This window comes from Pelobates fuscus, chromosome 11 (assembly GCF_036172605.1).
Source record: "Pelobates fuscus isolate aPelFus1 chromosome 11, aPelFus1.pri, whole genome shotgun sequence".
In the NCBI taxonomy this organism is placed as follows: Eukaryota; Metazoa; Chordata; class Amphibia; order Anura; family Pelobatidae; genus Pelobates; species Pelobates fuscus.
In genome coordinates, this window is record NC_086327.1 from 120,601,012 (window position 1) to 120,673,100 (window position 72,089).

Here is a 72,089-nt window from a genome sequence, read left to right on the forward strand (position 1 = left end):
TCAGTCTTCACAGCAGTATCAGTTTGCATACATGTATAACGTGGGATCATTAACAAGCTTAGTGGAAATGGCTGACTTTAACTGATGATTTTCTGTCATGAGGTGTAGCCTGCCTGTGGGGTGCGAGTATAATGCAAGAGATTAATGTAGTATATAGCTAGCTGAGACCCATAGGTCTGCGTGCAAGATAAAGTAGGAGATTTACTAACAGTATATGATGTACCCTCTCTAGGTGCAAGTGTTTATGGCTAAGTACAGGTAAGGATGCAGTAAAGAGAGGGAGTGGTTAATCCACTGAGGCTAACTAAACAGTGTGGCTTCAGCATCCGCATGCTATAAGCTCCATCTGGGAACACGGTCAGGCATATGTCAAATAGGCAAAATACTATACGGTTGCATAAAGTAAAATAAGTAGACAACAGGCCTAACTAAAACATAATGGTAATAATAATGAGAAACATCTCAGATGATGACTAGATATTACTCAAGTTCAGTTGCTCAGCTCAGCTTCCAACAGGAGAGGCCTGGCTGTCAGCCGATCCCAGTGTGTGGCAAACCCCTCTGGCTTTGTGGTAGTCCACGCCACATTTGGTAGGGCGCTCTTGTGTTCCCCACACCCGTCTGCATACCGGGTCCGTGGGGGTCTTGTGCTATCTCCCGTCGGCCGGATAAGGGTGTGCGAGGTCTCCGTCTTCCATGTCTTCGGCCCAAGGCCTGTGTGGGAGCCCGTGCCTGGTGTCCATTGATCCCTTCATCAGGATCGTGGGCCCATGGGTTCTCCGGGTTTTGGATGAACTCCTGGGTATATGGACGGCAGTGGAGGGAGGATACCTCCATGTGAGCCCCAGGCTCGGAAGAAGAACAGGCGTGGAGGGCCTCAGCTTCCCTCAACCGCACCACAGGAGGTGTAGGCACATGTGAGCTGTGTCCCATCATGTTCTCCAGCTTGGGTGAGGGGTATGCTTTTACGGTGTTGTTGTGGGACCGTTGGTCTGCATGTGTAAGTTGCCTCCGTGCTCGGTCGTGGATCCGGCTCCAGAATTTCTGGCAGATGTCGTCAAATCTCTTATTGAATGCGGTGAGCCAGTCCTGTGTCGTCAGGCCTGGTGATGGTTGCTGAGACACTGGGATGGCGGTCATATTGAGTGCGCCGCGTGGGTCCCGGTTTGGACCCTGTCGTGATGCTGAATAGCGAGAGTCCTTCAGTGGGGACCGGGATATCCGGGGAGAGTGGTAGACCGCATTTGTTGCAGCTTCGTGTGGGGGCAGGTGATCGGCCGTTTCACCTGTCCGGCAGCGGTGGTAGGCCGCAGAGTGGTCTCCGTGGGGGAGTCGAGCAGGTAAGTCCGCTAGGTCGCAGGGACTTCCCCTGTGGTCACATATAGCTGTATGTAGCTTTGTAGGGCGTCGGCAACTGGCTGGGTGTCCGATATCAGGCAGATTGTGTGATTCAAATCAGGAGCTCAGACGATGTGCAGCCAGCCGCCATGATGCCCAGGCCCCGCCCCCCTAAAACTATTTTTTAAACTTTTGTTTTGCTTATTCATTTTTTTAAAGTTTCCTAAACTTTCGTAAAACTTTTTTTTACAGATTTAACATTTTTCTAAGCTTTTTCTTTTACCGTTAACCCCTAACTAGCAGTAAGCAGCACTAACAGTAAATTCCCCATTTTCCCATAACTCCCACCCCAGCTAGCAAAATATTTAATTATACAATATTTAAATTAGTTAATTAAATTAATTTAACCCCTGAGGGTTAAAAAATAAATAAAAGTTAATCGTCAGGGGTTAAAAAAAAAATTAGATCACAGTATAATACTGTGATCTGTATTTTGATCACTGTAGGCAGTGATAGACTGGCAGGGAAGGGGTTAATTTTTATTTGGACTGGGTAAAGGGTTTATTTTTTTTTAATTTTTTACTTAAACGTTATTAAAACTTTTTTTTAACTTAATTTTTTAACTTTTTAAAGCTTATTTTAAAACTTTTTTTAACGTTAACCCCTAGTTAGCCTAACACTAAATCCCCCAATTCCCCACTAACTTCCACCCTCCCCAGCTAGCTAAATTTATAATTTTAAAATATTTAAATTAATTAATAAAATAAATTTAACCCCTGAGGGTTAAAAAAAAAAGAATTAACCCTCAGGGGTTAAAAAAAAAATCAGATCATATTAAAATGTAATCCCTGCCAATTGATCACTGTAGTCAGTGATCAATTGGCAGGGAAGGGGTTAATTTTTTATTAAAATGGTAAAGGGGGGGTAAAGGGGGGTGGGATTTTAAATAAACTTTATTTTTTTTTCCACCAGGGGGCAGGATCAGCACTGATCCGTCTCCCTGCACTTCACACTGAACCCGGAAGTGCAGGGAGGCGGAAGGTAAGTATACAGAGCACATGTGCCCGCTCTGGCATGCTGTCAGAGCGGGCACATGTACTTGGACAGCCCGATCCGGTGCTCCCGGTCTGCCTCTAATACAGAGGCAGACCGGAGCACCATTAACCCCACGATCGCCGCGATTGCGGCGATCTGGGGTTAATTTTACCGCGTGACGGACGAGGTCCGTCATCCGTCGTTAAGGGTATCCCCTGGATGACGGACCTCGTCCGTCACCCGTCGTGAAGGGGTTAACAAACTATTTTTTAAGTGTTGTGCAAACTGCTTATTAAAAGTCAGTGGTCTAGCGAGCTATCGATTATTTATTTATTTATTTATTCTTTTAAGCTCTGAATGGTGTCCATTGCAATGTGCTGTCTTTACTTGTTAGATAAATAAAAGTTCTGCTGCTCCCAAAGATTTCTTGGGCAATAATCAATGCAAAAAAAAAACCCAGCTTTGCCTTTATACTAAACCTGCCTGTTGTAAACGGATTCTATATAGTTCTTGTCATAAGTACCTGTACTTGAATCTGTTTAACAAAGCCAGGGGCATACCAAGCGGTCTGCGAAACCGGGCCCCACCAAGGGCGCAGGCCGGGTGGGGTGGGGGGGACGCAAAAATCGGAAGAGCCACTTATCCACATCACTGTGTGAAAAGTTATATAGCGCGCACATTCCAGGTAAGTGCAACTTACTTAGGTTTGCTGGCTGGCTGTCTGGCTGTGGTGTGGGGCGGCAGCCTTGAGGAGACTGTAATTATCTGCAAGTCTTAACCCCTTAAGGACCGGCCTGTTTTTGCGATGTTTGTACGTTAAGGACCAGAGCAGTTTTAACACTTTTGTGGTGTTTGTGTTTAGCTGAAATTTTCCGCTCTCTCATTTACGGTTCCCATACAAGTTATATATTGTTTTTTTTCAAGACAACAAGGGCTTTCTTTACATACCATTATTTGTATTATGTCATATATTGTATTTAAAAAAAATAATAAAATATGGTGAAAAATTAAAAAAAATACATGTTTTTGGACTTTTACTTGAAAAATCTTTTACTTATCTACAAAAGCTAATGAAAAAAACTGCTAAATAGATTCTAAATTTTGTCCTGAGTTTAAAAACACCCAGTGTTTACATGCTTTATTGCTTTTTTTTGCAAGTTATAGGCCTATAAATACAAGTAGGAAATTGCTGTTTCAATATATATATATTTTAAATGTATCAATAGTGACATTGTAACACAGTTATCTGTCATAAATCCACGAAACACACCTAACATGTACAGATTTTTTTAAAGTAGACAACCGAGGGTATTCAACATTGGGTATGTCCAGTTTTTTTTAGTAGCCACCTAGTCACAAACACTGGCCAAAGTTAGCATTTATATTTGTTTGTGTGTTAAAAATTCAAAAAACGCTAACTTTGGCCGGTGTTTGTGACTAAGTGGCTACTAAAAAAGTATGAACATACCCCATTTGCAATACCTTGGGTTGTCTTCTTTTGCAATGGTATGCAATCATGGGGCTAATTCTCATTCCTTGGCTACCATACGCTCTCAAAGGCAACCTAACCAATCCGACAAATTTCAATAAAAAAAAAAAAGTAAAATAGAGCCTTATATTTGACCCTGTAACTTTCACAAACACTATAAAACCTCTACATGTGGGGTACTGTTATACTCAGGAGACCTCGCTGAACACAAATATTAGTGTATCAGAACAGTAAAATGGATCACAGCAATAATATCCTCAGTGAAAGGGCTGTTTGGGTGTGAAAAATTCAAAAAACTTCACTTTCACTGACAATATCATCGCTGTGATATGTTTTAGTGTTTTGAAACACTAATATTTGTGTTCAGCGAAGTCTCCCGAGTAAAACGGTACCCCCATGTACAGGTTTTAGGGTGTAATAGAAAGTTACAGGGTTAAACACAGTGCTAGCAAATTAAATTATCTGGACTTTCGGCCTGGGTTGGCAGGCAGGTCTCTCAAATTTCAATCATTAAAATTACTTAATTAGGTAAAAATATTACATAAATACGCACGTAGAATTTTAATATATATACATATTTATATATTTGACGTCTACGTGTATATTTATGAAATTATTTATGTAATTTATGTATATGGACATATGTATATTTCGTATTATTTTTATTTATTTATTTATACATAGATATATATCATTACTTTCTAAGTGTATTTTGATATAAATATATATATATATATATATCAATATCAAAATACTGTTAGAATAAAATTGCATATATATATATAATTTTTTTTTAATTATTACAAATTCTTTTTATTTTTTGTTATTTATTTTTATTAACATATTATTTGTATTTTACAATAATATATATATACCATATATATAGTAATTATATATATTGTATATATATGTGTGTAATTTAAATATAAGTGTATTTTTATATTAATATACGTATAAATAAATATAAAAATACACTTAGTATGACATTATATATATGATACATATACATATATTATATATAGATATAATACATGTATATATCAAATATATATATATATATATATACATATTATTATTTTTTTACACCGATTGCTTTATTTTTTTAACTTTATTTTTTTATTTTCCACTTGCAGGGAGACTGCCTGTCAGCACAGACAGTCCCCCTGCAGGCAGACACATGGACACCTATTGCGGTCATGTGACCGAGTGATCACATGGCCGCAGGGTCCTGATCTGCCGAGGGGAGACTGCCCGGGCAGACAGGCAGTCCCCCTGGACCGGGAGGAGCGCTGATCGCCGCTGGGGTGTCAGGATCGGGACAGGGATCCAACACGCAGAGTACAAAGAGTGGAAAGGTACGTATACCGGGCCTTAGAATGGCCGGACTAACGTACCGAGAGTAAAGAATAGTCAGAGGCAAGCCGAGGTCGAGGGAACGAGAAGACAGATAAGCGAGAGACAAGCCGGGTCAAGGGATAACAGAGAAACAGGGTAGTACAACGAGCCGAGTCAAAACCAAAAGAGCAAACTAGAATACCAGAGCACTGAGTGACTAGACAAGCTAGAACCACGACAGGGCAATGAGCTGAAGTAAGGAGTAAGCTTAAATACCCTGGCTCTGGATGGAAATCACGCCTCTGACAAGTACCGATTGGATATCGGACACTTGAGTGACAGATTGCTCGTGCTAGCGTCATGACGTCACGTATTGAGCGTCCTGTTAGAAAAGGACGTGGATTCCTCGCGGCCGGTGTTTAAGTGACTGGATGAACCGCGAGGAACGGAGGAAACAGCTCGCCTGGACGGATACACCACCAAGTCTCTACCTCCCTTAGAGGTAGAGGCCTCAGGTACCCTGACAGTACCCCCCCTCTCAGATACGCCCACCGGGCGGAATGAACCGGGGCGAGATGGGAAGCGAAGGTGAAATGCTCTGCGAAGGCGAGAAGCATGGACGTCCTCCTGAGGTACCCAACTCCTCTCCTCAGGACCATATCCCTTCCAGTTGACCAGATATTGCAATTTTCCCCTTGAAATTCTGGAGTCAATGATGGAGTTGACCTCGTACTCCTCCCGACCCTCCACCTGAACAGGACGAGGCGAGGAGACCTTAGAGGAGAATTTGTTGCAAATGAGGGGTTTCAACAAGGAGACATGAAAAGAGTTAGGAATGCGTAAGGCAGGTGGCAGAGCAAGGCGATACGCAACCGGATTGATACGAGTGAGAACCCTGTAAGGGCCTATGTAACGAGGAGCAAATTTCATGGACGGAACTTTTAGGCGAATATTCTTAGTACTCAACCATACCCTATCCCCAGGAACAAAAACAGGAGCCGCTCTTCTATGTTTGTCAGCGTGTTTCTTGAACAGCGAGGAACTATGTAATAGAATTTGTCGAGTCTGGTCCCATAATTTCTTCAGGTTGGCGACATGATCATCAACCGACGGTATCCCCTGAGAAGAGGAAACCGAAGGAAAAATCGAAGGATGAAAGCCATAGTTCATGAAGAAAGGGCTAGAGCGAGTTGAATCGCAAACAAGGTTATTGTGTGCGAACTCCGCCCAAGGAATCAGACCGACCCAATCGTCCTGGTGTTCGGAAACAAAGCAACGCAGATACTGTTCGATCTTTTGATTAGTACGTTCAGCAGCTCCGTTAGACTGAGGGTGATAGGCAGAGGAAAAGTTCAATTTGATGCCCATTTGAGAACAAAAGGATCTCCAGAAACGTGAGACAAATTGAGAACCTCTATCAGAAACAATCTCTGAAGGAATCCCATGTAGACGAAAAACTTCTCTCGCAAAAATCTCCGCCAATTCAGGAGAAGTCGGAAGTTTAGGTAGTGGCACGAAATGGGCCATCTTGGTAAATCTATCCACTACCGTGAGGATAACAGTCTGTCTTTTGGAAGCAGGCAAATCAACGATAAAGTCAATGGACAAACAGGACCAAGGTTTCTCAGGAATGTCCAAGGGGTGTAACAGGCCACATGGGGATGCATGAGATAGTTTAGTCTTGGCACAAGTCTCACAAGCTGCAACGAACTCCTCAATATCCTTACGAAGTGAAGGCCACCAGAAATCCTTGGATATCAGAGAGTACGTCTTGCGAATACCAGGATGACCAGCTATTTTACTTTCATGAAAACATTGTAAGAGCTCCAGTTGAAGTTCAGGGGGAACAAAGTTTCTTCCCTCAGGAGTGTTTCCGGGAGCTAGATGTTGTGACTTCAAGATCTGGTCAAGTAGCGGGGAATGAATTTTGAGACTGGTATTAGCAATAATATTGCATTTGGGTACAATGGAAGACAAAAGTGGTTCAACTGAAGCAGAGGGTTCATATTGGCGAGATAGCGCATCGGCTTTAGAATTCTTTGACCCAGGTCTGTAAGTCAAAACGTAATTGAAATGGGTAAGAAACAACGACCAACGAGCCTGCCTGGAGGACAGACGCTTGGCCTCTCCGATATAGGACAAGTTTTTGTGGTCTGTCAGGATGGTAACAGGATGTAATGTACCTTCCAATAAATGTCTCCATTCTTTCAAAGCCTTGATAACCGCTAGTAATTCTCTGTCACCAATGTCATACCTGCTTTCAGTACCGGTCAATTTTTTAGAGAAAAATCCACATGGATGTAATGGTTTATCAACACCCAACCTTTGAGATAGAACAGCACCTAAACCAGTCTCTGATGCGTCTACCTCGAGCAAAAATGGCAGAGAAGTGTCAGGGTGAACTAAAATTGGAGCGGAAGCGAAAAGCTCCTTGAGAGTCTTGAACGCAAGGAGAGCTTCAGTAGTCCAATTCTTAGTGTCAGCCCCCTGTTTAGTCATGTTAGTGATGGGTGCAATAATGGAAGAATAGCCCTTAATAAAGCGCCTATAATAATTGGAAAAACCAATAAATCTCTGTATGGCTTTAAGACCTGTGGGTAAAGGCCACTCTAGAATGGATTGGAGCTTATCCGGATCCATCTTAAATCCCTCCCCAGAGATCACATAGCCGAGAAAGGTTACCTGGGTTTGATCAAAGCTACATTTCTCCAACTTGCAGTACAAGCCATGCTGGAGAAGCTTGTGCAAAACCCTCCTGACTTGTTTGTGATGAATCTCAATGTCACTAGAATGAATGAGTATATCATCTAGGTATACAATGACGCACTCTTGCTGAAATTCCCTAAGAACCTCATTAATCAGATCTTGGAATACTGCTGGCGCATTGCATAACCCAAAAGGCATGACAGTATATTCATAGTGGCCATATCGAGTATTGAATGCCGTCATCCACTCATGTCCCTGCTGGATTCTCACCAAGTTATATGCCCCTCTGAGGTCTAACTTGGTGAAAATTGTAGAGCCCTTCAAACGATCGAAGAGTTCGGTGATCAAGGGAATCGGGTAGGCATTTTTAATGGTTATCTTATTCAAGCCTCGATAATCAATACAAGGTCTCAAAGAACCATCTTTCTTTTTAACAAAAAAAAATCCAGCCCCGGCAGGGGAGGAGGACCTCCTGATGAATCCCTTGTCTAAATTTTCGTGAATATATTCCTCTAGGACTGAGTTCTCCTTTATAGATAATGGGTATACATGACCTCTGGGAGGCATGGTACCAGGGAGTAGGTTAATTTTGCAATCAAAGGACCTGTGTGGGGGTAAGGTATCGGCTTTCTTTTTGTCAAATACTGCCTTTAAATCTAGATACTGAGACGGAATTTGTGTCTCTGTAGGATTGTCAGAGGTATTCGATGTATTAGTTAACCCAAGAGGTAAGACCTTCCGCAAGCATTTTTCTTGACAATTCTCTCCCCACGAAACTATCTCCCCTGATTCCCAATTAATAATAGGGTTGTGTCTCCTCAGCCAGGAGTACCCCAGAACTATGGGAATAGACGGAGAAGAAATGAGCATCAAGGATATATCCTCTTTATGCAGGATGCCAACAGTCAAGTTAATCGGTATGGTCTCATGAAAAATAACAGGCTCAAGTAACGGTCTACCATCGATGGCCTCAACAGCCAGAGGTGTCTCTTTTAACTGGGATGGAATAGCATGCTTGGCAGCAAAACCCTGATCTATAAAGCTCTCAGCAGCTCCAGAATCGATTAGTGCCATAGTCTTAACTACTCCCTTCTCCCACTTTAAAGAAACGGGTAACACAAGCCTGAGCTCCTTGTAGTTGTGAATAGAGGACAAAGTAGAAACACCCAAGGCCTGTCCTCTAGAGGAACTTAGGTGCGAGCGTTTCCCGAACGATTGGGACAATTTAGGCGTAAATGACCCCTGACTCCACAATACATACATAAACCCTCCCTTCTCCTGTACTGTCTCTCCCTTTCAGTGAGATGAGTACTGCCTATCTGCATAGGTTCAGGAATACGTAAGTCCTCGAACTCAGAGATTTGAAAGGTAGGCGCTAGTTTAAAGGAGGGTCTACGGGTCCTATCTCGAGTGTTCTGCCTCTCTCTTAAGCGTTCATCAATACGAGATATAAAAGAAATTAAATCCTCCAAATTTTCAGGGAGTTCTCTAGTAGCGACCTCGTCAAGAATTACATCTGATAACCCATTCAGAAACACATCTATATAAGCCTGTTCGTTCCACTTAACTTCTGCCGCCAAGGATCTGAACTCTAGTGCATAATCCACAAGTGTTCGATTGTCCTGTTTAAGGCGCAACATTAATCTAGCTGCATTGACCTTTCTGCCAGGAGGGTCAAAAGTTCTTCTAAACGCAGCTACAAAGGCATTATAATTATAGACGAGTGGATTATCATTCTCCCATAAAGGATTGGCCCATCTCAAAGCTTTTTCAATGAGCAGAGTAATAATAAATCCAACCTTTGCTCTATCTGTAGGATAAGAGCGGGGTTGTAGTTCGAAATGGATGCTAATCTGGTTTAGAAAGCCACGACACTTCTCCGGTGACCCGCCATAACGTACTGGTGGGGTAATACGGGAAGAAGCACCTACAGTGGCTACCTCTAGACCTGAGACTGCAGGAGAGATAGAAGGAGTACGTGTCTCCTCAGGTGGATTACTAGCACGAGACAAAAGTGCCTGTAGTGCCAAAGCCATCTGATCCATCCTATGTTCCATGGCGTCAAACCTGGGATCCGAAGAACCAAGCTGACTGTTTGTACCTGCAGGATCCATTGGCCCTGTCGTAATGTCAGGATCGGGACAGGGATCCAACACGCAGAGTACAAAGAGTGGAAAGGTACGTATACCGGGCCTTAGAATGGCCGGACTAACGTACCGAGAGTAAAGAATAGTCAGAGGCAAGCCGAGGTCGAGGGAACGAGAAGACAGATAAGCGAGAGACAAGCCGGGTCAAGGGATAACAGAGAAACAGGGTAGTACAACGAGCCGAGTCAAAACCAAAAGAGCAAACTAGAATACCAGAGCACTGAGTGACTAGACAAGCTAGAACCACGACAGGGCAATGAGCTGAAGTAAGGAGTAAGCTTAAATACCCTGGCTCTGGATGGAAATCACGCCTCTGACAAGTACCGATTGGATATCGGACACTTGAGTGACAGATTGCTCGTGCTAGCGTCATGACGTCACGTATTGAGCGTCCTGTTAGAAAAGGACGTGGATTCCTCGCGGCCGGTGTTTAAGTGACTGGATGAACCGCGAGGAACGGAGGAAACAGCTCGCCTGGACGGATACACCACCAAGTCTCTACCTCCCTTAGAGGTAGAGGCCTCAGGTACCCTGACATGGGGGACCGACGGCGATCGGGTAAGTAGCCCCAGACCGTTATGACGGTTCAGGACTGTCAGCGGTCCAAACGCACGTTTTACTGCTGACGGTCCTGAACCGTCAGCGGTCCTGAAGGGGTTAAAAAAAACTATTAAGGGCTGAAACTTAAAATGTCAACATTGTCTTGTGAAAGATTCATCCTGCAGTTCTGTGCCTCTAATTCTTGTGCATAAATAAGAAAAGATTTTCCTTTCTCCAAGTTGCAAGTATGTTTTTATACTGGGGCTGCCATTCGCTGTTTTAAAAGAATTGCAGCAGGATCCAGTCAGGAAAAATACCAATTTCAAAAGGCACAGACGCCAGTGTAGCTGAAAGGCTTTTTCTTCCTTAGCTCCAGGCTTACCCAAACAGGGAGAGAGCTAAGCTATTGCTTCAGGTATTCTGCAGAAGGTTTTAAAATACCAATGCTCTCCGGTTCAGGTTGTTCAGTGGTTAATCATTGAAATCTGTTTTGAAGGATGCTGCATCTCTCAGCAATAAATTGCCAAAGTAGTTAAAATTAGGGAGTCTAGCGGGTCATTTTAACCACCATCCTTATGCCAAGTTTCACCTTTCTCCTTTAGGTTTAATAAAAAAAAAAGCTAATTCGCAATTTATCTTACCATTCTAGTGCGTCATTAAATGACGAATTTGACAAGGATACTTGTTCTGTGTCCTATGCATATTTGATAATGCACGGCGACCGGGTAAGTAAAAAACGCCCTGCGGCGTTTAGAGCCGCTTAGAATAGGGCGTAATAGTACGCCCTCCGGTTTTAAGGGGTTAAAACCAGTGCATCTGGAGGGTTCAATTAGTTGTTTTTGTTTGTGTTTTCATTCCTGGGCAAGTTTTATGTTGATAAATGCATACCAATGGGTTGCTCCATCTCCTGTTTTTATTTTGAAGCTTTACTTCATTCTTGGAATGGGTTGTTAATATTGAGTCCAGTTTATAGTCTATTGTATATTATCTGTATGATTTTGTTCATTGGTCCTAGGTCAGGTTAGAATGTGCTATGTTGATAGAGTTTTTCTGTAGTTAGACGAATGGTTTGATATTCCGTTATCAGTTGTGAAGACAGTGGGGCCAGTGACCTGTAAACATTTCTTAAGGATAAAAATTGTCTCTGTTGCCCTTGAATGTAAGCGGTCAGCAAAAAAGATTTGTAAGCTGAAAAAATAAATAAATAAAAATTGGATTCTTTTAGCAAGCAAAAGTAACAGTAAAGCAGTTTAAAGCATTATTGGGACTATTAGCATTGGCAGGTGTATCATGCCTGTAGGAGGAATTTTGGAGGAGAATGTCTTTGACTGGTGTAAAAAGAAATAAATTCACTGTTTCATAAGGATTTCTGCAGAAATTAGAATGACTTAAAAGTTTGGAATCAATTGGTATAAGAATATAATGGCTGTTTATTATTGCAAACGGAATTTCAGGATAATGAAGCTTTAGAATTATTTGTGGAGGCCGCAGGGTCAGTTGGTTGGTAGATTGTACCATTGCATCAGCAATTTTAGTATGGGTCAAGGAACTGCAGAATAAACGGATTATGTTCCACTGTGACAATAAATCAGTGGTACATGCTAGTAATCTGTAGCCGTTTTATCTCCAAACATGTTTTCCAAAGAGATACCAAAATCAGCAATTGTATCTTCATCATTACCAAGCAGGGCTAGCTTTCTGACAATCTTTACTGCCACCCTCTGATTGGTCATGTTATCAGACGCTAGCATCACCTGTAGAAGACACACAGATATGGTGGAAGATTACTATTAGAAAAATAAAATTTCTATAAGAAAAGTAGAGGAATGTTTTGTTTTGTTTACTGAGAGGTTAATATTTATTTTACATATAATAAATGATACCAAATAAACATAACTTGGAGACTGACTCTAAGAGGTGCCATCCTCACTAATTCAATCAAGCATTCGGAATGGACCTACCGTAAGTATTTTGAAATCTATAGATCTCTAACAATGTTTGGAGAGAAGGCTGCTGTTGCCCTTGTTAGGGCAATGTTTATGTGTGGGTTAACATTTACTGGAATACTAAGAAAGGTTATTTTAAAATTGGAATAAATAAATATGAGTTCCAGTCTAAACATTACATACTTTGCCAAAACTGCCTCTTCCGAGGAGTCGGTGAAACTTAAGCCTGTTGAAAAAGGCATCGCCAGCCGAAGGCTCATGAGTTCTTCTTGTTGAAAAGAAAAAATGTAAAAGTACATAAAATGATTTGCCAAATCTCAATCAAATTGGCCACGCTTAGTATTCATGATCATTTTCCATCTAGTATTTACTTGATATCACCACATTTATCCAGTCAAAATAAAAGCTGTGGCCTGTACATTGTCTTAGGTGACAGTTTGGGGACGTTGTGGAGTGAGCACTTTGAAATGAAACTATGAGTAGAGTGCATAGAACATGGCAGCATGTATTTTAACCTAGATCTGCTAGAATGGAGCATTTTATACCACGGTATCTAGATAACTGATAGCGTCAGTGGGTAATACTATCATTTATTACATAATTATATATCATATAATCCCTAACATTGTAAAATGTGCAGATATAATATACAAGAAAGTAGTGACATTACATTCTTATAGTCATTGGATCTGCAGAACACTAAGGTCCTTGTTATAAGAGCTTATAGTCTGCTGGAATGTGGAACTTTAGGAAATGTTAATTTTATCCAACTCTGTTTACCTACAGCCTATAGAATTGTATAACATGATATTATTATAATATGATATAATTATATAGTGACCAATGGAATGTACAATGACTTTGTTGAATTGTTATATATGACAGTATGGACTATTTGTCTCTATAATTAGATTAATTGTCTTTCGTTAAATGAAATGTCATGTTTTCCTTTCTTTTTCTTACTATACATGGACTAATCTGAGACTCCCACTTCCCCCCTTCCTATTACAATTTCTCACCTTCGACTTTTGAAGCCTATGGAGCAACGCAGGGGGGGAGTGGGCCTTGACAGGGCCAGAGAGTGGGCAGGTGAAGTTAAGGTCAAGGGGTGTGGAAAAATTAATATTGGGTTTTTGGTGAAGTGGCCAAATTAAATAACGGCTATTTTGGTGAAGTGGCCATTTTTATCAAAATCTCACTTACTTGCTACTTGTCCCTCCCACGCCTTTTTGGTTTGAGGCAGTTTCCCGTTTGGTCACAGCGGCGGGAATAGGGCGTGGGTTAAAGAGGATTTAGGATGAATAGGAAGTGGGCAGGCGAAGGTCTAGGCTGGAGTATGCCGGAGTGGAAAATGGTTGGTAGGTTCAAGCTCGTTGGTGGCTACGAACCTGGGGGCGTAGGGGTGTCTGGGTACACCCCTACAGTTAAACATATGGTTATGGGGCCTCTTTGGTAGGCCATGTGTTAAACGTTATGCATTATTGGAATGTTAATTTTTGGTATTTGGTAGGGTCATTGTCAGGGGTATTGGGCAAGAAGGTCGGACGTAATTAATACTTGTGACAGTGACCCTAAATTGTTAAATTGTTGAATTATATAATTTAATAAAGCTGTGGACTTTATACTCCAACAGAAATTGGTGTCCAGGTGTCATTTAGTTATGGGTTTAGCACATGCCGAATAACGACTGTGCACATGTCACTTATTTTCCACGCTGTCCTGTTTAATGATTCCTTTCTCTTTCTTTTCCTATTCTTGCTTGTCATTGTTGATTGTGGAATGATATAGTAAATACAACAAGACAAATAGGCAAAATCGCTCAGGAATACAATCGCACTGTTCACTGCTTAAGGTAGTCAAGAGATGTGACAAATCACTGCAGCTCCTGCAGCCCCATGTAGCAAAACGCAGCTTAGCGGAAAAGGGCCTTGACAGGGGTTAGGAGGTGGCATAGGAGGAAGGAAGCAGGGATGGGAGTTATGGGTAAGTGGGCTGGCTATTTAAATAGGCAGCCATTTTAGAGCGATCACTTTTAATTCCTACCTGGCTGAGTTTGTCCCGCCCACCCTCCCTGGGGTTTGTTTGTCTAGGTGTTATCCCGTTTTGTCACAGCGGCGGGATGGGGAGCTGAAGGATAAGAAATAGGCTCCCCATGAGGAACCTGATGGAAATAGAAAATCGTGGTAATTGGTGGTTGGTAGGTTTCGAGTCCTGTCGGTGGCTCAGAACCTGGTGGGGTAGGGGTATCCGGGTATACCCCTGCCGTGGTTAATTTATGTTTGGGCACTATAAGTTGGTTCATGTTGGAATAATGTTGGTATATGTTATGTATATGTATATATGTGTTATTTATATTGGGGTCATTGCCTTTTATATTAACAGTAGGATACGGGTGCAAGGGCAGAGTATGGGGGGCAATGACCCATGTTTACATGTTAAGTTATTATGGTTATATTATATTATTATAATTATTCTAATTGTTATTTTTTGAGATTGTTTAACCCCTTAACCCCTTAAGGACCAAACTTCTGGAATAAAAGGGAATCATAACATGTCACACATGTCATGTGTCCTTAAGGGGTTAAGGACTGGACTGTTTTTGCGATGTTGTACATTTGCGACCAGGCCTCTTTTTACACTTTTGTGGTGTTTGTGTTTAGCTGTAATTTTCCGCTCTCTCATTTACTGTTCCTATACAAATTATATGTTGTTTTTTTCAGGACAAAAAAGGCTTTCTTTACATACCATTATTTATATAATCTCATGTAATTTAATTTAAAAAAAAATAAAAAAATATGATGAAAAAATGAAAAAAATACATGTTTTTTGACTTTTACTTGAAAAATCTTTTACTCATCTACAAAAGTGAATAAAAAAAAACTGCTAAATAGATTTGAAATTTTGTCCTGAGTTTTAAAATATCCAGTGTTTACATGCCTTTTTGCTTTTTTTTGCAAGTTATAGGGCTATAGGTACAAGTAGGATATTGTGGTTTCAAAACATACATTTTTTCAACACTATTATCTGTCAAAATTCTCTGAATAACAACCCACATGTACATATTTTTTTTTAAAGTAGACAACCCAGGGTATTCAATATGGGGTATGTCCAGTCTTTTCTAGTAGCCACCTAGTCGCAAACACTGGCCAAAGTTACCGTTCATATTTGTTTGTGTGTGAAAAAGTAAAAAACTAAATTGAACGCTAATTTTGGCCAGTGTTTGTGACTAAGTGGCTACTAAAAACGACTGGACATACCCCATTTGCAATACCTTGGGTTGTCTTCTTTTGCAAATGGTATGCCATCATGGGGGTAATTCTCATTCCTGGGCTACCATACGCTCTCAAAGGCAACGTAACCAACCTGGCCATTTTCAATGTAAAAATATTTGACCCTGTAACTTTCAAAAACGCTATAAAATCTGTATATGGGGGTACTGTTAAACTCGGGAGACTTTGCTGAACACAAATATTAGTGTTTCAAAACAGGAAAACGTATCACAACAATTATATCATCAGTAAAAGTTCTGTTTGTGTGTGAAAAGTTTGAAAAAAGTCACTTTCACTGACAATATCATCGCTGTGATAGGTTTACTGTTTGGAATCACTAATATTTGTGTTCAGCAAAGTCTCCCGAGTAAAACGGTACCCCCCATGTACAGGTTTTAGGGTGTCATAGAAAGTTACAGGGTAAAATACAGTGCTAGCAAATTTAATTCTCTGCAATTTTGGCCTGGGTTGGCAGGCAGGTCCCTCAAATTGCAATTAATAAAATTATTTAATTATGTAAAAATATTACATAAATACGCACGTAGAATTTAAATATATATGCACATTTATATATTTGAAGTCTACGTGTATATTTATATAATTATTTATGTAATTTTGTATATAAACAAATGTATATTTCGTATTATTTTTATTTATATATACATAGATATATATACAATTTCATTCTAAGTGTATTTTGATATAAATGTATATATTTTAATATCAAAATACAGTTAGAATAAAATTTCATATAGATATATAATTTTTTTTTATTTTTTATTATTATTTTTAAAAAACATATTTAATTTAATTTACTTATTATTTGTATTTTATAATAATATATATATACAATATATATAGTTATTATATATATTATATATATGTGTGTGTAATTTAATTATAAGTGTATTTATATGTACATATTAATATAAAAATACACATAGTATGATATTATATATATGATATATTTAGACAAAGATTATATAGATATAATATATGTCTATATATCATATATACACACATATATATAATTTTTTTTATTATTAACATTAACTTTATTTTTTCTTTGATTTTACACTAGCAGGGAGACTGCCTGTCAGCACAGACAGTCCCCCTGCAGGCAGACACATGGACACCTATTGTGACCATGTGATCGCTCTGTTGAGCGATCACATGGCCCCAGGGGTCCTAATTCGCCATGGGGAGACTGTCTGGGCTGCAGGCAGTCTCCCCACAACAGGAGCACCGCCGATCGCCGCCGGGGGAACGACGGCGATCGGGTAAGTACATCTTAAAGTTAGGACGGTTCAGGACCGTCATCGGTCGGCAACGCAAAAATGTCGATGACGGTCCTGAACCGTCCTCAGTCCTTAAAGGGTTAATAAAGCTGTGGACAATTTTTCCCATATACCCTAGTGTCAGTGCATTATTGAGATAGGGATGTGGGGTGGTTGTCCTGGATTCTGACTGCCCATGTGGCGACTATACACCGGTCATGCAGCTGTATCTAAGTCATATGAATTGTTCTCTTTATGTCACCGTGTGATGTCATCGTAAAGTTGCAGAGAGACATGGCTTACAAGCAGTTTATCATGCCTGCTAACTTATGTGATGTCACAATGAAAGAGTTATACTGCAGCTAGACTTGAATAGCATGACCCCACAAAAAGAATAAAGTATAGATACATTCAAAATACACTATATAAATATCACACAAAGTATATTATCTCAGTAACTAATTTGTCAGTAAATAGTGAAAATGGCCCTTTATTAGGGCCAATACAATATGTGCCTCTTTTAATAACTAACATTTTAAAATTGTGTTTGTTTTATATATATATTTATTCTTTTTTTTTTCTAAATACAAACACTTTATACAGAAAAGATAAGTAAAATTCACTTATTCAGTTGAATGAGGTCTGTAATTAACCATGAGTAAGTGTCTGAGCAAGAGAGACCAGATTGGGACATGGGGCAGTTGGGCAAATGGCACCAGGGACTCCCTGGATGCCCCCCGTTAATGGTACAATAAAAACACCTTGTGTGTGCGATTTGGTTGTGGCGGTATTAGGGTATGGGAGGGAAGAGGAGGATAGCCATCGGGTTGCTAAATGCAAGGGCAATGTGATGAGGGGCCCTTTAAAAATGCGCCCCTCATTACAGTCCATGGAGGAAGTGAGCTCCGATCAATTCCTCCCAGCCTGCAGAAAGCCATGTGGGGAGGAATGTCACACATACAAAGGAGAAGAAGGGAGGAGCAGATGTGCTGCAGACTCCCATCTGCCTTGGTCAGCCAGCTCCCGCTGGACCCCGTGGGAGCAACCATCCTGTATCCAAATGTTAAGGAAACAGGAGGGTGGTTAAACTATGTCAATACTACATAGAATGTGATGGCAGATAAGAACCATGCGGCCCATCTAGTCTGCCCAGTTTTCTAAATACTTTCATTAGTCCCTGGTCTTATCTTATAGTTAGGATAGCCTTATGCCTATCCCACGCATGCTTAAACTCCTTTACTGTGTTAACCTCTACCACTTCAGCTGGAAGGCTATTCCATGCATCCACTACCCTCTCAGTAAAGTAATACTTCCTGATATTATTTTTAAACCTTTGTCCCTCTAATTTAAGACTATGTCCTCTTGTTGTGGTAGTTTTTCTTCTTTTAACTATAGTCTCCTCCTTTACTGTGTTGATTCCCTTTATGTATTTAAATGTTTCTATCATATCCCCCCTTCTCGTCTTTCCTCCAAGCTATACATGTTAAGATCCTTTAACCTTTCCTGGTAAGTTTTATCCTGCAATCCATGAACCAGTTTAGTAGCCGTTCTTTGAACTCTCTCTAAGGTATCAATATCCTTCTGAAAATAGGGTCTCCAGTACTGTGTACAGTACTCCAATTGAGGTCTCACCAGTGTTCTGTACAATGGCATGAGCACTTCCCTCTTTCTACTGCTAATACCTCTCCCTATACAACCAAGCATTCTGCTAGCATTTCCTGCTGCTCTATTACATTGTCTGCCTACCTTTAAGTCATCAGAAATAATCACCCCTAAATCCCTTTCCTCAGATGTTAAGGTTAGGACTCTATCAAATATTCTGTACTCTGCCCTTGGGTTTTTACGTCCAAGATGCATTATCTTGCACTTATCCACATTAAATGTCAGTTGCCACAACTCTGACCATTTTTCTAGTTTACCTAAATCATTTTCCATTTGGCTTATCCCTCCTGGAACATCAACCCTGTTACATATCTTAGTATCATCCGCAAAAAGACACACCTTACAATCAAGACATTCTGCAATATCACTAATAAAAATATTAAAGAGAATGGGTCCAAGTACAGATCCCTGAGGTACCCCACTGGTGACAAGCCCAAGCTTCGAATATACTCCATTGACTACAACCCTCTCTTGCCTGTCACTCAGCCACTGCCTTACCCATTCAACAATATTGGAATCCAAACTCAAAGATTGTAGTTTATTGATAAGCCTTCTATGTGCAACAGTGTCAAAAGCCTTACTGAAATCTAGGTAAGCAATGTCTACTGCACCACCCTGATCTATAATTTTAGTTACCCAATCAAAAAAATCAATAAGATTAGTTTGGCATGATCTCCCTGAAGTAAACCCATGTTGTCTATGATCTTGAAATCCAGATGAAATTTAGATGTTCAACAATCCTATCCTTTAACATGGTTTCCATCACATTCCCCACTACTGAAGTAAGGCTTACTGACCTATAGTTGCCCGACTCCTCCCTATTACCTTTCTTGTGAATGGGCACAACATTCGCTAACTTCCATTCAAACACACCCCTGTATTCAAACACCATTACTACACACCCCTGCATTCAAACGTCATTATTACGCACACCCCTGCATTCAAACGCCATTACTACACACACACCCCTGCATTCAAACACCATTACTACACACACACCCCTGCATTCAAACACCATTACTACACACACACACCCCTGCATACAAACGGCATTACTACACACACACCCCTGCATTCAAACACCATTACTACACAAACACCCATGCATACAAACGCCATTACTACACACAACCCTCTGCATTCAAACGCTATTACTACACACACCCCTGCATTCAAACTCCATTACTACACACACAACCCTGCATTCAAACACCATTACTAAAAACACACCTCTGCATTCAAACACCATTACTACAAACACATTGATGTGTTCTAATGCATTGAAATGCATAGACTACACAAACACACAATTGCATTCAAACGCTAATACTACATACGAATACACCACTGCATTCAAATGGAAGCAGTACATACTAACATACCCCTGCTTTCACACATACGTACTCCATACAATAACATACATACATTCAAACACACAGACACTGCTCACAAATACAACCTTGCTAGAATGGGTAATCGGTAGAGGTCCAGCTAGATAAGCAATGTAGAAGTTGTCTGACAGTCGATGATCTACCTAAAAAGACGGGTGAATTTAATTGTAGAAATGATCAAACCCCCTTCGGCTTTCTGGGCATGTCACTAGAGAAGTAGTCAGGCAGTCAGAGAGGGAACTCTTATGTGATTTATTCATTTCCTACTCATGTTTAAGTGGGGGGCTAGTTGCTGCACTATAGTCCTCTGGATTGCCAATCAGCCACTGCCCGTAAAGAAGGCCAAGGGAGAACGGAAGAAAAAAAATAAACATAATGAACACAAAAATACCACCACCACTGTTGATGTTTTACAATTTATAACTATCTATATAATGGCTAATACTGAGATAAACATAAGAAAAGGAAATAAAATCCAAGAGGTGATGAAAACCATAAATGAGTAAAGTTAGTACCCAGGACCTCTCAGTATGTCACCAGCTCCTCCATGAATCTATTTACAGTCATTCTGGAAGTATTAGTGGGAATGATGCCCGTGAGCAGTTGAACGAGAACATGTGTAGGACATAGGTTAAATGGAGAGAATTCAAAAAGAGAACACATTAAGCAGCTCACTGTACTGGTCCCTGTACTGTATGTTTGTTATGGGCAAATGCAAATATTACAAGTTTTAGAATGAAATGTTGCATTTCTTAAACTGTGTACTTTGTCTTTAAGAGATATTGCAAATTGACAAGGTGTTAGAAATGGAACATATTGTTTTTCATAGATGTTTCTTTAAGCAATAACCTCAGTGCATAATATGTTTGCGCCAATTTGTCCCAGACGAATTACAATAACACTAATGCATAAACAAGCTTCAAGGCTATACTACGACTCTTTCAGTACACAATATACTGTGGTAACCCCAAGTTAATGGAACTTCCCCAAATCCGGGAATCTCCCACGACTGTGCACTTACGTCTTAGTATAAACAACAGATAAGCTATTCAGACTTTGGGAAGCCATCTTGTCCCTTGAACTTGATGGAAGTTCCCCAGGTCCGGGAGTTTCCCATGACGTGTGCACTCGCTTCTAGTTATGGACTTTTTCATATGAACTATGGTGACTCTAAAATGACGACACCCAAGGTATAAATAAGTGTACTTTTAAATGTTAACTAACAGAGGAGAGACTTGGAGACAGACGCTGCTCCATCTTAAAATGACTGAGAGGCTGACATGATGACATGTTCAGAAGGGTATTTTAACCTATTAATGATATTTGCAAGCATTTAATTTCATCTTATAAACTCTGCTATAATGGATTTTATGTCTATATTTATATTTTTATATAATAAATATCTAAAAGACAAAACTATTGCTTCCAAGACAATCCTTATTTTATATTGTATTCTCAATTATTTACATATGTTAAATAGAGGATCTCTTACTAACTATATAACATTATGGCTAAGATATCTGTATGGTTAGCCCTGCTAAGTTCTATGCTTTAAGACATTATAGAGATAAATAAGGGAACCGCCCACGGTTACAATTGGCGACCATCATAAGAGAACAAATATACATATTTGGTAATCTCCCTGATATGCCTAATACACCAGCACAGCATGGCCCATTAGTTCCAGGACAGTGGATTGCAGGCAGGGGGATATGTTCTCTTTGTAGCTGCGTAGTATGCATGCGCAGGAAAAAGATTAATGCAAAATGTTGTCAAAAGAAAAGTGATAAGACAGAGAGCGATGAAATTTGAAGTCTAATTCCAAGAATGCAAAGAAAATTGCATTATGGCTTAATGAAAACATTCATGCAACAGACAGACAGGACTTTTAATTATTGAATTACTGCGTTCTGGATTCTAATGTCCACTATATATGAAAAGTTTCATAAAACAGTGATCATTTCCATATTGTCAGTTACGCTAGCTGTTGATTGAAAATCAGGAATTATAACAGCATAACTATTTTTGGAGTCTGGAGTTTCCAGCCAAGGTTGCAGAGATAGAGACATGTAAATATTCCAAGGAATTGAGAAGTCGTTGGTTTATATTCCAAATTATGAACAACATTATTACATAGAGCCATAAAGAGAAAGACATGGCTTTTAATACATTCAGTGCAGTACAATGCAGTACACTGCAGGATATATTTTATATAATATATGCTAACTAGCTCATATTTGTTCCTAAACAGAGTTGAAATTATACTACCCTCCTAGAAAAAATGCAACCGGTGGTTATACATCCTTTGCTTCCCTAAATGCTCTGCAAAAATAAATATTTATAAAATGATTAAAAATAATATATATGTAAAATAAATCAGGGCAAAATAAAATTGTAACTACACAGGATCTCTGATAACTTTTAAACTGAAATTAATAAAGGCTTATTTAAATAAAATGTTAAATACATTTACAGCTTGAAATGTGACCAAAAGATACTAAATGATGTGTTAAGCAGCCAGCCCAATTCACTAGAATAGCATAAGTATTCTACTATTTAAAGTGCACAATTCCTGCACATAATGACTTTGCTTACTCAGGTACAGTCTTGAGTCTATTGCAATGGCAGGATTAAGGTCCACCAATTTTAAAAAGGGAAAGCTTACTTAAATAAGTGGTACTATCCCACTGTACCTGTAGTGCTAGCAGTAAGGAAATTAGAACAATGATATTGTACTACTGACTCTAATCAGATCAGACACATGTAATCTCAGTGAATTTTATAAACTAGGTTTTCATAACACATTAAATAAAATAAATACACCAATGTTGTTTATAAATAAATGTATATAGACTAGGTAATAAGAGCATTTACATGCATTCAGCAGCCTGCTCCCTCAGAGCCAGAAACAGATTTAAAAAAAAATAATAAAAACAAAAAGTAGGTTTTAAAAAGTCCACAGTCAACCACACATGATGGGTGAAATAATTGCTTCTTTAAAAGCTATATGCTGCCACAATTATGTATATAAATACAGATTAGGGCACAGCGTAGAAATAAAAATACAGTTTCAAATCCCATACATGGGGATTCAGTTCCACCACATATTGGTGTATCTTACACTAATTCCAGTGGTAGATAGTGCTAATACTGAAGGAGGCTAATTTTAATAATATGTTGTAAGAGCATTGTGAATATATATACTGCAAAATTAATGTGATATTGCAAAGCCAGCAATATTCTAAACAGACATTAAAAATTAAGAAAAAAAGAAAAATCATAATGCATAAAGAATAATGCAGTGTCAATTAAAGTGATAATGCTCTGATATAGTAAATCCCATTGCATATCACATATCTGCTATATGAAAAGTATAATTAAAGTGACTTTACTGTCCAAAGCCCCCTCACATCTATTTTATAGAATCTATACTTTTCTGTGGTCACCTCCAAAGGGGCCTCTGAAACTGGGGGGCTGAGGAGGGGTGCTCATCCTAAGAGGAATCAGATTTCACACTTAAAATAAAATAAAATAAAATAAAAATTATAATAATAGAAGAGGTATTGTGGGAACATCCAGAACATGCATTTTTGTATATAATCTTAATTTGCAGATATTTTATGCCTTAAAGACATATAAAGGATATTTAATGAAATATGCAGGTATCTTTTTTAAAAAAATTAAGCAATGTTAAAAAATAAAATAAATAATAATAAAAAATATATATATATATATATTTACCACAATATAAACAGCTTTGTTAAACAGATTTAAGTACAAGTACTTATGTCAAGAAATATACCGAATCCGTTTACAACAGGCAGGTTTAGCATAAATGAGAAGTGGGGGATTTATTATTACCCGAGAAATCTCTGAACATATTTGGAATTTTTGAGAGCAGCAAGTACAGATAGCAGATTGCAATGGACACCATTACAATATTGCTTTGCCAATTGAGGTCAGAGCTTTAAAGAATAAATAAATAAATGTTCTATATCTCGCTAGATCACTGGCTTTTAATGAACAGTTTGCACAACACTCAGAAAATAGTTTGTTATACTGCACAGTATAGCTGTGACAAAATAATATACAGAGTAAAAATACAATTTCACTGTTTAATAGACTTACCCAGTATTTAAAGACGACATGTTTCTTGCAAAGTCATCGGGACTTTGAGGGAGTTTCTAACTATGTTTAATTAAATAATTAATTTACTAAAGAAAAAAAAAAAGTTGTTTTTTTCCCTGCAAGTGAATTTCAGCGCAAGGTCATTTTGTGTTCACAGACTATTCGGATTTTAAAAAAGCTGTTCTTTATCTCACGCTACGAACGGCCTTGTAATTCCTATGCACACTAAAAGTTGGCTTTTAAATGTTATTGTTTTAACTTTAATATTTCATAGTTAATACAGAGGATAAAGTAATTTAGAGAAAGTATATTGAAAGTATATTAATTGATAGGATTTAATTTATCTATTTTGGTCCACTGATCTCGAGTCTCAGTCTGGTGTTCAAATAGTTTTTCTTACGCTACGTTGTGTGTTTATATCCACAACTGCATGTTGCTTTGTGGAAACAAATTGAAAGCCTGGCATTGTAATACGTGTATGGACATGCTTATAACAAAGCATGGGCCCTCTCCTCATATAGTTGGCCGTTAACAGGCACTTTGATGCAATGTGTCTGTGGTCACTGGATCACAAAAGCATACCCTATCTCTCAGTCATGATGCAGAGTGTATGCTTGCAAGGATATCCAGACCTTATCCACCTGGTATCCGCATAAATACTCCTATCGTTTAGAGGGGTTAATTACATAATAACCATTGAAGGTAATATGTTGATTGTTCTTCCTATAGAGGAAAGATAGACTTGCCCAAAAGCTTTTTCATGGCTAGGACAAGCTCTTATAGAGAGAGGTAATGTACTTCTGACTCCTGAAAAGGAATATTGGTGGTCCAATATGGGAAATACTGTAATTCATGTGTTTAGTAATCATAAGCATTTGCTTATTGCCACATTACTGATGTACTGTTTATTGAAATATTAATATCTAACGTACTTTTTGAATTACTATACATTGGAAGTTATCAACATCTCATGGTTATGAATATGCTTTTGTATGTGTTGATGCATGTACCAGGTTTACTTGGATATATCCTGTGCGAAGTGCAACCTCTGATGCCACGTTTTCTAGTCTCACTTCCTTAGTATGCATTTGATAATCCCAGGACCATCCATTTGGATGGTGGTCCTGCAGTTACTGCAAAGGAAACCTAAAACTGGGCAACCACATTTGGGTTACTTTGGGATTTCAGTGCCCCAACCACCCCCAAAGTAGTGGGGTTGTGGTCTGGGAAAATGCTGAGGTTAAATGATTATTAACCAAGTTACTAGTTGCTTGCCCCACACAGTGGTATCTATTTATTCCTATGGTACATGTGAGCATTCACAACATACCTGATGATACAAATGGTGAAACACCATATGAAATGTTACATGTTTTTCACTGACAAACATATTTCTGCACCAGGGAGAGCTTAGAACATTGGTTCTATTAGAGAAATTTAGGGAATTTTTTTTTTCAGCCCATCTCACCTTGCACCACCAACTTTTTCTTACTGTTGGCCAGTTTGTCCTGGAGAGGGTGACTCCGAGAACTTTTACTACAGAGAACAATCAGAGCCAACAGAGAACAGTAAGTTTTGATATTTTACTAACAGGACGTTCACAGAACCACTGACTGCTGACACAGTGAATGCTGTTAAAGATGACAAGATAAAACAAACAGAGGATGACAGAAATGCCACCAGAACACAGCCACCAGAATCATAGCCACATAACAGACTGAATCATGATCTGACATCTGAACCTGCAAATGTGAAGGAGAAAGGATGAACAGACAGGCGTGATACATTCACAGTTAACATGGAATGAATGAAAAATGAATCATCAACATCGTTATAAGAAAGACTCTGGAGAAAACAGAGACTGAACCTGAATTATCTTATACAGTAAGAAAGAAATGCAAAGATGGAAGCAAAAGGATGCTAGAAAATTGGTTATGATGTCTCCTTTTTACAATCTGCAGCATTATCATAACATCAACCCTAGCTGTCGTTTTAAAACTGCATTGGGATTATGTTAACAAGCAGGAAGCACCTGAACTGAATTGGACTGCACACTATACAAGTTCTTTGATCGTGAGGACTACCTCCAAGAACCTTCTCAAAAGGAGAGACACAGCTCACAGTGAAATGAATACACTGGTATTTCACAAGGAACCTACTGAGATCATTCCAAAAACCGATTATACATGAGAGAGATGTGATTGGACTATTTAAAATCCTAATAATGGACTCAACGATGATGGCAAAGCATGCTGAAAACAGAAAAAGATGCTTGTGAAAGACTTTGGATGCACCTATGAAGGTGATGTAAGAAAAGACTATGCAATATAGTTTATCATTGAATGACTACCGCAAACAGCCTTCTTATGCTGAAAAGAAGTGCTATGTTAATTCTGGACATTGCTATTATCCAGACAGAAGATGACCGGAAAAAGAAATAAAGGCTGATAATTGTCAACACCCAGCTGTTTCTCAAGATGGAACATGGTACTGAGAAAACCTGATTGACTATCAAAGCGCCTCACAGTACAAGACACAGATTGTTGCCTACAACTCAGAAAACGTGGTTAATAGGAAGGAGCAGAAGAAGAGGAATATAGATTTCGTACTGGAGTGAAAACCATGCTGGAACAATATTCTGTAACAATGAACTTTACAATGACATTTGGTGGCATATGAATTTGAATTCGGAAGAAACATATCAATTAACGAAAGAAACCTTGATGCAATTAATAAATAATAACAACACAGGCCTACTAAGAGCAGATGCCCTGCCAACAGAATGGAATATAAAAGGCCAGCAAAATCTTTCAGAAACCTGACATCATGGGACACTTGTACTAAAGCACGATTTGCAGCTTTTCTTAAACTCTACATATTATTTACATACTTGGAAAGCAAGGAACTCCTGTAAACATAAACATAGAGACATTGATACAACAAGGAATCTATAATGGTTCTGTTGCAGATGTGATCTACCGATGTATTTCTTGCTCTTTTGGTATAACTATACCAATCAAAATGTTAAATGGCTCTATAGAATCAAACGACAAAGGATTCTTGCTATATTCTGGACTTCCAGGAATGTGGTGCATGGACAGAAACATTATAATTACTAAAGCAATCATGCTATTTTTTTCCCTGTATCAGAAATGTGTCAGTGACAATGTGTAATATAATACAGATACTATAATTAGTGGTATAAAAAAAACACACAATGTGTTAATTACAAAGGTGGATAGACTTTGTGAATATCTGAAACGCAATTGAAGATTATTGCTAAAATGCCATATGCAGCTGCAGTCTGGCCTACAAACAAATATATTAGACATAAAGTAAAGTATAAGAGCATAACAGCTGATTACCCAGATGAATAATTGAATCATGATAGTTAAAGATCATATGATTACAATAACAACTGCAATAACGTTTAAACTTTAGAAGAAAATGTGAACTGTCCTTATTAAATCAGAAACTACTCGATATTCGTTTAAGTTTGCAGAGTGGTATAATTAATATAAGTGAAGTACTTCAACAGTTAAAATGTAACTGAAAGACAGGCAGAAACTTTACTTCAACTATCATAAAGTTTATTTACAATGATAAAAATATTCAGTCTGCCAGAGCTAAGGCCTGCCAATGGAAATCAAAGAGTATTATGGATTAACCCGTCCAGATGATATACATGATGATTTGGGAAATTTATCATTTAGGTCACCAATTGCAAACTGGTGAAAAGATGTCAAAGATATAAATTCAACATCCATACCACTCTATGTATATATATATTAAAATACACGTAATGAAATATTTTATCGGTTTTTCAAATACCAAGAAAATGTTATTTGGTTTGTGATGGTTAAAGGTACATAACGCCACCTATACAAAGGTAGAGTTATAATATAAATACCTTCAATATTGTATCTGAGTGCTTTCTTAACTCACTTTTAGAAATAATAAAACATTCAAATCATCTTAAGCCACACCCAACAGCCACTGAAAAATATACTTAAACAATTAAGATTCACATTGTTAAGCATCCAACCTCATGAACGTAACTTTCCACAATGGCTGTCAGATCTTGGTAAAAAAAAAAATATATAAGACAATTTGTGGGTGTTTCTGGTATTTTAAGCCACTAATAACTGTAGTTATTATATTTACTAATTGTAACTTAGGGAATAAGTTGTCTTCTACCTAACAGGCCAAAGAAAGATAATTAACGTCATATTTCCAATTAGCAACTATTCCAAATATATAGAGAGATTTTGAATAAAAGAGTATTTTTAACATTTAAAGAGATTGTAATTTTACATACCATTGTGAACAAAGGCGGTAAATACTTTGCTGCTTCGAATTATCCTTATATCTCTAAATCATATACAAGGGTGTTTATATTTAAAACAAAACACTAGAAAGATTAACTATGTTACTATTTCATCTATCATTATTATACAAAGTATAACAAATGTAAAGATTTTTCCACAGATTTTACCTGTTAACATTTTTAGCACAACAGCACCTGATGTCATTGAGATGTCTATCACTGAGATGTTACAAAGATTCCAGTACAGCAAAAAGAGGCGTTCTTGAGAATCCACTTCGATTGCTGTATCATCATAACATTTACTATAATGGGAACCATGTCACTTAAGACAATGTCTTGGAAATGCTGTCAATTAATTTATTCCGTAAAAGAATATCGGAGAGTATCCAATCTATACACATCATAATCGGTGTAAAGATATTTCATGAAAAAACAAAACAAAAAAAGCAAAGACAAAGACAAATACCAACACCATCACCACGGTGATAACAGATGATGCCGATTCAATATCTGCAACCAATTCTAGACAAATATTTGGAAAGCTGGACTCTACAATCTATACTCTATAACAAATACCCGGGTATTCTACAAACACAACACAACCTCCAGCAATGCATCTAAGGAATGTAAACTTCTACAGGCCTTTACAGACTTTGGATTACAAATACAATTACTACTTTTAACTTTGGATTACAATTCGTATCTGGATCCATCCAAGAATATCTTACTCTGGAACTTCGTGTTCTTTTCAATTCTTTCCTAGACAAAAGCTTTGCTCATTTTAATCAACCACCTTTACAGGCAAAGATCACACTACGAATGTTTTACTGTTACAACAATGATCAAAGATGCTGGGAGCACAAAAAAAACCTAGACTGTTGGAGAACTTTGGTTCACTAATTTAAGGAAGAAATTGTCTACAATGCCCACAGTTTAATGGAGAGGGTGTTATGGGCAAATGCAAATATTACAAGTTTTAGAATGAAATGTTGCATTTCTTAAACTGTGTACTTTGTCTTTAAGAGATATTGCAAATTGACAAGGTGTTAGAAATGGAACATATTGTTTTTCATAGATGTTTCTTTAAGCAATAACCTCAGTGCATAATATGTTTGCGCCAATTTGTCCCAGACGAATTACAATAACAATAATGCATAAACAAGCTTCAAGGCTATACTACGACTCTTTCAGTACACAATATACTGTGGTAACCCCAAGTTAATGGAACTTCCCCAAATCCGGGAATCTCCCACGACTGTGCACTTACGTCTTAGTATAAACAACAGATAAGCTATTCAGACTTTGGGAAGCCATCTTGTCCCTTGAACTTGATGGAAGTTCCCCAGGTCCGGGAGTTTCCCATGACGTGTGCACTCGCTTCTAGTTATGGACTTTTTCATATGAACTATGGTGACTCTAAAATGACGACACCCAAGGTATAAATAAGTGTACTTTTAAATGTTAACTAACAGAGGAGAGACTTGGAGACAGACGCTGCTCCATCTTAAAATGACTGAGAGGCTGACATGATGACATGTTCAGAAGGGTATGTTAACCTATTAATGATATTTGCAAGCATTTAATTTCATCTTATAAACTCTGCTATAATGGATTTTATGTCTATATTTATATTTTTATATAATAAATATCTAAAAGACAAAACTATTGCTTCCAAGACAATCCTTATTTTATATTGTATTCTCAATTATTTACATATGTTAAATAGAGGATCTCTTACTAACTATATAACATTATGGCTAAGATATCTGTATGGTTAGCCCTGCTAAGTTCTATGCTTTAAGACATTATAGAGGTAAATAAGGGAACCGCCCACGGTTACATGTTCCCTAAAATATCCGGATGTCATTACTTGATTTCATATAAAACCATTTACAAACAGCTTTCTATAAACCGCGAATCTTCTCATTTTATATTTACTCTTTCATCATACCTGGAAAATCTGCAGCCTAATAAAAATTAGAATTACTTTTCAAAGACATAACAATTTATTTGTAAAGGTTTTCCCTGAATGTTATAATTTACTTTTTTTGTTTTTAAGCAAAATTAATGTTGGCAGTGTTAGTGTTTTACAAGATATACAATTACAAGGTATACAAAATATCCTAAGAGATTCCGTAAGCCCTACTGGGCCAGTTCACTGGCAGTGTTGAGATGACTGCAGCTTTAATAAGACCAGGACAGGCGTCTGGAATGTCCAGTTCTCTGTGTGACAGTTGGAAACCATTTTGAGTTGTCACTGAGGAATCGGCTAGTGCAGTGGATATAAGTTTGAGGCTGAATAAAATGTAGACTGAAATCCATGTTCCAGAGACTGAGATATTTAGGGACAGTTATTATCACACAATAATAACACAGCACTGAATCTGATCCTACAATGGCTCACATTGACACCTTGCCTGTGTTTGAAACAGACTCTGAAAGATTGGACACAAGGGTTGAATTATTTGAGTTACATTGTTCAGCAAATGGAATAGGAGCTGATAAACCAGGATCTGATTGACCACCCTATTTAAAGAGAGCTCTATGGTTTCTCTGGACCCTTTTGCGGTTTCAGATCCCTTAGTGTGTTTGTCCTGTATTGAGTTTCTGTTATTGTCCCGGCTTTTCCTTTCACAATTCTTGATCTCTTGTATTTGTGTATCAGACCTGGCTTGTATAACAACCTTGTATGTGTACAAGATCCAGCTTGTTCGTTGACCTGTTTCAGTCCATAATCCTGACCTCAACCTGTTTGACTACATTTTTGTTCCTGTTCCTGTACCAGTCGGTTATTGTTTTGTCCTGAACACAGTATTGTTTATTTTCTATTTTTGTGTTCCTCTCTGGCATGGAGCATTTCTATAGTTTAGTGCTGTTATTTCTTGGTTCCTACTTTACGTTAAGCCCGGCCACTCTAAGGTCCGGTAATACGTCTATTCTCACTTTCCTTTTTTTCCTTGTTAGGATTACAGGCTCTCATCTTCAGGATTGTCCTCTGACATATCCTGACATTACAAAAGGGCCCAGAGCAGCCAGAGGGCTCTCTTTAAATCGGGAGGTCCTGAACATGACTGATTCTGGTTCCTCGGAGCAATCACATAGAAAGGCAGCGGCTGTGTTACCAACAGGTGCCTTAGAAAAGAAATAACAAATGCTCTCATGCAGGTCAGAAGCAACCAGACAACCATCTAGAAATATATGTAAAGAAAACCAGAAAAGAAAATCCAATAGTGCAGTATGTCTTGATAAATGGGATATTCAAATGTATATAGGATATAGAATGCACACCATAACAATCTCAAAAAAATATTTAAATTTTATTATGTACAAAAAAGTACCAGAATGTAAACATATAAGAAAAAATGAATGTAAACAAAGTAACAGAAGTAAAGGCAGATACAATAAAATAATAGTAATAAATTACCACAAAAATCCTTACAAGCCTCAGACAGAAACACGAGTCACCAAACCCACCAACGTTTCGGCACCAACTGGCTGCCTTTATCAAGGGTACCTGTATCCATGTTCAAATGTGTCTGCTTATAAAGCCCTCTTACAGCTGATGGCCATCACAGGAAGTGACATCACCACCTCAAGTGCTGGCACAATATCCTGGTAATAGCATAGCAATATCAAATAAAACTATTTAAATGTACTGGAAACATATAAGGAGTGTTGATAAATGGGATATACACAACAATCATGATTGCCAACTCACATGGGGTGGAGTTTAAAAACGGTTCTAATATATACAGCGTACAGTGGTAAAGATCCCCACTGATGGATACAACAGTGTCTTGGTTTGGTTTTGTAACAGCAGGAAGGAAACATAAAGAGCAAGAGAAAACAATATAGTGCTCTCTGATTAAAACAGTTAATAATATTGGGAGCCTTACTTACATTTTATAGAGCAGGCAAACCGCTCCATGATAGTAGTGTAAGCGGTAGGATCCCTACCACAAGATTCTTTGTCCAAAGATCAGCTGTGAAAATGTATCTCAGGATGCCAGGATTCAAATTAGGGATAATGGTAAAATAGCTAAAAAGTAGAAAATATACGGTAACCAAAGGACCAAAAACACCAAAGGACAAAAGCCCAAAAATAACTTTATTGCTATAAAACAAATAAAAACAAGTCAAAGTAATAACCTGCAATTTATTTCTTATTAACAAAGACTTTATCACGTGGAATTACACAAGAACCTGGGTTATATAGGGTGACAAACAAGTAAAAATTTGAAAGTCGTGGTAGAAATTACATTTATAGTCATAGTCACATGATCGTGACCTCTGTTACACGTATGAAGTGATAAACTGGATAAAAGATGTGTGTATATGTATTCACAAAATTTCCAAATAGAAGGGTAAGGCTCAACAAATTGTGGTAAAGGGTTAAAAGTGCTTTAAAAAGCAATACTATTAATCTGGAATTCACGTGACGAGCATATGTAGTGCAGCGTCCCGTAACGAGAGGGAGACCCGAAAGGTCAAAGTACATTAGGTATTAATATTTCAATAAACAGTAATGTGGCCTAGTTATCAATAAGCAAATGCTTACAAATACTAATCACATAAACTACAGTATTTCCCATATTGAGCCACCAATATTTCTTTACAGGAGTTAGAAATACATTACCTCTATCTATATTAGCTTGTCCTAGCCATGAATATGTATTAGGGCAAGTCTCTCTTTCCTTTACAGGAAGAACAACAAACTTATTACGTTCAATGGTTATTATATAATTAACCCCTCTAAACGATAGGAGTATTTATTTAGATAACCAGGTGGATTAGGTCTGGTTATCCTTGCAAGCATAAACTCTGCATCAAGACTGAGAGATAGGATGTTTTTGTGATCTAGTGACCACTTTAACAGAGAAAACACCCAAACAACTTCAGCTTAATGAGGTTGTTCAGGTGAGAACTATAGCTCCCTGCAGCCTTTCTCATGTAAACATTGTATTTTCTGAGAAAATACAGTGTTTACATTGAAAGCTAGGAACACCTCCAGTTGCAGTCACTCAGAATGCCACCAGAGGGACTTCCGAGTTGATTCTGGCTTCTTCTGGCTTGAATACAGTAAGAGTTTTACTATATTTATGGAGGCATGAGGGGCCTAGGGGGGCTAGATGGTCGTGTTAACACTATAGGGTCAGGAATACATGTAGTTGCACTGGTGACTATAGTGTCCCTTTAAATTGCCTGTTAATGACCAACTATATGAGGAGAGGGACCAAGCTTTGTTATAAGCATGACCATACACGTATTACAATGTCAGGCTTTCAATTTGCAATATGCAGTTTGTGGCTTATAAACTCACGACGTATCGTAAAAAAAACAGTTTGAACACCAGACAGAGAATTGACAGATCAGTGAACAGTGGACCAAGATAGATAAATAAAATATTTTACAAATAATACACTTTCTTTAACCCCTTAAGGACTGGACTTTTTTTGCGATGTTGTACATTTGCGACCAGGCCTCTTTTTACACTTTTGTGGTGTTTGTGTTTAGCTGTAATTTTCCGCTCTCTCATTAACTGTTCCCATACAAATTATATATTGTTTTTTTATGGACAAAAGGGGCTTTCTTTACATACCATTATTTATATAATCTCATGTAATTTAATTTTAAAAAAATGAAAAAATATGATAAAAAATTGAAAAAAAAACGTGTTTTTTGACTTTTACTTGGAAAATCTTTTACTCATCTACAAAAGCGAATGAAAAAAACTGCTAAATAGATTCAAAATGTTGTCCTGAGTTTAAAAATACCCAGTGTTTACATGATTTTTTGCTTTTTTTTGCAAGTTATAGGGCTATAGGTACAAGTAGGATATGGCGGTTTCAAAACATACATTTTAAAAATGTATCACTCGTGACATTGTAACACTATTATCTGTCATAAATCTCTGGAAAACACTCCACATGTAAATATATTTTTTTAAAGTAGACAACCCAGGGTATTCATCTAAGTATATTTTGACACTTTCTTTTTTTTTTTTTTATTCTTTATTTTTGCACTGATAGACATGCAACAGTATGACATATCAGGCTTATGCAAAAGCCAAAACATAGTTGCGGTATCTTGTGGGTTACAGAAAGGAATGTTTTGTCGTTAGTACAATAGTCATTCTACATGCATTAAACAACAGTTGTTTACCGTTTTCTCAGGTTTTTTTTTTTTAAAAAAACATCAATTGTATACACTGGCAGTACCTCGAGGAGATGTCTGCCTCGGCTAGTTACTTGTAATGTGTGTATTCTCGTTCAATTCTCTATTTATCGTTTCCTGCCGCATGGACATTTATACAGCGATCGGAGGTGTACATGTACATGCTCTATTGTTTTTACAGATTTCTAGTCACAGTGAGTACTAGTCTACTTGCATATAGTGTTTTGTCAATATTGACAGGTTGACATGTGCATGCTAATATGGGGTAGTCGCTGAGCCCCTCCATATGGTTACAGTGGTCTACTGAAAGAGCCGCTGCTCCAGTCCTCCTGCGCCTGTGGGGCTCCACATCTACTGCATGTGTATGTAAGGCTTGTATCTGCCCCTGCCTATCCTTTTACCAGCAATGATAATCAGACTGGACCTTACAGATTACGTGAGGTGACCCTTTACGGGTCTGAGTAGTTGAGTTAGACTAGAAAGGTGGAGAGGGGAGGGGGAGGGAGGGGGTGAGGGCGGAGACCCAAGGGGTGGGGACTGGGGAGGGACGGTGATGGGTGGTGAGCTCTTCTGAGGCGGGGTGGGCGGCAGCGCCGACCGCGACCGAGGGTCCGGGATGGTCAGCGTCTCCTTCTGGGTGTGTTCGTCAGCGGTTGGTGTAGTCTTCCCATGGTTCCCAAGTTTTGAGAAATTGTGGGTAGGTATCTCTGGTTTGTGCAGTTAATTTATCCATGAGGTGCGCCTCCTTAATGTTACATAGGACTTTCTCCATGCGGGGCATGTCTGTTTGTAACCATGTTTGTGCTATGGACCTCCTAGCGGCTAGACTAATCTTATTGAGCAATTTTTGTTCTTTAGTGGCCAGCCCGTCTATAGGTCTCGCCAGTAAAAACGTCCATGGGTCTGGGGTGATTGGTCTTTGCAGTACCTCTGTCATCAGTCGGGCCACCTCTTCCCAGAAGGTCGTTATTTTGGGGCATGTCCACCACATGTGGAGATATGTGCCTTTTTCGCCACAGTCCCTCCAGCATGTGTCGGTGGGGGTTTTGCCCATGCGGTGCAGTTTGACTGGTGTGGTGTACCACCTCATCATGGTCTTATAGCACTGTTCCTGGTGCAGGACACATATGGATGCTTTTGCTGCTGCCTCCCATATGTCTTGCCATTCGCCTCCCTCCAGTGTTTGCTGTAAGTCGGTTTCCCACTGCGTGACATATGTTGGCGTGTAAGTTTTGTCAGCTGGTGCACTGAGTATCGTGTATAGAAGTGTGATTAGGCCGGCACGTGGTGTGTTGGTTATGCAAAGTGTTTCGAAGAAGGTCGGTTTGGTAGTGGCTGCAGTTCGTACCCGTGCACGTCCGGCAAAGTCTCTGAGTTGTATGTACCTAAAGTGGTCCTTTGTTGTCAGAGGGGCTAGCGCGCACAGGTCCTCGTAGGACCGGAGCTCGCCTGCCCGGTACAGCTGATGGTACCTTTGTATGCCTGTGTCCTCGATGCCTCTAAAATCTCTGGCTCTCATCCCAGGTGGAAACGCCTTATTTCGCAAATAAGGTGTGAGTGGTGAGACAGGGTGCGTCAGGGCGTATTTGTGCGCCGTTGAGTCCCACACTTTGATTGAGTTTAGGATTGCCGGGCAGTCTGTGTGTAGCACCGGCCGGTCGGATTTGGGGACCCAGATCCAAAACTGTGGGAGGTCTGTATGCATAAGTGAAGTTTCTAGGTCTGCCCACCTATGGGTGTCTGGTGGTGAGTGCCATTCTATAATTTGTGCCAACTGTGCCGACAGGTAATAGCTATGCAGGTTAGGGAGCCCCAGCCCTCCTTTGCTTTTAGGTGTGTATAGGGTCTGTCTCGCTATCCTGTGCCTCTTCCCGGCCCATATGAACCTGTCGACAGCGGCCTGTAGGGGTTTTAGGTCTCCCCTGGTGACCCCCACCGGTAGTGCCTGGAAGAGGAACAGAAGGCGCGGTAGTAGGTTCATTTTTACGCTGTGTAGCCTGCCTATCCATGATATGGGCTTTTCGTGCCACTTATCCATGTCCTTCAGGAGAGTCTCTATTAAGCGTTTATGGTTTGCGGTGTATAGGTCTCTTGGGCTGGGTGTGAACGTGGTCCCGAGGTATTTGATCGGTCGTTGGCTAATGTTTAAGTTATATGTTTGGGTCAGCCAGTCGGTGTCTGTGTTGGGCATTCCCATGGGATTTTGACACTTTCTATGCATCCATTTTACCACCAGTCTATGCCAAACTTCACATAGGTAGCTTTTTTTTTTTTTTTTTTTCACATGCGTTGCAATTCAGGTATAAACTTACAGATCCTGTTATGTCTTGCTGCCAAAAAACACACTAATATATGTTCAGCAACATCTCCCGAGTACAGTGATACCACCCATGCATAGGCTTGTCAGATTGTTTGGGGGCTAAAAGGCCCAATCTGGCAGGTGCGCATATCCATTTTCCAACTTGGAATTTTGACATGTAGTCAACCTGCGCACATGTCCTATTTGGGACATTTGTAAAGCCGGCCAATGTATTTTACCCCCACCAAACCATATATTTTTGGAAAGTAGACACCCTAGGGTATTTCAAATGGTGTTTTTTTAACACTTTCCATGCACTAATTCTACCACCAGACTTTGTCAAACATTTAGGTAGTCCTTTTTTGTGTGTTTTTCTCACACACATTGTACTTTAGGCATGAATTAACAGATCGTGTTATGTGTCACTGCCAAACAACACGCCAATATGTGTTCAGCAACATCTCCCGAGTACAGTGATACCACCCATGCATAGGCTTGTCAGATTGTTTGGGGGCTAAAAGGCCCAATCTGGCAGGTGCGCATATCCATTTTCAAACTTGGAATTTTGACATGTAGTAAACCGGCGCCCCTGTCCTATTTGGGCCATTTTATTTTACCCCCATCAAACCATATATTTTTGAAAAGTAGACAACTCAGGGTATTTTGAATGGTGGTAGTTTAATACTTTTCATGCAATAATTCTACCACCAGCCTTTGGCAAACTTTTGGGTAGTAATTTTCTTCGTGTTTTTTGACACATACATTGTACTTTAGGCATGAATTAACAGGTCCTGTTATGTATCACTGCCAAACAACATCCCAATATGTGTTCAGCAACATCTCCTGAGTACAGTGATATCACCCATGCATAGGTTTGCTGGGTTGTTTGGGGGCTAAAAGGCCACAATCGAGACTTGTACATATCAGTTTTTCAACTTCATATATAGGTATGCTTGGCCTATCTTCAGTTTGGCATATTTTTTGCATCCCCCAGTTAATGTTAACATCATGAAAGGTAATATTTTTATAAAGTAGACATTCCAGGGTATTGTATATGAGGTGTTTTCACATCCTTCCCCCAACCATTGTGCTAAACAAATTTCAGAGAACGTGCATGGTGGTAATTTTTGAATTCTGCTTTTTATGCACACGTCATCTGGTTTTGGCCAGCCAGTTATATGTTACTACCATAAAACTTTTTTAACCAAATGTGCAGGTATCAAATGCACCTTTAGCAGCATTCTCTAAACTAACTCCTGCAAAAAGGAGATTTGGGGGAAGGAAACTGACTAACTATAATGTGCTGCTTTCAAAAGAAAAAAAAAACAGTGCAAAGGGGTGTCTGTCGTTTTCCCTTTTTTATAACAGACCCAGCAACATTTCAGGGGATTTGTGTTTTTTTGCAGTTGGCGGTATCTTAAAAATAAAATGTCTGGACTCCTCTGGCACCGTTGTTGAAACTTCTCCAACCATCTCCATAAATTATTGTGGAAATCAGCTTGAACTGAAATTGGAGAAAGGTGTTTCTTTCTGGATTTATTTTTTTAAAGAGTAAAAATGAATTATGTGTCGCTACTTGCATCAGGTAGATAGCCACCTTTTTATACCAGGTTTTTGTCTTTCTTAAGATAAGATATGGCTGCGTCAGCTGATCAGCCAAATAAACACCCCCATGTGCATTTTATAAGCCCTGATGCAAACAGGTTTGGTCTGTACTCTGCCTCGGACAGTGACGTCTGACATGCTTTCGTCATGCATGGTGGTTAGTATATTAACATCCTTCCTGTCCTTAAATTTTATTGCAAGCACTTTAGCTTTGTGCAGACCTTTACATTCACTTTTTTTTTATTTGGCCTCTATAAAAGGTCTGGGAAAATCCTTGGCATATCTTCTCACAATGCCACAGGCCAGTATCTAGAAACCCTAAAGAGTTTGAAACAAACGGACAATGCTATAAAAGTTGTCCACATAAAGGTGGCAACTCTTATTGAACAAGGGGATCAGTAAGTCAAAAACAAGTTTCCCACTTGTCCCCAGAGAGTCAGTACAGCCAGGAGGGTCCAGTTGACCATATTTCCCCTCATATATACGAAAGGCAAATGAATAGCCACTTTCGCTCTCGCACAGTTTGTAGAATTTTACGCCATACCTAAAGCGCTTTGAGAGGATGTATTGTTTGTATCCTAATCTGCCTTTATTTTTCTTTAACGATTCATCAATAGATAAAAAAAATTGTGGAGTATAAACTTCAGTAAATTTGTGCTGAAGATGGTGTACCAGTGGGCGTATTTTATGAAGCCTATCATATTGAGTGTGATCTCTGGGGTATTTTCATTGAAATGTAAGTATCTCAGCAGCAGCTCATATCTTGTTCTAGACATGGTTTGAGAGTACACTGGACTAGAACAGATTGGGTTGGTGCTCCAGTAATAGATGGCTTCTTTATAATCCCCATGAGAATTGTAAGAGCCCAGAATTTTTTAAGTTCAGCGACATCTGTGGGATGCCAAGCAAGCCTCCCTGACTGCATAGCTATCTGGATTGGTATCAATAAATTAGGTAGCATATAAATTAGTCTGGGGAGCAATTTCCTCCCAGATGGTATCCCCTAAAAATAGCTCCATATATTGCATAGGGGAGAAGTCATCCACATTGACATAAATGCCTGTGTTGGCACTAAAAGGGGGGATTTTGGGCTCAGCTGACTGTGGAGAAACCCGTTCCTCCTCCACATTCGGCGTAGCAGAGAAAGCACAGCTTCTTTTTTTTTTTTTTTTTGTCAATCTTTCTTTTATTAGAGGCATATAATATGGGGTACAGAAGAGAAAATGGAGGAAACGTTTGAGTGATTTACAGTATAGGGTTGATACATCAATTCGCAAAATTAGATTACATTTCCAGAAGTGCAATGCCTCATTTTTATATTTTTGTTGCTAAACTTTTAGGTGAGAATACAAGCTATGGACCATAAAATCCGGTTGGTAACATACTAAGTTATGATAGACAGACATCCAGTGACACATGAGTTTATAGCAAACTAACAGTTTAAGGAAACACAAGAGTCAAGAAACGAGAAAAGCGTTAGGCAAGTGCATCAGGCTAAATAAGATTAAATGGGAACTGGTGGTCTGAGCACATGTCTAATGAGTGCCGTAGAGGATTATAAAGCATAAACGTACAATATAAAATACTTATGATAAAAAGCAAATCAGGGGTGTCTACTAGGCTAAGCCAGAGTGTCCGCATTTTGCAGGTGAGAGTCTCAGTGTGAGGGTATGCAGGGTTTGTGTGCCGGTCATCCGATCTGCACCTAGGAGAGTATGGCTGGTGCATCCATGGTGAGGCCAATTCAGCCGATGCCCCGCTTGTGCAGGAGTGTTGGAGCTGAAGAGGGTATTGGACCGGGAGCCATGTCATGCCCTCGTATGCGAGGCAAGTCAGTCTCTGGGAAAGGGGTTCTCAGAGGTGCTGTGGGTGTGCGGCAAGATGTTGCTGAGGGTCTCCGTGGTCTGCCGTGCTGGTTCCCCAAATGGAGGGTGCTGAGGTTGTGATTGGGTAGTCCCTGCTGGGGGTGAGGAGGACTCACCGCTGTTCCTGGTCTGCGGTTTCGGGGTTTGTGTCGGGGTGTCCTCCTCCTCCCTCTCGCCGTCTTAGCTTTGGCTTTGCCCCGGGCGGGTGTTGTGGGTCTCACCCCAGCCTCACCCTGGGTGGTTGCTGGTAGAGTCTCCACTTCCGTGTCCCCTTGGCGGCTGATTCTAGGCTCCAAAAAGGCGGTCCAATCTTTCCTCCAGAGATAGCCGTTGGGTGCTGTCTGGGGGTTGACACGTGGTGTCCGCCATAGTTGCCAGTGTTGGTCCGGCTATGTGGGACTGTCCCCTTTGTGGTTGTGCTGCTGCGTTCCAAGCTGTAAGTACCGGGATATCCCTCACCGGTGGGGGGGGGGGATGGAGTTTGCCAGGGAGACCTCCAAGTGAATGGCTGCAGGCAGCGCAGGGATCGGCCGCCTCCCCGCCCCGTCTGAGTAGGCCTCAGGTAGGCCTCAGGTCAATCCCCGGTCAGGAGCTGTCGGTCGCGGTCAGGATACTAGATTTTTTATTCTGTGGTCTAGGGCTCCACACTCGATGTCGTGTGATCGTCGATTGGCAGGGTTTTGCCCCAATTCTGGCTTGATAAGAGCGGTTTTGCACGGAGCTCGTCTCCCGTGCGACCGCTCAGCTCGGCTGCTTGGCTCCGCCCCCCACAGCTTCTTTTTGCAGCTGGCTCACACACAGATGACATGTCACTAGATGTGTCAGAAAACTGACCTGGGTCAAAATCGGACGCAATGTCAGTGGCGTCAGAGTCTGACTAACACAGAGTTACTAACACACAATTTATTTTTTTTTATACTAAAAACAGACTAAAACTGATAAAAACAGACTAAATGAGACTAAAACTTCCGTTAGCAGCAATCTGTAAACTAACTCCTGCAAAAAGAATCTAACTGGAGATTTGGGGGAAGGATACTGACTAACAGAAATTTGCCACTTTCAAAATTAAAAAAAAAAAAAAAAATCAGGAACAAGTATTATAAAAATATTTTCTGTGTGGTAGACCTTAAAACATGCTCTGATACACAGTCCAGGTTTTGTAGGGCAATCGGGACAGTGAAAAGGGGTGTCTGTCCTTTTCCCTTTTTTATAACAGACCCGGCAACGTTTCTGGGGATTTCTTTTTTTTGGTGTTGGCGGTATCTTAAAAATAAAATGTCTGGGCTCCTCTTGCACCCTTGTTGGTACTTGACCATCTCCATAAATTATTGTGGAAATCAGCTTGAGCTGAAATTGGAGATAGGTGGTTCTTCCTGCATTCATTTTTTTAAAGAGTAAAAATGAATTATGTGTTGCTACTTGCAACAGGTAAATAGCCACCTTTTTATACCAGGCTTTTGTCTTTCTTAAGATAAGATAAGGCTGCATTAGCTGATCAGCCAAATTAACACCCCCCATGTGCCTGTTATAAGCCCTGATGCAAACCGGTTTTGTCTGTACCCTGCCTCGGACAGTGACGTCTGACATGCCTTCGTTATGTATGGTTGTTAGCATGTGCACATCCTTCCTGTCCTTAAATTTTAGCGCAAGCAGTTCAGCTTTGCGCAGGGATTTGCATTCACCTTTTTTAATTTGGCCTCTATGAGTGGTCTGGGGGAAATCCCTGGCATTTCTTCTTACAGTGCCGCAGGCCAGTGTCTGCAAACTATAAAGAATTTTAAACAAGTGGACACTGCTGTAAAAGTTGTCCACATAAAGGTGGTAACCCTTATTGAACAAGGGGAACAGTAGGTCCCATACAAGTTTCCCACTTGTCCCCAGAGAGTCAGGACAGCCAGGAGGGTTCAGTTGAGCATCTTTCCCCTCATATATACGAAAGGCAAATGTGTAGCCACTTTCGCTCTCGCACAGTTTGTATACTTTAATGCCATACCTAGACCGCTTTGAGGGGATATACTGTTTGAACCCTAATCTCCCTTTATATTTCATTAGGGACTCATCAATAGATAAATTTTGTTGGGGGGTATAAACTTCAGAAAATCTGTTCTGAAGATGGTCTACCAGAGGGCGAATTTTTTGAAGCCTATCATATTGGGGGTGATCTCTGGGGTGACAGAGCGTGTTGTCGTTGAAATGTAAGTATCTCAGCAGCAGCTCATATCTTGGTCTAGGCATTGTTTGGGTCGAACAAATTGGGTTGTTGCTCCAGTAAGAGCGGATTGATGGCTTCTTTATTATCCCCATGAGCATGGTAAGCGCCCAGAATTTTTTAAGTTCAGGGACATCTGTGGGATGCCAAGCATGCTCCCTGACTGTATAGCTACCTGGATTGGTCTCAATAAATTGACTAGCGTATAAATTAGTCTGTGAAACAATCTCCTCCCAGATGGTATCCCCTAAAAATAGCTCCATATATTGTGTAGGGGAGAAGTCAACCACATTCACATTAATGCCTGCGTTGGCACTAAAAGGGGGGATGTTGGGCTCAGCTGACTGTGGAGGTACCCGTTCCTCCTCCACATTTGGCATAGCAGGGGGAGCACAGCTTCTTTTAGCAGCTGGCTCACACACAGATGACGACATGTCACTAGACGTGCTGCTAAACTGACCTGGGTCAAAATCGGACGCAGTGTCAGTGGCGTCAGAGTCTGACGCCAAGAAGGCATATGCCTCCTCCAAGCTGTACATGCGCTGCATGTTTCACACTAACAGACTAAACTCACAAAATACTAAACACTATTTTTTTTTATATATTTTTTTTATATTTTTTTTTATTTTTTTTAACACTAAAACAGACTAAAACAGTAATCCCTAAACTAACTCCTGTTACAAAAATCTAATGGAGATTTGGGGGAAGGAAACTGACTGACTACGACAGACTACAACAGACTACGACAGACTAAGACAGTCTAAGACAGTCTAAGACAGTCTAAGACACAGATCTTTAAAATAAAGTTAACCCTTAAGGGCAAAAAAAAATACAGACAGTACAAATGCACTGTCTGTAACAGATCTGGCAGGGAAGGGGTTAAAAAGGGATTTTTTTTTACTACAGATACTTTTGACAACTCTCTGGAACACCTGCTGCAACAATATATCACGATCTCTGTCTCTCTCGCCTCACAAAACGCTACAGATGGGAGAGAGGCAGAGATCAGTGTCAAAGTGAGTGTTTGTAACACCCACTTTGACACCAGCCATTTGTGAGCGATCGCGGATTGCTCACATGCCGCAATTGGCTGTTACTATCTGCCTGGGATGCCAGGCAGATAGTAACAACGTGATTTTGGCGGAAGTTTTCGCCGATCGCTCCTGCCGCCCGTTTTCCGTTAGGACGGTTCAGGACCGTCCTCGGTCGGCAACGCAAAAATGCCGAGGACGGTCCTGAACCGTCCTGCGTCCTGAAGGGGTTAAATTACTTTACACTCTGTATTAACTATGACATATTAAAATTAGTGTACATAGGAATTACAAGGCTGTTCATAATGTGAGATAAAGAACAGCTTTTTAAAACTGAATAGTCTGTGAACACAAAATGACCTTGCACTGAAAATTCACTTGGAAAAAAAAAAACTTTTTTTTTAACCCCTTAAGGACCAAACTTCTGGAATAAAAGGGAATCATGACATGTCACACATGTCATGTGTCTTTAAGGGGTTAAATTCCCTTAGTAAATTAATTATTTAATTAAACGTAGTTAGAATTAAACATAGTTAGAACCTCCCTCAAAGTCCCGATCACATGCACGAAACATGTTGTCTTTAAATACTGGGTAAGTCTATGAAACAGTGAAATAGCATTTTTACCCAGTATATTATTTTGTCACAGCTCCAATGTGCAGTTTAACAAACTATTTTTTTTTTTTTTTTAATTCTTTATTTTTCTTGTGCATTAGATTACAGTACAGAGTAGTCTGTAGCGCCACGACAGCGGTTACAGGCATTTCAACGGCATACATGGTCATGGCAAAGAGAAACTGCACTTTTTTTTTTGTAGCTAGATAAGACACGCTAGAAACATTGTTAAGCTTATAAACATAGTAAATACTTGCTTGCTTTGCACGTCTATTGTGTTGGGTCACGAGTGGGTCGATAATCTGACTATGATTCCACCGTGCTCAGTGGTGATTAGGGACAAATAAACATTGCCTGACTAGTGAAGATTTACACATTAGACATATTAGCGTAATTGCACACATTTTTGCTAAGTGATCAAGAGTTGCACTAATAGTAACAAAATTAAACTAAGTTAACTGAAAACAGGTTGAACATGTATGCATTGGGACTTAGGTAATATTCTCATTATATCTAGCTGCTTGCAGGCATTCCAGGTTATGTTAAGCTCGGTTAATTTTAATATATATATATATATAGTAATGTCGCTTTTCAAGTATTTTCTCCTGTTTAGCTCTTGTGAGCAGGTGAGGTACACGTTTAGCTATGACAAAAATGCATGAAACAACACAAGATCTGCACTAGGGCCCAGGGTCAGTTAGTGTTAGGTAAACAGGCTTGGTAGGGAGGCAGTTAGAGTGCCATTAATTACTAGGCTAGGAACATGTAGAGACATATATAGTGACATGACATATATAACCACGGGTTAGTTCTGCAGGAGATGCCCCTGAGGGAAACTTGAGAATAAGCAGGTTCCATGTGTATTGGTCCCCGGATGGAAATTATGGGGGTTATAGTCCAAGTCCGGCCCAGAGAAAAATGCTTAAAAAACTTTTAAAAATAATGCGGTTCAACTTGGGCAGGGCGCCATGGTCACTAGGTACTTGCAGGGTTGTAAGGGTAGTCAGCCGAGTAAGTAATGTGGCTCGAACGGTCCATGCCAGGGTTGGTGCAAATCAGCCGATGGATTAAGGGCATGGTGGTACCTGAGATGCACTGGTGGTACCTCTGTGGGATTTAGATCTTGTAAAGTCCCGATATTCCGATTGGACTGCGCGTTAGTGGACCTGCTTGGGTTCATTTAGGCCATACACAGTGCTGGCAGGCTGTGTGCTCTTAAGGATGCATATCAGTCAGGGAAAGAATTGTTGCATTGCGCCTCATAGACAAGACATGGTTGCAGGTGCGGCCATTGAAGTCATCCTTCAGGCAGAGAAAATGGGCTCCAGGAGAGTGGTGGCGTCCTCCACAGGCGCAAAGGTTTTTATTTCATTTCCTTCTCTTACCCGATACATGTGTAGTTGGCAGCCCCTTAATCTGCTCAATGTAATCCCCAGGGCAGGTTGCTGCGTTGATCCGGTGGCATCGGATGGTTTCTCCTGCGGTAAGCACCCATGTGGCTGGCGTGCGGCGTCCATTTTAGGGAATACCGCCGGGGAGTTTCCCATAGCAGGGTGGTAGTTTTCGGCCCCGCTTGTCATGACATGACAGGAGTTGTTGCGTGTGTGCAGACCGGGATGACCCCCCCGGTCCAGATGGGGGGGGGGACGCCAGACACCGGCCGGAGACCCGGGAGAGTGGCCGTCTCGTCCTGGCTCAAGCTCCTCACGCCTCGGGCCTCCATCGGGTTACTGTGGGCATCTTGAAGGGTATCCCCTCGTACCCCAGGATATGGGGATCAGTGTGAGTGTTGTTGCGGGTGGCTGGGAGAATTTTGCCTCCAGTTTGCACCGTTTTCTCGGCCCCTAAGCGGGAGCTCAGACAGAGCGTGTCTGATCCCGTCGGCGGTCCGGCCCCGCCCCCAACAAACTATTTTTTAAGTGTTGTGCAAACTGATGATTAAAAGTCAGTGGTCTAGCGAGCTTTAGAATATTTATTTATTGATGTGGAATTAATCAATTCATTGATTATCTTGCGTATCTGCCCCCGGCCAAATTTAAAAGATGCGTGCACGCTCCTGAAGTAATTCACAACAGACGCAGGTTTCGGGTTAATGAAAAACTTGAGGAATGTTTATTCTGGGGGGACGGCATGCCCCTTATAAAGCAAAATTACATCATATGCATTGTCAGAGATAACATGGAATAATACATCAATAATTGGTTAGGTGTTAAGTGGTTCATTTATTGCTCTTCCTACAGGGTGTGATGTCACTGGTATCTTGGAGGTCTCCCCCAGATTCCAGCGCCATCTTGTTAATGAGGGTGTTAGTCGATGTCAAGTGGAAACTACCTCGCGGCCATTCTAGGTAAATCACATATAAGGTTGAATAATGTTGATTGTGGTTATGCTGAGTAAATATGCATTTTATTAACATGAATTTGGTTAATATTTTTGTCCATAACAGTCCCCCCTTAAAATGACTATTTACTAAAGAGATAACTACTAACTAACCCTAACAATTTCCCTAATTGGCTGCGGCTCATCTGTCTGAACAGGCCTCAAACGCGTCACTGCGCGGGTATCCCGTAGTGGCTAACTCACTACATCTCCCGCGTCAGACTCCTACCCGTGGAGACAGAAGCTGTCCCTATGCTGTCCCTATAAAGAACTAGTTGTCCTTTTGAGGTGGTGGGACTGAAGAGGTGTGTGTGGGATGTCACAGTCTATATCGTCAATATCTTGATGTAGGAATTTTGGTGTGGTGCGGTCAATGCAGACCAGGAAGAGGAAGAGAATCACTACTGTAAGAACTGCCATACCTACTTGAAAGAGAACTCTCTGCCATCCACTCATCCATTCCAACCATCTGTCCCATGAATTGGAGACCCCCGAGTTCTTTTTTAATTCGTCAGAGAGACTTTCAAATTTCTCTATGGCCATAGTTACTTTACCATTGGGGCCTGTATTATCTGGAATGAAGGTACAGCATGTCATGGTGTCGGGGAGTATTTTACACACACCCCCCTTTTCTGCTAGGGTCATGTCAGGTCATTTGATTCTGGAATGTCATTTGGGAGGTAGCCTGTGTCTGTGTGTGAGTGTGTGTGTGTGTGTGTCTGTGTATGTGTGTCTGTGTGTGTGAGTGTCTGAGTGACTGTGTGTGAGTAACTGTGTGTGAGTGTATGTGTGTCTGTGTGTGAGTGTGTGTGTGGGTCTGTGTATGTGTGTCTTTGTGTGTGAGTGCCTGTGTGTCTGTGATTGTCTGTGTCTGTGAGTGACTGTCTGTGAGTGACTGTATGTGTGTCTGAGTGACTGTGTGTCTGTGAGTGACTGTCTGTGTGTCTGTGAGTGACTGAGTGTGTGTGTGTGTGTGTGTGTGAGTATGTGTGTCTGTGAGTGGCTGTCTGTGAATGAGTGTGTGAGTGAGTGTATGTGTGTGAGTGTGTGTGTCTGTGAGTGATTGTATGAGTGTTGCATGTGAGTGTATGAGTGTGTTTGTGAGTGTCTGTCAAATCAGTGAGAGTATCTTTGCCATTGAGTCTGTGTGTGACTATCAGTGTGTCTGTCAATGAGTGTCAGTGTGTGTGTGTCAATGAATGAGTGTGTGTCAGATCAGTGAGTCTGTGTGTTTGTCATTGAATGTGTTTGACTGTCAGTGTGTATACACCACTGAGTGTAGCGTGGCGGAGCGCAGTACAGGAGCTTCTGTTTCCTGTACCCGGCCACACTGACCAGAGGTGCTCACTGAGAGAGCACTCCCTGTCAGTCCGGCCAGGTACAGAAAATTGAAGCTCCTGTAGAGGATATCCTCCACTCGGCAATGCTACAAGAGAGGTAGAAGGCACACCAGGAAGGGGAGTGCGACCACTAAGGGGGTGGGGGGTGCACCAAGGGACAGGGAGGGGAGGGGAGAGAAACACCAAGGGACAGGGAAAAGAGGGGAGAGGTTAGAAGAACACTAAGGGAAAGGGAAGGGAGGGGACCAATAATGGACAGGGAGAGGGGCTGGTTAAGAGGCACATAGGTGAAGATGTTATTTTTTTGGGGGGGGAGGGCGGGAAAATACATCTTCACCTATGTACCCAAAAATCCTTGCACCGGCCCTGCCTTTAATAAAGTCTGGATATATTGGTGACATATTTGAGCCGCTTGTTCTCTGCTGAGTGAAAAGTGTCTTAGTGAGTTATATCAGGCAATTTCTTTTAATTGTATGGATGTGCAATAGCAGTTTCCATCACTGGGAAATAAATGTCCCAACCACATTGTGAGTCTGTTAAATCTATTTATTTCATGTCAGACATGCCAGCAAGGTTAGGGATGGCACTTCTAAACAAAGTGTCAACCAACTGGCTTGTGTCAAAAAATTACAGTGCGTCTCCAGGAGACTGCAAGTGATTGTTACTTGACATCTTCTACATTCCAATACCAAACCTCAGATTTGTATAGACACCACTCCACAGTATTTGTTTTTTTTAACATTATGTCAGCGCCGTATTTAGCACAAGGCTGACAAGGCATTTGCCTGCCTTGGGTGGCAGTTTTAGGGGGGGAAGCAAAAAACACTGCCCCTCCCAAATGCTCCTGCAGATGCCTTGTTAGCGTCTTGTCCTAGGGAAGTCTAAACGTTCGCTGTCTGGCCATCTTAGGGCCCCCTTCGAGGTTGGCATCTGCTCATTTTTTAGGGGTGCGGCAATGGAGCGCTGTCCCGGAGGCTCTTTCTGCTCTGCTTCCTCGTGCTCCCCGCAGTGATGCCGGAGCTGGAATATGAAATCACTCCGGCCACGGCATCATTAAACGGTGCGCGAGTGACCCCAGGGGAATAAAGAATCCATGCAAAATAGAACAAAAAAAGGTTGCGCCTAAAATATACAGTAAAACATATAAGAGTGTATATAATAAATAATATAAAATAATACAATTTAATATTAAATATTAAATGAAATATAAATGGATAATTGGCAATAGTCCAAAGCACTTATCATAAGTCCATAATGGTAGATGCCGTGTATAAGAACAGGGATCCTGAGGCGTAAAATGGGGTGTGTCTTCACAAAGGTGTCCTTGAAATCCAGTGAAGTAATATGTGAAGAAAAAAAACTCCAATGGTGTATATAGTGTATATATATTTCTACAGTAAGTCATCAGAATATTTCTTCAAGTTTTCTTTGTTGGAATAACATTGTCGCCTTATCTTCTCTCTTCTCCTTTAGTTTTTTCTTATATTATATTACAGAAGTCATCTCTCTGGTCATTGTTCTGTGGTCTGTGCTCCTGAAAAATAAAAATAAATGTGATAAGTTATACAGAAAACATAATAACAATGTGTGGGCACTTATAGATAGCTATAAACCATAACATGTTCTTATGGATTTTATAACTTTAAGTAATTCAAGAACTTTAGCACCATTTATATTAATGTCTATAATTTCATAATATTTATCTCTGAATTTCAATGTAATAATGGAAGAATTATGACCATATAATCGGGGATTTAAAGTCTTGAATTGTTCAGTTTTTTACACAGGAGTTAATGTTTTGCCCTTAGGATACTTTTAGCACCAAAACAACTTTATCTTAATGAAGTGGTTTTGCTGTACAGATCATGTCCTTGCAGCCTCACTGGTCAATACTATGAATTTTAGATGATATTATCACTTTCCTTCAGCACTAGACACACCTCCCATGGCTGCGACATACAAAGCCTCACTACACACTTCCTCTAAGGAGAGCTCTAATTTTAAGATTCTCTTTATTGCACAGCATGTTTATTTTTCAATTTCTTAAGTCCTGCTCAATTAATTGCCTGGTGCAACCTGCAGTAACCTCCAATGCCTGATTAAAGTTGAATTAACAGAGCAGGAGCTAAAACATCTAAAGTAAATACATTGTGCTATAAGATCTGATTGAAATTATTATTTATTTTTATGTTGGCTGTATGAGTCACAGCTGGGGGGTTGTCTAGGGCTACATAAACAGAAACAAAAAAATATTTAACTCGTAAATGGCATTGAGCAGTTAGACTGCAGGGGCCTGATCTATACACCAAAATTGCTTCATTAAGCTAAAGTTATTTTGGGGCTAAGAGCATCTCTTTAAGATGTTGCTGGCATGCCAAATATCTACAAATCTTTAAAGAGATTAGGATCGTATGTACAATATATTAAATATTCCATGCACAGACAAATGTAGTCTCCAGTACTTATAGAAATGTAAATACATATTTGTAGTTTGTGGGACAGATGGGTTAGGCTCTGGTTTCTCAACCTATGGTATGTGTACCACAGGGGGTACGTGCACCAAAAGAAGGGGGTATGGCAAGAGTTGGTCCAGCTTGTCACCTTAGGGCCCCCCAACAAGGGGGAGGTGTGCGCTAAGGCAGAGTAGATACCTGCTCACCTGGACAGCATGTGCCTACTTTGCCCAAATTTAGTGTCCAGGGGGAGGCTCTAGCTGGGCAGTGAGGGAGCTGTAATCTCCGCTTTTTTCCAACACTGCTCCCATGAGCGCCCTGCAGTGATGCCGGGAGCTGGGTTTTGGCAACACTCTGGCCCCAGTATCGCTAAACAGTGTATGAATGAGCAGAGCAAGAAGACCATGAAGATGACAGCAGCCACACTAGACCCCAGAGAAAGAATTCTTACTTTATCCCAGAGAAAGGATCCGCTCCAGCTCTCCCCAAGGTAGGCTGGGTGGACTTAAACAAAAATAATAAAAACGTGTAAGTGTGTGTCAGAGAATGTGCCTGCGTCTGACAGTGAGTGTGTGTCTGTCAGTTTGTGTGTGTCTGTTAATGAATGTGTGTGTGTCTGTCATTGAATGTGTGTGTGTCTATAAGTATGTTAAATCAGTGAGAATGTGTCAGTTTGCTAGGCTGTTTCCTTTGTGTGTAAATGTGCGGGTGTGCGGTTTCCTGTGTGTGTTAATGTCCTTGGTGTGTAACTATTATATGTGTATCAGATTTTCATGTTGTTATTTTTATACTTCAGATTAATAGTTCATATGCTCTACTTACATACACAATATTATTATTTTTAATAATTATTATTAATATATTCTTCTTTTTTTTTTGTCAATCATTTTTTATTTGAGGCAGTAAGAGTTCACAGTACAATGGTAGCATAGCAACAGTGTACACATAGTTATTCTGTCAAGTCAAATAAGAAATATATCCTGAAAGTGGTTTGGTACACCAACATGGAAAACTCCACTCCTAGTAATGTCAGCCTCATTTTACATTACAATCCACCATCTTGGGTCATGTGTCAAAGCGTTAGAGGGTTAAACATTAAACAAGAAGAAAAGAGAAGGGAGATAAAGAGGGAGGAATCGTCAGGCTTAGGTGCTGGATTAGACTCAATTTGCATCGGTAGGTGAGTGTAGCTGTATGGTCTTTTGAGGGTAGCTCCTAATTTTGACAATGATAGTGGTGTGGTTTAAGCCACCACCTCTTCAGCAGTCATTATACCTAGGTTTTCAGGAGCTATTGGTTGCATGAGTGCAATCATATGATAGGAGCGTAAGCAGCAGTTACGCATGAACAAAAGGTGTATAAGAAAATGTGAGGAACAAATGTCATGTTTCTTATGTCAGCTTTTCGCGGGTGTAACTAGTGTGGCTACGCTACGTTGCTGAATGCGTCTTTCTGTCCTAGTTGCCAGTCATGCATTTGTGTATCGTCCTGAGGACGCGTCCTCTAATAGCGCCACATGTTCCCGTCCAGGGTTCTGTTGTCGGAGGACGTTCCCACCTGGGCAGCCCCAGTCGGGAGTGGGTCTGTCTGGTGGTACCCTCCCTCCTGCTCCCCGGGAATATATTCTTTACTACCTTTAGTCAGGTTTATTCTCCAGTGTGGGATTAACTTACATATCAGTGTCTAAAAGTTTAATTTGGCATTTAAATCAATAGAAATTACTTTCTCAAGGCAAGGGTACTTGGGATTTTTTTTTTTTTTTTAGACCTACAGAGTTACTTCTCTGTAAAAGGATAAGAAATACTTGGTTAGGTGTTTCCATAGGCCTGACATGTAGCATTTAGTGCACATCAGAACTGCTATCACAAGAAAAAGTAAACAGAGGGTTAAGTTATATTCTGTCTTTGTGCACATTTTAACAATAAATCCATTTGGGGCAGTATCATTAAATACCTTGAAAAAAATATGAAAATATTGGGATGTGATAAAAAAAGGCTGTTCTTTTTCACAGAAAGTCTTCACAAAAAAATCTTCCAGTTTTGCTACAAACCATCGATATTATTAAAATAAATTTCAATTCTAAAAAACGAATTAATGTGAAATATTTTTAGCGTGTTAACATTTCAGGTTAATCATTCATTTCTTGTTGCTATCCCAATGAACCATTAGAATAAATAGTATAAAACATCAGGAGTTATGAGTAGAATACACTCAGTTCCTCATAGTAGAGCATGAAGACTTCTGATATATTTAACAAAAAGTAATAACACCTTATTATCTTACCCTTGCAGGAGCCCATGTTCTTCCTCTACCTGAAGAAGGGGATTCTGGGAGATCGGCATGCTCAGGTTTTTGTTGTCTCTTTGGAACTTCTTCTTCATTGTTGCTTTCTCTGTTTCCTCTCTTCCTGTTGATTGCTTCAGGAGAACATGAAGGACCTGCTAGGGGCTTTGATGGTTCCACTTTCCTTTTCTTTCCTGCAGTATTTGGTTCTTCAATCTCGCCCTCTCTATTTTTTCTCTTCCTATTCTTTTCTGTATTTGATAGCTTCATCCATTTGGGGTTAATGTAATTAAATCCTTCAAATCGTTTTTGGAAAGATGAACTAAGTTAAAACTGTAAGGCAGGGGAAAGTGACAGCGCCTCTTCAATGGTGACAATTTCCTTAAAGCTTTCCAAGGATGATCTCTACAGAGAAAGAATATAAACATTGATATTAGAATAACCATGAAAGGTAAACAATTAGGGATGCACCGAAATGAAAATTCTGGGCCGAAACCAAAAATTCAGGATGCCCTTGGCCGAAAACCGAAACCGAAAATGACCTTTTTCCCCAAATGATTTTAAAATAGTTTTATTTTCTATAATTTTATTAATATTAGACTTTTTAATTAATTTAATAAATTTAATATGAAAAACTTCTCTTTTTGTGATCCCCCTGCCCGAGTGTTCCTTTTCCCTTCCCTGTACCTTAGTCCCCCTCCCTTATATCTAGTGTTCCTCTTCCCTCCTTTTTTTAGTGTTCTTTCCTCCCTCCTCCCCAGTCCCATAGTGTTCTTTTCTCCCACCCTCCCCTGTCCCATAGTGTTCTTTTCTCTCCCCCTCCCCTATCCCATAGTGCTCTTTTCTCCCACCCCCCCGTCCCATAGTGTTCTTTTCTCTCCCCCTCCCCTGTCCCATAGTGTTCTTTTCTCCCCCTCCCCATCCCATAGTGTTCTTTTCTCCTCTCTCCCTGTAAAATTGTGTTCTTTCCTCCCCTCCCCTCTGTCCCATAGTGTTCTTTCCTCCCTCCCCTGTCCCATAGTGTTCTCCCCCCCTCCTCTGTCCCGTAGTGTTCCTTCCCCACCTACCCTGTCTCATAGTGTTCTTTCCCAGCTCCCCGACCTATAGTCTATAGTATTCTTACCACCTCCCCTGTCCCATAGTGCCCCCCCCCGTCCCAAGTGCAGTATTCTTGCCTTTTCATGTTATCATTACTATCTTTCATTGTGATATATAATCATCTGAATTGTCAAGGCAAACATGTCTGTTAAACTATGCACTACATAAATAAAACATATTTAAAAAGATAAATTAAAAAAATGTTAAATACATTTCGGCAAATTTCACCTGTTTTTGGCTGAAATGGGATAGGCCCATTTTCAGCCGACAATTTTGGTGCATCCCTAGAAAACATAGTTCAGTTTTTCATCTTTCAACATTTATTTGGAGTTCTAAATGGCCAAATTAGCCATTCTCACGGATAAAGCTTTTCTGGGGATCCCTATTAAATTGCTTGCGTAGTTCCCTGAATGCTGAGCTTGTGAAAATCTATTGGAAACTTAAAACTTCTCCCCAAGTGAAGGAACCTTGTGAAGACCCCACTAAAGCCGTCTTTAAAAAGTCATGTATGTTTGCAATACCAGTGAATTTCCAATGCAATTAATATATATGTATGACATAGAAGGGACTAATTTATTTATTAAAGCATTGGATTGTGTCAATGTGTGAAGCATTAATAAGATTCTGTATTATCTTCCAGAAGTTTAAGCTAAACAGAAATAGTGATGCTTTAATGTTCAGCATTTTATTCATGTACTTACATTGCATAATGCGACAGGGGGAGATACATTTCCAGCCTCCAGCTCCTGCCAGTTGATGGATTTAAAAAATGGGTGGCTGCGAATATCCCCTTTTTTTCCCAGGCGCTGGGATGGGTCTATACACAGGAGCTGTAAAGACAAACAGAAGAATATATCAATCTGCTCCTGCCTACAAAACAAAAATGTGGGTTTTCCTTTAAAAAAAAAAAAATACAGTGGGTTTTGTGGTTATTTTAGGAAGTAAAGCTTAGGAAAAACCATTTTTTTAATTTACCAATACAAGTTTTTTAATTTAATGCAGTACGGTTTCGCAGGGCTGGGAGTAAGTAGCGTTGAGCCTCTTGCCCCAGGTCAGGAGATCGTCCGCCTCTCCCACCGTAGGAGCTTCAGCTTCAGTAGGCCGTGGGTCCGGACAGCCCAATTACTCAACGGATTGTCGGGTTACAGGATCAGAATTGTCTTCCCCGGTTAGTAGTCAGGTTGCTAGTTGCTCTGGGTTGCTGCCCCCTTTACTGCAGCCATGTAGACATGTTAATAGCCCCGAAGTGGCAGGAGCTGAGAAAAAGTGCGTCTGTCCATGTTAGGAGTCAGGCCCGGCCCCCCACTATAGGCACCCAGACCACTTCAGCTCAATGAAGTGGTCTGGGTGCCAGGCCCATCTAGGATTAACCCTGCCTGCTGTAAACATAGCAGTTTCAGAGAAACTGCTATGTTTACATTAGGGTTAATCCAGCCTTCCGCTGATTTTCACAGTGAGAAGACGCCAGTGTCCATAGGAGAGCATTGAGAATGCTTTCCTATGGACTGACTGAAAGCGCGAGCGGCTCTTGCCGCGCATGCGCATTCAGCCGATGACGGCCAAAGGAGGAGGAGAGTCCACAGCGCCGAGGGAGCCCGGCGCTGGAGGAAGGTGAGTGTTTAACCCCCTTCCTCTCTATTCAGCCTGGCGGGAGTGGGACCCTGAGGGTGCACTATAGTGCCAGGAAAACAAGCTTGTTTTCCTGGCACTATAGTGGTCCTTTAAATAGTGCTGTTAACTATTCGTACTTTAAACTTCTAAACTGAGCCTGCGAGGGCACCTATTCTGTGTCAGAAAGCTATCTACTAATCTGAAGTAGGCACCATTAGGAATGGATAAGTCATGAACGTGCCCTGCCTATACAACTCTGAAAAAACATCATGTCGAAGGTCTAATTTCTAAACAGAAAATCTTAAAGTAGTAATTATCAGAGGTTAGTGCAGAGCAGAGCCCCGACGCGCATTTCGCCGGTAAGGCGGCTCTTCAAGGAGGATGAGGCTATTGTAACAGGTCAAGCATATATCGGGAAATTTCCTGTTTAGAACCAACAATACAGGAGCTCTGCATTTAACATCCTGCACGAGCTCCCACAACTCCCAGGCCTCACCTTACACTCCCAGAACCAACAATACAGGAGCTCTGCATTTAACATCCTGCACGAGCTCCAACAACTCCCAGGCCTCTACTTACACTCCCAGAACCAACAATACAGGAGCTCTGCATTTAACATCCTGCACAAACTCCCACAACTCCCAGGCCTCACCTTACACTCCTAGAACCAACAATACAGGAGCTCTGCATTTAACATCCTTCACGAACTCCCAGGCCTCTACTTACACTCACAGAACCAACAATACAGGAGCTCTGCATTTAACATCCTGCACGAACTCCCACAACTCCCAGGCCTCACCTTACACTCCTAGAACCAACAATACAGGAGCTCTGCATTTAACATCCTGCACGAACTCCCACAACTCCCAGGCCTCACCTTACACTCCTAGAACCAACAATACAGGAGCTCTGCATTTAACATCCTTCACGAACTCCCAGGCCTCACCGTACACTCCCAGAATCTATTCCTCACCTCCGGAGCCATGTACATTTTTGTTCCAGCATAATCTGTAGCCGTTTTATCTCCAAACATGTTTTACAAAGAGACACCAAAATCGGCAATTTTAATGTTACCGTTTTCATCCAACAAGATATTTGCTGGCTTCAGGTCTCTGTAAAGATCACAGATTGTACAAATGAGTAATGAAGATTTAGGAACGATAATACATAATCATAAATTACATGGAAGGACAGAAAAGCTACAGCCCAGACAAGAGAGAAAATAAATTACATATATAATAAATGACTACTTTAGTTAAATATGGATAATTCCATGTTCATGGAGGAATTGCAGCCCGCATACCAGTTGAGCAGCAATAAATCTGGTGATAGGAAATTAATATTTTATTAGACGCTTAGAATTTTAGCGCAAAGCATGATATAAACTCTGTAATATTTGTCTATGTGTATATGTGGAGGAATGACCAAGTTCGTGAAGGTGGAAGAATTTAGAGATGTTCAGGTGAAAACTGTAAAACTCAATTCCCACAACACCTGCTTGAGGTCCATCTGTAACTCCACTGCAACTACACTCTTATTGTCTATAGTCCTCTTTCTCCTCTTTCCCATTCTCAGTACCCTTTCTATCGCCCTCTCTATTGCCCTCTTTCACTTTTCATCTCATTTCAGTTCAGTTCATCTCATAGTAGGTTCTGAAAGATAAACAACTTTCATAGGGCAATATATAAAATCCCAATAATCATAAAAAGGAGTATTATGAAGCACTCACACTTTAGAGAGCCATATAAGTCGGCTCTCTACTTTGAAGGCACATAGAATATTCCCAGTAAAGTGCTTGTGTGCAGATTGGTCCCACCATCAGATTTCGTCTGGATATAATCAGGAAACAGGATAGGTGAAAAGTAAAATACTTTATTAACAATAAAAAATAAAAAATAAAAAACAACTAGCACAGCGCGTTTCGACCACTCTCTTGGTCTTCCTCAGGTGCAATGATGATACATCAGAAAATTTCTGTTTATATACTGCATCTTTCATTCGAAAATTAATTAATTAGAAAACATATACACATAATCACAAAAATCCCACCCTCTATGCCCATATATAGTAGTTCCGGTACACTTGCCCTCCCAAGAGGGTGTCTTTCATTCTCCACATTGTAAGGAACGACCTCCTCATCATGGCCGTGCGTTCCGAGTACTGCCGTGCGCACACGTGACTTCCGGTTCTTCTGCCGATACGTCATTTCCGTCTGCACTTCTCGGCATGAAGTTTTCCTTATCCTTTAACATACAGCGTTTTCAGGATGACGCGCATCTGGCGTCACTTCCGTTTCGTTCGGACTCATAGGGAGGTGGGGAGAATCAAGTGATAGTCTCTTTTCAAAGTCCCAGAACTATATAAATCCAAGTTTAAGCTTGATAAAAATTGGAGATAGGGGAGAGAAAAATTATAAGAGAGAGAAACAAAATAAAGGTATTTTAATAAGGAATAATACCTGTAAAACCATAAATAATATTAAAACCCCAAGCTAAGAAATTATGTCTGTATAAATAGCAATAAAAAAGATCATAAAAGATTATAAGAAGTTTATATAACAGTTTCATAAAAAGGGACCAATGTCAAAATCTAAATTTAAACCCCTAGGATATAAAGTTTGCATGTCAAAGATCCAGGAGCTTTCCTTTTTACTAAGGTTTAAAGCACTATTCCCTCCTCTCCAGTTATTTGAAACTTTTTGAATAGCCATGAATTCTAGATCTTTTGGATTCGACTGGTGGACTTCTAAAAAATGCTTAGACACACTGTGGTTGGGGAAACCTTTTTTTATGTTTCTAATGTGTTCACTCACACGGATTTTTAACAACCTAGACGTTTTTCCTACATATTGTAAACCACAGGGGCATTGTAATAAATAAATGACATTTTTTGATTCACAGGAAATAAAAGAACAAACTGAATACTGTTTCTTAGTTGTAGATGATAAAAAAGTTTATTTTTTTCTTTGATTGACTTTGGTGCTTTTACAGGCGTTACAATTTCCGCAATGAAAGAAGCCTTTCTGTTTTTTAGACCAATCTTCCAAAAATGTATGTTTTTCTTCGGCATTAATAAAACTTAAATTTAAATTTAAATTTAAAAAGTTAAAATTTGTTTTAAATTTTTGGCACCTCTAAAAACGAATTTTGTTTTTTCCCCTAAAAATTATTTGATATCGTGTTCTTGGTTAAGAATGTGCCAGTTTTTGCCGATGGTCTTTTTTAAAACACCAATATCGCTTGCATAATTAAAGATGAACGGAATTTGATTCGATTTTGAGCTTCCTTTTTTCTCAAATCAGACCTTTCCATAATGTCTACCTTTTTAAAATCTCTTTCAAGTGCATCCTCATTATAACCCTTACATAAAAATTGTTGTTTTAAAAATTCTAATTGTTCTTTAAAATCCTTTCGTTCTGTACAGTTGCGTTTTAAACGTAAAAATTGCCCGTTTGGTATATTCTGCAACCAGGGGTCATGGTGACAACTTTTAATATCAATAAAACTATTAATATCAACTTGTTTAAAAAAAGTTTTCGTTTTGACCTGATTATTGCTAATAAAAATGTTAAGATCTAAAAAAATCTATGGAAACCGGATTAATACTTTTAGTCAATTTGATCCCCCAATCATTGGAATTTAAATGGTTAAAAAAATTGGTAAAATCATTTTCCGTTCCCTTCCATATAATAAAAATATCATCTATATACCTTTTGTAGAGGACCAAGTTTGCCCCAAATTCATGTCCCTGGTATACAAACGCATTCTCCCAAAAGGACATGAAAAGATTAGCGTAACTTGGGGCAAACTTGGTCCCCATAGTTGTGCCTCGTATTTGCAGATAAAAATCGTTTTGGAACCAGAAATAGTTGTTGGTTAAGATCATAAAAATACCTTGAGTTAAAAACGTAACTTGTGCTTCTGTAAATTGTTTGGATTGCTTCAGATAAAATTCTACCGCTTCCAATCCCTTTTGGTGTTCGATAATAGTATATAGACTAGTTACGTCACACGTGACTAAAAAGTACCCCTCTTCCTATTTAAAATCAGCCAGAATATTTAAAAGGCTCATAGAGTCCTTTAGATAAGCTGGACATGACTTAACTAGAGGTTGTAAAAAATAGTCTATATATTGGGATAATTGGGTTAAAACTGAATCTATTCCTGAGACTATTGGTCTTCCAGGTGGGTTTTCTAAACTTTTGTGTATTTTAGGTAGGACATAGATTACCGGTATACGCGGGTGTTCTACTTTTAGGAAGGAGTATTCGTTCTTATTTAAAACATTGTTATCAATTCCTACTTTAAGAAAAATATCAAATTTTGTTATTATTTCCATCATAGGATTTTTGGTTAATTTCTTATACGTATCCGTATCATTAAGCTGCCTTACAATCTCGTTTATATAGGTATCTTTGTCCATGATAACTACGCCCCCACCCTTATCAGCTGGTTTTATTACAATAGAATTGTTTCGTTTAGATTCTTAATGGCTTGTCTTTCTTTAAAAGTTAAATTCTGTTTATATTTATTGAGAGGTTTATACAAGTCTTCCAAACATGCTTTTTCAAACACCCTCATACTTTGTGTTTTTAAAAACTGAGGATAAAAAGTGGATTTTTTCTTAAAATGAGTGTGTTGTATTGTGGTCTCCTCCTCATTATGATCTTCCACTACTTCCTGTTTCTCCATTAAAAAAATTTGAAGACACAATTTCCTGGTAAAACGGTTAATATCAATAAAAGCTTCAAACTTATTTATTGGGCAACTCGGTGCATATTTAAAACCTTTACTTAAAATTTTGGTTTGTGTCGGGGATAAATTAATTGTAGATAAATTAAAAACCCTTATCTCATTACTATCTTTTTCTGACTTATGAGTATTCTTTGTCTTTTTGGTGTTTTGAGGGTTTCTTTCCCCCTCCATCCCTGATCTAAAAAAATTTCCTCATCATTATCATTTCTCAGTTTTTCAAATCTATTCCTAATTGGAAGACGGAAAGATTTTTCTTCAGCTCTACAGTCTCTATTGCTCCGCTGCTCACGTCTTGGTTTGGGGTCGGATTTAAGTGAAGCCCTTCGAAAAATTTTCGGTCTAGTTGACCTGGGCATTTGGGGGCTTTTCAACCCTCTTTGTACAACATTTGAATACGTTCTGCTCTCAGCCCTAACTGGAGTTTTGGGTTTCTGCCATGTATACTGATTCTGCGGTTTATAATAATTTTTTTGGTGGAACTGGGTATTGTGATTTCTCTCTTCATATCTCTGTTTATTTGGGGGAATTCTAGAATGGCTCTGGTCCCTTCTATTACTCTTGGGAATTTATCTCACCCTATTATTGGCATAATCATCTGTATCTCTTTTAAACTTCTTTTTTTTTATTCAAGATTATCGAGTTTTCCAATTTTTCAAGATTTATTTTGACTCTTTCAGACAACATGTCAAAATCTCTAGTGCCAACAAAGGGTTCTAATTTGGTTCGCAATTTATTTATATTTGCATCAATTTCCTTTAGATCCTCTTTTCTTTGTGTTATGATGATATTTATCATCGTTATCGAAAAGGATTCCAAGGCAGATGTCCAGATATTCATAAATTTGATGTTTTCTAAATCAAACGTAGGGAACTTTGTGAACCTCAAACCCCTAGGGATTATTTTATCCTTGATGTATTTTTCAAGTGTAAAAACTTCAGATTTTACTTTGATTTCTCTTCCTAATAGTTTTTCTAATTGGTCTATCATAAGGTCTAAATTATCACTTAAAACTAGTTCTTCTCCCACATGTGATTCTTCACACATAAATATTTGTATTGCGGATTTAAACCAGTGATTTCTAGATTCAAAGAGTGACATATTGCACAAAAGCAGCCTTCAACACCAGGTGACTAAAAATTGCATACAAAAACAGAAAAGAGGTGAAATGGCGCTATACAAATATGTACATAAAATCCCAGTGCGTCAAACAAACCAACCCGTGTTTTTGTCACCAAAAAACACTTACATGTACAGAATTGGATAAAAAGAAAGGAGGTTTTGCGCACACAATGGATATATAGTAGGTTCTGAAAGATAAACAACTTTCATAGGGCAATATATAAAATCCCAATAATCATAAAAAGGAGTATTATGAAGCACTCACACTTTAGAGAGCCATATAAGTCGGCTCTCTACTTTGAAGGCACATAGAATATTCCCAGTAAAGTGTTTGTGTGCAGATTGGTCCCACCATCAGATTTCGTCTGGATATAATCATTTCAAGCATTACCTGACGGAATCAATGTCCATCCTCCATGTTCTTCTAAGTAACTGACTTAAATCTCCTCCTTGCAAATACTGCATTACAAACAGAAGACGGTCCTGTTTGCAAATAGAGAAAATAATTAAATTAAATAAGAGTCCACGTAGCATTATATGTTATTTATTATTATTGTAGTAAAATAGTTGATGGATGGATGTCATTGTATTACCTCAGTCTGGAACATGGCATGAGCATCAGTAAGGAAGCGGCATCCACTGGCCACCTCAAGCACCCGACGTTCTACCAGAGTTTTATCTTCATCATCACCAAGCAGGGCCAGCTTTCTGACAATCTTTACTGCCACCCTCTGATTGGTCATGTTATCAGACGCTAGCATTACCTGGAGAAGACCGCCCCTCCCAAATTCTCCTGCAGATGCCTTGTTAGCGTCTTGTCCTAGGGGAGTCTAAACGTTCGCTGTCTGGCCATCTTAGGGCCCCCTTCGAGGTTGGCATCTGCTCATTTTTTAGGGGTGCGGCAATGGAGCGCTGTCCCGGAGGCTCTTTCTGCTCTGCTTCCTCGTGCTCCCCGCAGTGATGCCGGAGCTGGAATATGAAATCACTCCGGCCACGGCATCATTAAACGGTGCGCGAGTGACCCCAGGGAAATAAAGAATCCATGCAAAATAGAACAAAAAAAAGGTTGCGCCTAAAATATACAGTAAAACATATAAGAGTGTATATAATAAATAATATAAAATAATACAATTTAATATTAAATATTAAATGAAATATAAATGGATAATTGGCAATAGTCCAAAGCACTTATCATAAGTCCATAATGGTAGATGCCGTGTATAAGAACAGGGATCCTGAGGCGTAAAATGGGGTGTGTCTTCACAAAGGTGTCCTTGAAATCCAGTGAAGTAATATGTGAAGAAAAAAAACTCCAATGGTGTATATAGTGTATATATATTTCTACAGTAAGTCATCAGAATATTTCTTCAAGTTTTCTTTGTTGGAATAACATTGTCGCCTTATCTTCTCTCTTCTCCTTTAGTTTTTTCTTATATTATATTACAGAAGTCATCTCTCTGGTCATTGTTCTGTGGTCTGTGCTCCTGAAAAATAAAAATAAATGTGATAAGTTATACAGAAAACATAATAACAATGTGTGGGCGCTTATATATAGCTATAAACCATAACATGTTCTTATGGATTTTATAACTTTAAGTAATTCAAGAACTTTAGCACCATTTATATTAATGTCTATAATTTCATAATATTTATCTCTGAATTTCAATGTAATAATGGAAGAATTATGACCATATAATCGGGGATTTAAAGTCTTGAATTGTTCAGTTTTTTACACAGGAGTTAATGCTTTGCCCTTAGGATACTTTTAGCACCAAAACAACTTTATCTTAATGAAGTGGTTTTGCTGTACAGATCATGTCCTTGCAGCCTCACTGGTCAATACTATGAATTTTAGATGATATTATCACTTTCCTTCAGCACTAGACACACCTCCCATGGCTGCGACATACAAAGCCTCACTACACACTTCCTCTAAGGAGAGCTCTAATTTTAAGATTCTCTTTATTGCACAGCATGTTTATTTTTCAATTTCTTAAGTCCTGCTCAATTAATTGCCTGGTGCAACCTGCAGTAACCTCCAATGCCTGATTAAAGTTGAATTAACAGAGCAGGAGCTAAAACATCTAAAGTAAATACATTGTGCTATAAGATCTGATTGAAATTATTATTTATTTTTATGTTGGCTGTATGAGTCACAGCTGGGGGGTTGTCTAGGGCTACATAAACAGAAACAAAAAAATATTTAACTCGTAAATGGCATTGAGCAGTTAGACTGCAGGGGCCTGATCTATACACCAAAATTGATTCATTAAGCTAAAGTTATTTTGGGGCTAAGAGCATCTCTTTAAGATGTTGCTGGCATGCCAAATATCTACAAATCTTTAAAGAGATTAGGATCGTATGTACAATATATTAAATATTCCATGCACAGACAAATGTAGTCTCCAGTACTTATAGAAATGTAAATACATATTTGTAGTTTGTGGGACAGATGGGTTAGGCTCTGGTTTCTCAACCTATGGTATGTGTACCACAGGGGGTACGTGCACCAAAAGAAGGGGGTATGGCAAGAGTTGGTCCAGCTTGTCACCTTAGGGCCCCCCAACAAGGGGGAGGTGTGCGCTAAGGCAGAGTAGATACCTGCTCACCTGGACAGCATGTGCCTACTTTGCCCAAATTTAGTGTCCAGGGGGAGGCTCTAGCTGGGCAGTGAGGGAGCTGTAATCTCCGCTTTTTTCCAACACTGCTCCCATGAGCGCCCTGCAGTGATGCCGGGAGCTGGGTTTTGGCATCACTCTGGCCCCAGTATCGCTAAACAGTGTATGAATGAGCAGAGCAAGAAGACCATGAAGATGACAGCAGCCACACTAGACCCCAGAGAAAGAATTCTTACTTTATCCCAGAGAAAGGATCCGCTCCAGCTCTCCCCAAGGTAGGCTGGGTGGACTTAAACAAAAATAATAAAAACGTGTAAGTGTGTGTCAGAGAATGTGCCTGCGTCTGACAGTGAGTGTGTGTCTGTCAGTTTGTGTGTGTCTGTTAATGAATGTGTGTGTGTCTGTCATTGAATGTGTGTGTGTCTATAAGTATGCTAAATCAGTGAGAATGTGTCAGTTTGCTAGGCTGTTTCCTTTGTGTGTAAATGTGCGGGTGTGCGGTTTCCTGTGTGTGTTAATGTCCTCGGTGTGTAACTATTATATGTGTATCAGATTTTCATGTTGTTATTTTTATACTTCAGATTAATAGTTCATATGCTCTACTTACATACACAATATTATTATTTGTAATAATTATTATTAATATATTCTTCTTCTTTTTTTGTCAATCATTTTTTATTTGAGGCAGTAAGAGTTCACAGTACAATGGTAGCATAGCAACAGTGTACACATAGTTATTCTGTCAAGTCAAATAAGAAATATATCCTGAAAGTGGTTTGGTACACCAACATGGAAAACTCCACTCCTAGTAATGTCAGCCTCATTTTACATTACAATCCACCATCTTGGGTCATGTGTCAAAGCGTTAGAGGGTTAAACATTAAACAAGAAGAAAAGAGAAGGGAGATAAAGAGGGAGGAATCGTCAGGCTTAGGTGCTGGATTAGACTCAATTTGCATCGGTAGGTGAGTGTAGCTGTATGGTCTTTTGAGGGTAGCTCCTAATTTTGACAATGATAGTGGTGTGGTTTAAGCCACCACCTCTTCAGCAGTCATTATACCTAGGTTTTCAGGAGCTATTGGTTGCATGAGTGCAATCATATGATAGGAGCGTAAGCAGCAGTTACGCATGAACAAAAGGTGTATAAGAAAATGTGAGTAACAAATGTCATGTTTCTTATGTCAGCTTTTCGCGGGTGTAACTAGTGTGGCTACGCTACGTTGCTGAATGCGTCTTTCTGTCCTAGTTGCCAGTCATGCATTTGTGTATCGTCCTGAGGACGCGTCCTCTAATAGCGCCACATGTTCCCGTCCAGGGTTCAGGTCTAGAGGTCTGTTGTCGGAGGACGTTCCCACCTGGGCAGCCCCAGTCGGGAGTGGGTCTGTCTGGTGGTACCCTCCCTCCTGCTCCCCGGGAATATATTCTTTACTACCTTTAGTCAGGTTTATTCTCCAGTGTGGGATTAACTTACATATCAGTGTCTAAAAGTTTAATTTGGCATTTAAATCAATAGAAATTACTTTCTCAAGGCAAGGGTACTTGGGATTTTTTTTTTTTTTAGACCTACAGAGTTACTTCTCTGTAAAAGGATAAGAAATACTTGGTTAGGTGTTTCCATAGGCCTGACATGTAGCATTTAGTGCACATCAGAACTGCTATCACAAGAAAAAGTAAACAGAGGGTTAAGTTATATTCTGTCTTTGTGCACATTTTAACAATAAATCCATTTGGGGCAGTATCATTAAATACCTTGAAAAAAATATGACAGAAAGTCTTAACAAAAAAATCTTCCAGTTTTGCTACAAACCATCGATATTATTAAAATAAATTTCAATTCTAAAAAACGAATTAATGTGAAATATTTATAGCGTTTTAACATTTCAGGTTAATCATTCATTTCTTGTTGCTATCCCAATGAACCATTAGAATAAATAGTATAAAACATCAGGAGTTATGAGTAGAATACACTCAGTTCCTCATAGTAGAGCATGAAGACTTCTAATATATTTAACAAAAAGTAATAACACCTTATTATCTTACCCTTGCAGGAGCCCATGTTCTTCCTCTACCTGAAGAAGGGGATTCTGGGAGATCGGCATGCTCAGGTTTTCGTTGTCTCTTTGGAACTTCTTCTTCATTGTTGCTTTCTCTGTTTCCTCTCTTCCTGTTGATTGCTTCAGGAGAACATGAAGGACCTGCTATGGGCTTTGATGGTTCCACTTTCCTTTTCTTTCCTGCAGTATTTGGTTCTTCAATCTCGCCCTCTCTATTTTTTCTCTTCCTATTCTTTTCTGTATTTGATAGCTTCATCCATTTGGGGTTAATGTAATTAAATCCTTCAAATCGTTTTTGGAAAGATGAACTAAGTTAAAACTGTAAGGCAGGGGAAAGTGACAGCGCCTCTTCAATGGTAACAATTTCCTTAAAGCTTTCCAAGGATGATCTCTACAGAGAAAGAATATAAACATTGATATTAGAATAACCATGAAAGGTAAACAATTAGGGATGCACCGAAATGAAAATTCTGGGCCGAAACCAAAAATTCAGGATGCCCTTGGCCGAAAACCGAAACCGAAAATGACCTTTTTCCCCAAATGATTTTAAAATAGTTTTATTTTCTATAATTTTATTAATATTAGACTTTTTAATTAATTTAATAAATCTAATATGAAAAACTTCTCTTTTTGTGATCCCCCTGCCCGAGTGTTCCTTTTCCCTTCCCTGTACCTTAGTCCCCCTCCCTTATATCTAGTGTTCCTCTTCCCTCCTTTTTTTAGTGTTCTTTCCTCCCTCCTCCCCAGTCCCATAGTGTTCTTTTCTCCCACCCTCCCCTGTCCCATAGTGTTCTTTTCTCTCCCCCTCCCCTATCCCATAGTGCTCTTTTCTCCCACCCCCCCGTCCCATAGTGTTCTTTTCTCTCCCCCTCCCCTGTCCCATAGTGTTCTTTTCTCCCCCTCCCCATCCCATAGTGTTCTTTTCTCCTCTCTCCCTGTAAAATTGTGTTCTTTCCTCCCCTCCCCTCTGTCCCATAGTGTTCTTTCCTCCCTCCCCTGTCCCATAGTGTTCTCCCCCCCTCCTCTGTCCCGTAGTGTTCCTTCCCCACCTACCCTGTCTCATAGTGTTCTTTCCCAGCTCCCCGACCTATAGTCTATAGTATTCTTACCACCTCCCCTGTCCCATAGTGCCCCCCCCCCGTCCCAAGTGCAGTATTCTTGCCTTTTCATGTTATCATTACTATCTTTCATTGTGATATATAATCATCTGAATTGTCAAGGCAAACATGTCTGTTAAACTATGCACTACATAAATAAAACATATTTAAAAAGATAAATTAAAAAAATGTTAAATACATTTCGGCAAATTTCACCTGTTTTTGGCTGAAATGGGATAGGCCCATTTTCAGCCGACAATTTTGGTGCATCCCTAGAAAACATAGTTCAGTTTTTCATCTTTCAACATTTATTTGGAGTTCTAAATGGCCAAATTAGCCATTCTCACGGATAAAGCTTTTCTGGGGATCCCTATTAAATTGCTTGCGTAGTTCCCTGAATGCTGAGCTTGTGAAAATCTATTGGAAACTTAAAACTTCTCCCCAAGTGAAGGAACCTTGTGAAGACCCCACTAAAGCCGTCTTTAAAAAGTCATGTATGTTTGCGATACCAGTGAATTTCCAATGCAATTAATATATATGTATGACATAGAAGGGACTAATTTATTTATTAAAGCATTGGATTGTGTCAATATGTGAAGCATTAATAAGATTCTGTATTATCTTCCAGAAGTTTAAGCTAAACAGAAATAGTGATGCTTTAATGTTCAGCATTTTATTCATGTACTTACATTGCATAATGCGACAGGGGGAGATACATTTCCAGCCTCCAGCTCCTGCCAGTTGATGGATTTAAAAAATGGGTGGCTGCGAATATCCCCTTTTTTTCCCAGGCGCTGGGATGGGTCTATACACAGGAGCTGTAAAGACAAACAGAAGAATATATCAATCTGCTCCTGCCTACAAAACAAAAATGTGGGTTTTCCTTAAAAAAAAAAAAAATACAGTGGGTTTTGTGGTTATTTTAGGAAGTAAAGCTTAGGAAATACCATTTTTTAAATTTACCAATACAAGTTTTTTAATTTAAGCAGTACGGTTTCGCAGGGCTGGGAGTAAGTAGCGTTGAGCCTCTTGCCCCAGGTCAGGAGATCGTCCGCCTCTCCCACCGTAGGAGCTTCAGCTTCAGTAGGCCGTGGGTCCGGACAGCCCAATTACTCAACGGATTGTCGGGTTACAGGATCAGAATTGTCTTCCCCGGTTAGTAGTCAGGTTGCTAGTTGCTCTGGGTTGCTGCCCCCTTTACTGCAGCCATGTAGACATGTTAATAGCCCCGAAGTGGCAGGAGCTGAGAAAAAGTGCGTCTGTCCATGTTAGGAGTCAGGCCCGGCCCCCCACTATAGGCACCCAGACCACTTCAGCTCAATGAAGTGGTCTGGGTGCAAGGCCCATCTAGGATTAACCCTGCCTGCTGTAAACATAGCAGTTTCAGAGAAACTGCTATGTTTACATTAGGGTTAATCCAGCCTTCCGCTGATTTTCACAGTGAGAAGACGCCAGTGTCCATAGGAGAGCATTGAGAATGCTTTCCTATGGACTGACTGAAAGCGCGAGCGGCTCTTGCCGCGCATGCGCATTCAGCCGATGACGGCCAAAGGAGGAGGAGAGTCCACAGCGCCGAGGGAGCCCGGCGCTGGAGGAAGGTGAGTGTTTAACCCCCTTCCTCTCTATTCAGCCTGGCGGGAGTGGGACCCTGAGGGTGCACTATAGTGCCAGGAAAACAAGCTTGTTTTCCTGGCACTATAGTGGTCCTTTAAATAGTGCTGTTAACTATTCGTACTTTAAACTTCTAAACTGAGCCTGCGAGGGCACCTATTCTGTGTCAGAAAGCTATCTACTAATCTGAAGTAGGCACCATTAGGAATGGATAAGTAATGAACGTGCCCTGCCTATACAACTCTGAAAAAACATCATGTCGAAGGTCTAATTTCTAAACAGAAAATCTTAAAGTAGTAATTATCAGAGGTTAGTGCAGAGCAGAGCCCCGACGCGCATTTCGCCGGTAAGGCGGCTCTTCAAGGAGGATGAGGCTATTGTAACAGGTCAAGCATATATCGGGAAATTTCCTGTTTAGAACCAACAATACAGGAGCTCTGCATTTAACATCCTGCACGAGCTCCCACAACTCCCAGGCCTCACCTTACACTCCCAGAACCAACAATACAGGAGCTCTGCATTTAACATCCTGCACGAGCTCCAACAACTCCCAGGCCTCTACTTACACTCCCAGAACCAACAATACAGGAGCTCTGCATTTAACATCCTGCACGAACTCCCACAACTCCCAGGCCTCACCTTACACTCCTAGAACCAACAATACAGGAGCTCTGCATTTAACATCCTTCACGAACTCCCAGGCCTCACCTTACACTCCCAGAACCAACAATACAGGAGCTCTGCATTTAACATCCTGCACGAACTCCCACAACTCCCAGGCCTCACCTTACACTCCTAGAACCAACAATACAGGAGCTCTGCATTTAACATCCTGCACGAACTCCCACAACTCCCAGGCCTCACCTTACACTCCTAGAACCAACAATACAGGAGCTCTGCATTTAACATCCTTCATGAACTCCCAGGCCTCACCTTACACTCCCAGAATCTATTCCTCACCTCCGGAGCCATGTACATTTTTGTTCCAGCATAATCTGTAGCCGTTTTATCTCCAAACATGTTTTACAAAGAGACACCAAAATCGGCAATTTTAATGTTACCGTTTTCATCCAACAAGATATTTGCTGGCTTCAGGTCTCTGTAAAGATCACAGATTGTACAAATGAGTAATGAAGCTTTAAGATTTAGGAACGATAATACATAATCATAAATTACATGGAAGGACAGAAAAGCTACAGCCCAGACAAGAGAGAAAATAAATTACATATATAATAAATGACTACTTTAGTTAAATATGGATAATTCCATGTTCATGGAGGAATTGCAGCCCGCATACCAGTTGAGCAGCAATAAATCTGGTGATAGGAAATTAATATTTTATTAGACGCTTAGAATTTTAGCGCAAAGCATGATATAAACTCTGTAATATTTGTCTATGTGTATATGTGGAGGAATGACCAAGTTCGTGAAGGTGGAAAAATTTAGAGATGTTCAGGTGAAAACTGTAAAACTCAATTCCCACAACACCTGCTTGAGGTCCATCTGTAACTCCACTGCAACTACACTCTTATTGTCTATAGTCCTCTTTCTCCTCTTTCCCATTCTCAGTACCCTTTCTATCGCCCTCTCTATTGCCCTCTTTCACTTTTCATCTCATTTCCGTTCAGTTCATCTCATAGTAGGTTCTGAAAGATAAACAACTTTCATAGGGCAATATATAAAATCCCAATAATCATAAAAAGGAGTATTATGAAGCACTCACACTTTAGAGAGCCATATAAGTCGTCTCTCTACTTTGAAGGCACATAGAATATTCCCATTAAAGTGCTTGTGTGCAGATTGGTCCCACCATCAGATTTCGTCTGGATATAATCAGGAAACAGGATAGGTGAAAAGTAAAATACTTTATTAACAATAAAAAATAAAAAATAAAAAACAACTAGCACAGCGCGTTTCGACCACTCTCTTGGTCTTCCTCAGGTGCAATGATGATACATCAGAAAATTTCTGTTTATATACTGCATCTTTCATTCGAAAATTAATTAATTAGAAAACATATACACATAATCACAAAAATCCCACCCTCTATGCCCATATATAGTAGTTCCGGTACACTTGCCCTCCCAAGATGGTGTCTTTCATTCTCCACATTGTAAGGAACGACCTCCTCATCATGGCCATGCGTTCCGAGTACTGCCGTGCGCACACGTGACTTCCGGTTCTTCTGCCGATACGTCATTTCCGTCTGCACTTCTCGGCATGAAGTTTTCCTTATCCTTTAACATACAGCGTTTTCAGGATGACGCGCATCTGGCGTCACTTCCGTTTCGTTCGGACTCATAGGGAGGTGGGGAGAATCAAGTGATAGTCTCTTTTCAAAGTCCCAGAACTATATAAATCCAAGTTTAAGCTTGATAAAAATTGGAGATAGGGGAGAGAAAAATTATAAGAGAGAGAAACAAAATAAAGGTATTTTAATAAGGAATAATACCTGTAAAACCATAAATAATATTAAAACCCCAAGCTAAGAAATTATGTCTGTATAAATAGCAATAAAAAAGATCATAAAAGATTATAAGAAGTTTATATAACAGTTTCATAAAAAGGGACCTATGTCAAAATCTAAATTTAAACCCCTAGGATATAAAGTTTGCATGTCAAAGATCCAGGAGCTTTCCTTTTTACTAAGGTTTAAAGCACTATTCCCTCCTCTCCAGTTATTTGAAACTTTTTGAATAGCCATGAATTCTAGATCTTTTGGATTCGAATGGTGGACTTCTAAAAAATGCTTAGACACACTGTGGTTGGGGAAACCTTTTTTTATGTTTCTAATGTGTTCACTCACACGGATTTTTAACAACCTAGACGTTTTTTCTACATATTGTAAACCACAGGGGCATTGTAATAAATAAATGACATTTTTTGATTCACAGGAAATAAAAGAACAAACTGAATACTGTTTCTTAGTTGTAGATGATAAAAAAGTTTATTTTTTTCTTTGATTGACTTTGGTGCTTTTACAGGCGTTACAATTTCCGCAATGAAAGAAGCCTTTCTGTTTTTTAGACCAATCTTCCAAAAATGTATGTTTTTCTTCGGCATTAATAAAACTTAAATTTAAATTTAAATTTAAAAAGTTAAAATTTGTTTTAAATTTTTGGCACCTCTAAAAACAAATTTTGTTTTTTCCCCTAAAAATTATTTGATATCGTGTTCTTGGTTAAGAATGTGCCAGTTTTTGCCGATGGTCTTTTTTAAAACACCAATATCGCTTGCATAATTAAAGATGAACGGAATTTGATTCGATTTTGAGCTTCCTTTTTT